Below are 53,536 nucleotides of genomic sequence, written 5' to 3' on the forward strand. Positions count from 1 at the left end.
CTGACATTGTGTTCTTGCTAGCCATTTTCTATTCTCAAGTCAGCCAAATCTTACTTTTATAGCCCCATATCGCACATTCACTTTAGCATCTATTTTTTAAAAATCCAAAAAGACAAATAAAAAAGGCACACAAAGCAAGAAGAAATCTCTGGAGCAGCAGATCCCTCTTACATACAGGCAGAAATGCAGTAGATGTTGTGCATAAGGAGTAAACAGAAGTAAAAATAGCAAAACAACACTGTGAAGAAACAGAATGACAACGCTGAGTGCATCAGATGTGGAAAACATGCATGTGTAGATAGAAAGAGCAACTTGTAGCTGCTGCACAACACCAGCAGGGCCGCGGTCACATGACCTGCTCTCTACCACACAGACCTAAAGAATATCTGTGCACGTTTACATTTACAGAGATGCTGCATGAAAAAATACAAGATGTTTGATGCAAGTGTTTTTGTTGGTTAAGCAGCAAGCAGGTCATTGCTCTCAGTGTTTTATACTTCAACACTCTGCCAAAGCAATTGTATGCTAGCAATCTACCTTTCCAATATTGTCATTTCTGTCTGCTTTGTGTCTGTCCTGGAAAAAGAATCCCTCAATTGTTGCTTGTGTTACTTTTTTCAGACAAAATTGTTAGTGATTTTTGGCTGTTATAAATAAAATTGCCCAAACAATTGAGGGGGGAAAATGAGCGTTGAATTAATTTCATCAAGTGCCAGAAGGACCGTTGTCAAAAAGCTGAGGGGGGAGAATAACAAAAATGTCTTTCTTTTGAAGAAATGCCTTCAATGCACAGCGTCGCTAACATTTAAGAGCAGCTATTTTAGTTGGCAGATTTACAGCAGACTTCATTCTTGTATTCATTTCATCGACACACTTCTTTTGTCAGGAAACTGTCGCTGGCACAAACACATAACAGCCTTCAAAGGCTCCAATTGTCTCATGTCTTTCACTAAAGGTCATATATAAGCATATTAAACCTTTGCAAATTTGATAAAATATCAGGTAATGCAAACCACAAGTCTGGCAGCACACTAAGATAATCTTATACAAGTAGAACCACTATTTATATCTCATTTTTCTTGAAGTTAAACAAACTTTATCCTATTAAGTGATTTTAGTCAGAGGTGCTGAAATATTTTTCTCAGGAAGAAAGATCCATATCAAATTTCAGGGACATCATCCTGACTGGTCTATAACAGAAGAGCTGCAATCCACTATACACACAGCTGCCAGTTTAATGTACACTTTACTGAAATGAATGCAGCAAAATACGACACACTGCAATAAATCCAGCTGTCATCAAGGTTAAGCACTAAGTCAAACATAATCAGCGTCTGGGGTATTACTGTATTTACTTCCTGTTACACTGCAGTGCAATAGGTTACTGTTCCTAAATTCCTAAATTAGTGATCAGATCACAGGTAATTTTCAAGGTAATACAACTTATAGCTAGTGCCACTTTGATTTTCTTGGACATACCATTAAACTGTGTTTTTGAGACAGCATTTTTCTGTAAAGAGCTGGTTTAACTGGTTTTCACCAACTTAGCTGTTGGCTTAGTGGTAACACTTCATTAAAAAGTATGAAAGAGGGCACCCAGATAGGTCTACTGGTTAAGTGGGTGACCAATAAACAGGGGCTGTAATCCCCAACACAGCGGCCTGGGTTCGATTCCAGCTCATGGCCCTTTGCTGCAGGCCTCCCTGCCATTTTTCTCCCTGCTTTCCTGTCTGCCTCTCTACTAACCTGTCGAAAAAGGCCAAAGAAATAACTCTATTTTTTTTTTTAAAAAGTGTGAAAGGAAGTTCTTTTGTATGTACTTATTACCAGTACATGGATCTGAGCTGATAGGTAGATATACACTACATTGCCAAAAGTATTCGCTCACCTGCCTTGACTCACATATGAACATAAATGACATCCCATTCCTAATCCATTGGGTTCAATATGACGTCGGTCCACCCTTTGCAGCTATAACAGCTTCAACTCTTCTGGGAAGGCTGTCCACAAGGTTTAGGAGTGTGTTTATTGGAATTTTTGACCATTCTTCCAGAAGTACATTTGTGAGGTCACACACTGATGTTGGACCAGAAGGCCTGGCTCTCAGTCTCTGCTCTAATTCATCCCAAAGGTGTTCTATCGGGTTGAGGTCAGGACTCTGTGCAGGCCAGTCAAGCGCTGGAATTCACTGAGCTCCTGAGAGCGACCCATTCTTTCACAAATGTTTGTAAAAGCAGTCTGCATGCCTAGGTGCTTGATTTTATACACCTGTGGCCATGGAAGTGATTGGAACACCTGATTTTGATTATTTGGATGGGTGAGCGAATATAGTGTATGTAAGATTTAATATTATATCATGTAAAATATCTATTTTTTGGCCTCCTTAACATGTCTTTCCGGTATTGCTTCTGACATTTTATGACATATTGTGAGCGAAATAAGCACTGCTCAACATTTCCGCTTGAAAAAGGCAGTGAGCAGATAACAGTACGAGAAACATGGATTCAGACTTCCAGGGTTTCATAAGTAACAAACCTCAGGAACCAATCCTGTCAACATGCAGGGCAGGACTTCTGTATTGTAGTCTTTCAAAATTGGTTTCCAGCTTGAATGTGTTTGACTGAATTACTCCAATATTCCATCTTGCCATTGTGTAAGGTGGAGAAGTTTTACAGTGTTTGAACAGTTGTAGGTGAGCTGGTGTGCTTGAGCAGCAGAGGGATGAGTGGAGACGGGGTGAGGACTTCATAGATCTGCGTATGTGATTTCCATGATGAAACAAACATGTAAATATGTAACTTTGATACACCAAAATTAGTTTTTAGGGTTTAATTTGTTTTACCAGATTTTATTTGATCAACCTTGTCGCTGATGAGATTATTGTTCACAGTGATTATTCTGTACTTGTTTTATTGTGCTGTGGTTTTAATGTGTCAGTAACCTCGACGGCATTGGAAATGAGGGAAACCTCAATGAATAAATAAAGAATGTTTTGAATGAATGAATGAATTAACAACCAGAGAAGAGTTTATGCTATATTAACTAGCAATTACATGAAAATGTATCTCAGGCAATGATGCTAAAGTAATGAGTGGTCTAAAAAGTAAAAAAGTAGCAAGTAATGTGTAACAACACTTTTTTTTCAGAAACAATTCCAACACTGAACAAATAAGAAGCACCTGCTCTAAAACAACCAGGAGACTGGGTGAAAACATGATGCACAAACATGAAAATATCTTTATTTGAAAATATTCAGATTTCATTTATGTACATTAGCCCTTTATTTCCACAATTTTTAATTCAAGTGCCAGTTTAAACGGATTAAATAATAACAATCTCTGTCTAAATTTGGACGATGACGTGTCACTAATTCAGAGTAGGATCAACATTTAAAAATGACAATGGTAACTTTCTCGGCTTGTTCAGAAACAGCTTCATCTCCTTCTTAAAATGTGATGTTTGTCCATCACTCTCAGTCTTGCATACTTATTTAAAGGTTAATGCTCAGTGATTTCAAACCTTATAGTGTTACTTTCTATTCTCAACAGTACAAAAATGAACAACTCGCACACACTACATGCATGAGATGAATACGCTGTTGATTGTACAGGCTTGACACGTTCACAGTATTGTGCACAATCCTGAAAATTATGAAAGTGTGTTGCTACTACGGTCACATTGTAAACATGGTCTCTAAGGCCTTCGAGTGGGGAGCCTCTAAGCTTCAACAATTAAAAAATACAGGCGTGTTGAAATAGAGAAAAACAAGCAGACATAAAATCCCACCTTGCCTTCCTCTTGAGCATTTCCTTTGATTTGGTTTCTCTATTATGTGAAGACACTGTGTAAAGGTCCCGTGTATCAGTGCAGCAGCCTTTGCAGCAGATACAGTCTGTAGATTCGTACCGATGCTTGTTATACAGATATTTTAGCTTCCAGTCTTGGTAGGTCTTAGGAGAAGGTAGCGGTGAGAATGGCCTCTTGCTGCTGCTGATGAAGGGTCCCGATGCCGACCGCCGGCGCAGGAAGGGCAGGTCGGCTCACTAACCGGAGCTGATGGGGACAGAGGACACAGTCGATTTGGGTAATATGATTCATTTCTCAACCGTTAGGCTCCACATTACAGTCTGGACGGTTTCAAACACTGCTCACCTTGCAGGCCAGCTGCTTCTCAAACCTGGGGGCCACGAACGACCAGGGACCCATGTTCTGAGGCTCCTCCTGACTCCAGATGAACTCTGTGGGATCGTTCGATATTTAAAAAACGATTACGATCGACAGCAAAAAAAGGACACGATTCAGTGTTTTTAGAGGTGACTTTGTGGATTAGGAGCCACTTTGGCTGAAGCTGCTGTTTTGTTCGTCAGCAGAAAAATTCCTGATCAGTCTGAAACTGCTTTACTTCAGTATGTTTGGTGGGGAACAATGATACAGAGAACTGAAGTGAAACCTGAACTTTCAAGGTTTGTTTCAGCTGTAAGAAAATCTCATTCAGAATCACACTAATAGCAACACAAATGAACAAACTCAAGCCTTGTAGTACAACCTTGTTCAACAGTATTTTAAGCAGCTCACCCTATTAGTGCAGATAACGGTTGTAAACTTGTAAAAAAGATATAGTGTTGTTTTATATTTACTATCTTTCAGAGCTACGACGACATGAATGATGAGGAGATAGCTATGCCAGTGCTTTTTTTCTTTAATTGAAGAAAATCATTTGCAAGTTTCAGCTTCTTATATGAATATTGCAGGCAGTCTTTTTACATAATGGTTCAAACAGATAACACCAGGTGAGACTATTAAATAATGACACTAATGCTACAAATCAGTTTATTTTAGTTTTATTTAATTAAATTCTTGATAATTTAAGCTGTGTAAAATTTTCATGGACTATTTATGCTTGGTCATTGATCAAAGTACGATTAAAAGTTTGATTAACTTGTTATTATGCGCAATATTTAATCTGTATGTGTAACATTACTTTACCTTCTCACAATCACTGCCTTTATTATTACTTACTTTTCTATTCTTGTCTTATTTCAGCTTACTTATCTTTAGTTGTAGTAATGTATCGTATTTATATCTTATGTCTATTATATTAGGCATTCATTCTTGATGTCTATGTTTTTTTTCTATTTCTGAGCAATATCTGGAACAAATTCCTTTCATGTCAATAAAGTTCTATCTTCTCTAATCTAATCTTAGAACAACAAAAGCCAAATTGTTGCATTATGATGCACTAACCCAGTAATCACCTATATTTTGATAAAGAACTGATACTATTTTGATTATTATGCAATTATGTTGTATAAAAATCCTACTATTTTTGACATCAACAGCATAACTCATATTCAGTTTTATTTTTATCCTGACTACACTGTCTTTTTATGCCATTATCATTAAATGTGGGTCAGTTCTAGCATCTTTTTGGAGACTTATCTCTCAACAAGCATCCAATAATGCAGAGTTAAGGGCTTTTTTTCAGCCCTCAGTTGTAAGTCTTCCTCACAAAAGGCAGCTCGCCTTTTGCTACTGGTGAAATGCTGTGAAGTGAAGGCAGCTCAGATGAGCATATTAACATTTTGATAAACTCAGAGCTCCTCTTATCTTGACTTTGGCAGTTGGATGAACAGAGGACATAAGTTTAATTGAGTTTCAGTGAATAGTTGAGAAACTGTAAAAGTGAAGGGGGCAGGAAAATAATTCTTCACTAAAGAGAAGGATATTGACACCGACAGGAAGTTCCTCATGTTTAAAAACTGCATAAAATAACATGTAAGACAACAGCCCTGCAGTGAAAACTGGTCGTGTGAAGCTCATAATTTAGCTGTTTGTCAGAGACACTCATGTACCAGCAGAAATTCTGGTTTACTTACAAGTGCACTAATGTTTTCTTGAGAACTCTCAGACAAGCGGTGACAGATTTCTACTGTTCTGCATTCTGCTGAAGGGCTTTCAACTTACTATGACTCAACTTCCGTGGCTGCTTTTGTAATTGTTTTTCTTCCTGACACTCACAGTTTGATGTTTGCATTGTAGAGTGACAACGGTCTGTCTGAAAACTACTTTGCATTCAAGTAAAAACAAATGTTAAAACAATAATGAATAAATATCAAAAGTTTCTGTCAACAAAGGTGAAAGGCTTACTCTAAATCCTTTCCCCAAACAACAAAGTCAGATTTAACAACCTCCCCAGGACATTTAGTAAACAGGTGCGTCACCTTGAAACTACAGCAGGAGTTGGCAGACCTGCGTCTCGGCAATTCCAAGAAAAACCTGATTATTTTTAGTCGGCCAGACGACTGATAGCGATGTGTAGATTTCTCAGAAAAGCAAAGTTAAGAGGATTAAAACAAAACACGAAGAGACTGAATGTTGTTTTGCTGTGGCACAATCTTATATGGACCAAGTACTTTTATCTCAATTGTTATTCCGTTTTATTGAGTGTTCCTTCTCATGCTCTTCTAATGTTTTAATTGATTATGGATAGCACTGTGAAAAGTGTTTCCCTTCGGTATATCGGTCACAGACTGTGGTATTTTCAAATGTCGCAAAGGGGAATTCCTTGAATATCTTGTAAAGCACAGGACTAATGTGTTTTTAAAGAGGAACTGTGGACACAAAGAGACTACAGACTTTTGACACTGTGGTCTAAAAACAGGCTGCTGTAAACAATAGTAAATCTACAGCTGAAAAGTGCAGCTGATTGACACAAAATAAACCGGCCCAGGTTAATATTATATTAAAAAAGCAACCATATGCACTGTATTACTGTAACTTTATATTTTAGCTTCCGATTCTAAAATAATCATAAAAATATTTGACTTTAGAGCTGAAAACTTAAATTCCAAAATGAAACTAATATTTGTTATCAGGGAACTTCAGCTCGTTAGTATTTCTTCTGATCCTCTTTTATTAGATACTTCTTTCGTGATTTTTACCTGGTATGAAGAAAAGGAAACTTCTACAATGACTCTAAACAAACTGAAGGTGTGAGTGCATCCATAAAGTCAGTGTGTTCGCTCAGAGTAAAAGGCTGTAAACTGGGATCACACTACCTTTGGCATTGGGGTATTTTTTGAGCTCCTGCTGCAGAGCGTCCAGAGGAAACGGACACAGCTCCTCCACACGGACCAGCGCTGTGTTCTGGTTGGCTGCTGAGGTCTCCCTCTGTTTCAGCAGGGCGTAGTAATGCTTCCCTGAGCACAGCACCACCCTCTGGACACTGTGTGGAACCAGAAAACATTTGGTTAGGCTTCATAAAAGTTTATGAGCCAAGTGTCCTTCAGAGTGTTTTTAGAATAAAAAAGCACTGCAGACGTAACATTTGAAGACTCAATATTAAGAACAATCTCACACACTTCTACACACTTCAATGAGGCCAGAGTCCCACAGTGACCCGACTTCTCTCCCCCACCCTCCACGGTACACCCTGACTCACTGCATTACATTAATACAAGGCTTTTTGCACATTTCAAGTTGTTTACATCACATGCTATGTAAATTTGTACATTCTCAGGCAAACAATTTGCAAATATTTAAATCCTAAACATTTCTATTACTTTTTAAAAATCATTAACATTACTTAGATTTGCTACACTTGCTGTCTATTGACTTGAAAGTCTTTGTTACTCAGCAGCGGTGTTATGGGACGATCTGTGTACGTTTGTCTGTCTGTGCACAACATCACTCAAAAACGGAAAATTGGATTTGGATGAAATTTTCAGGGAAGGTCAGAAATGACACAAAGCCCAAGCGATTAGATACTGGCAGTGATGCAGCTTATAGTCTGGATCCACAGACTTGTTAAAGATTTCTGTATCTTTGTGAGATAGCGGCACAATGTCACTGTAACTATACCAACAAGTGAACATTACGTCAGCTGCCTGCAGACGATCACATGGTTGCAATCGTACTACAAATCCACCGCTGTGGACTTATTCGGACTTATCCGTCGGAAATCATACAACAACCGAGCAGCTTTGACTGGCTTCACTCTCTGAGTGCTTTTCTTGTTTTTGATACTTCTATCCTTCTTTAAAATTCTTTACTTTTCAGTGTTTACTGTGATGCGCCAAATCACAATGTCAAATTCCTCGTATGTAAAAACTCAACTGGCGATATAAACTGATTCTGATATTGCTAAAGCTGTACCTTTCTCCTGACACAGAAGTATCACCCAGCACCGGCCTGAAGGATGTTCCTGCTGCCAGTTCAGTTAAACTGGACGTCGCGCCCTGGGAAGACCAGACACATTATTCAGCCATTGTGATGGAAAAAATCTATGAAAGGGAGGTTCTTTAGAATATCTGCAGCACTTACAGAGAATCTCAGCAGCGTCTTGGGTCCAACCACAATGAGAGGTTTGCGGAAGTTTCGAATCATCTGCCTCCTCAGCAGGTGGAAGTACTGAGCAGGAGTGGTGGGGTTGACTATCCCCATGTTCACAGAGTCGCCATCCACACCCTCCTCTTTACTGTCACACATCTACAAGGTTAAAAGAACAAGAGTGACTTTAAGGAATTTCTGTTTCTGAAATTTCTTTGTTATAACACTGAAAAACTGATGTTCTATGATTCATTTACTTCGTGTGACTGGCAGTCACTTGTTATTGAATGACTGAAGAAAACCGACATTGAGCATCTCTATCACCACGCTTGTTGTTTTTTACAGTTTCTGTACAAACATACACTAAACTAAACATAAAATAACAAGTGCTTGCTTAGATGGCTCACGTCCACAGATAAAACTCTTTGTACGTTGCTATCTGTAATCGTATATTTCAAAGCTACAAATGGACCGAAATGAAAAGGTAACATCTGAGGTAAAACATTAAATCTAAATGAAATTCTCCAAGATGACAGAGAACACAAAAATTCACACGTTTCTGACTTAAGGACAACTTATAATATGTGTGAGTCAATTGTATGAAGGTTAAAAATTACTGTGTGATGACAGCATAGCACTAAATCCAATAAAAGTAGATTAATTTCTTATTCACACATTGACGGTTATTTTGTAAGACGCAACAAATGTTTTGGCCTTTCATCCAAACAGTTTTAGATGACTGAAAAGTGAACTTTTGGAAAACTCCTTCAAGGGTAAGTGTTGACGTGTGAATGGGAAGAAATGGACACTTTCTTGTCACTAAGTTTCCTTCCCTATTCATGTGACGTGAGTTTTCAGAAAGTTCAGTAAAAAAACATTAATCTAGACATAGATTGTCACCATTTTAAAATGACATTCAAATGTAGTGTTGTGGAAGTAGCTTTAAGTAGCTTCATGAGCTACATGATGTTTGGATTTCAGGTATTTCCATAATATTAAGTTAAAATTAGTGGAGTTTGCCATTTGTAAATACGATGTAAGTTGTGAAGTCATTATTACTGTCTTGCTGACCTGCAGGAAACGCTCCATACGGCAGGAGGAGTGTTCAGGTCCAGCTCCATCGTAGCCGTGAGGCAGCAGGATCACCATCCCACACTGCAGCAGCCACTTGGCTTCACCTGGAAACATAAACGTTTTGTGAAGGTGATTCTTTAAAGTAGGTGGAAGAGAGAATGTGAAACTGAGAAAGAAAACTAAGGAAGTCCACAGAATGTATTAACTTCATTGACAATCGTTTAAAAAGCATGTTAAGTTGAAAAAAAAGTCCCAAAATTACACCATTAATTAGAGACAGAAACTGTGAAAACAAAGAATCATTGGATGTTCATCTTGTGTGAGTGATGCGCAGTTTGAAAAAGGAACCAAATCTGGGCTTAGACTCGTGATATGTCAACACAATCAGTTATTCTATACACAAAAACAAAAAACTCTGCACTCCTCACTGCACATATTCAGTTGAACTGGGCTGAATTACAGGCTGTGTCACAGAGCAACCTCTTCGTTTTTTCCAGTATGTGAACACTGTATGTTGATTCCAGGTTCTTCCAATGTTTGTAAAATGACCAGTTAAAGAAATTCTACCTTATTTTTTAAAAAACTTTTTATGATTTCTGGCACTATAACTGTTATGCTGCACAAAAGACATTTCTGAGCTCTCTCTACTTCTAGTCATGGTTGTGCTGTTTCCATAGAAGTGCAGGACTTTATACTGCAGTAAATAATTATCCCACAGTAAGGAAAAATGTGACAAAAATTCCAAAAAAAAACAGACAGCTTGGGGTTCGGTTTCTAAGTGGTCTCAGAATTCTGCTCTGACATCCTATCTTGTTCAAGGCTATCAGTGGAGTCAAAAATCACACGTTGGCCCAGAGTCCAGAGCAGTGGTAGCAGGAACTCGCTTACAAGTTTCACATGTGATGTTTTTTGTTGTTAACAAACATGTCAGTGCGCTCAAATGTTCACCTCCAGTGATGAAGGTATCAAAGATGATCTGCGCTCCGTTGAAGAAGTCTCCAAACTGAGCCTCCCAGATGGGCAGAAGCTTTGGCTGTGCGATACTCATACCATATTCAAATCCAAGCACTGCCTCCTCAGAGAGCGGGCTGTTACACACCTGAAGACACACAAAGACATCACAACACAACACAACACAACACACAGGGAGAAGTTATATTCTCATATTACACATGACAAAATGCACTGCTTGGCCAAAAGAAAAGTCGCCATCTGGATTTAAGTCAGCAAACAGGTAAGAGCCTTCCATTGGATAATTACTGTAGTTTCAGCTGCAACAACTTATTTAACCCTAGATGATGCAGTGAGGAGCTTCTCATTTCTTAAACAACCATGTTGGAAGACATATCCTGTGGTCATGGAAAGGATGTTAATCTGTCTCAGAAGGATCAAATTATTGGCCTGTATCAAGTAAAGAAAACAACTAAGGAGATGAAACTATTAAAATCAGGTTAAGATCTGTCCAACGCATTATTAAAACCTGGAAGGATAGTGGTGAACCATCATCTTCGAGGAACAAATGTAGTCGATCATGTGGTCTGATGAGTCCAGATTTACCCTGTTCCAGAGTGATGGGGGCATCAGGGTAAGAAGAAAGGCAGATAAAGTGATGCACTCATCATGCCTAGTTCCTACCAGCCTGTGGGGGTTAGAGTTATGATCTGGGGTTGGTCAGGTTCAACAACATTATGTTCCCAAAGATACCTGAATATACTGAATGACCAGGTCTTTCCATCAATGGAGATTTTCTTCCCTGATGACATGAACATGTTCCAAGATGACGATGCCAGGATTCATGGGGCTCACATTGTGAATGAGTGGATCAGGGAGCATGAGACATTATTTTCACACATGATTTAGCCTCCACAGAGTCCAGACCTCAGCCCCATTAAGAATCTTTGGGATGTGCTAGAGAAGACTTTGCACAGCGGTCTGACTCTCCCATCACCAATATAAAATCTTGGTGAAAAATTAATACATCTCTGGACATAAATAAATGCTGTGACATTACAGAAGCTTATCAAAATGACGCCACAGCGAATAAGTGCCACACTCAAAGCTAAAGGCAGTCCAACAAAATATTAGTGTTCGACTTCTTTTTGGCCAGGCAGTGTATATGCCATCTTACAAAGAATGAATAATCCAAAAATTGCCTGATCTGTTTTTTATATGTTCACTCTGATGGTTCTATCTGCTGTAGGAGTGTGTTACCTCCAGGAAACCTGTCTGCTGAGGGCTGATGTGGTTCAGAGGGATGTACATGTCGTTGGTGTCCTGACACACCACCATGGCATGTCGCTGGCTGAATGTGCCTCTTCCAACGTCCTGCCCGCTGATTCGAATGTTGAAGCCTGCAGCAAATTTAATTAAAAAATGAAACAAAATGCAGTGACACCTCCAACTGATCTAAAGCAAATTTTTCTACAGACACACATACCTTGGCAGAGGAGCGAGCCGAACGCCAGGGCTTCTGCTGTCGACCAGTCTAGTTTGGTTCCCTCTTCCAACTTTTGCAACCGAGCCTGAGTTCACAAAAGATAAAAAAAAAAACATATAGTTTAGCTGCTGTCTCACCAACCACCCAACAGAGCTAACAGGGGCGCTGGCCGTACCTGTACGTGGGTCTTTCCGAGGTGGCTGTGCAGCTGGATTTGTTCAGGGATGTCCACAGATCTGGCTCCTACAAACTGCAGCAGAGGGACGGCGACTCCCGTGTCCCAGGTGCTGACTCTGGCCTGCGGTTCCACCAGATCGCCCCAGCGGCCCTGCAGGTTGGTGGGCGGAGGGCTGTACAGCGTCATGTTAGACAGCTTGTCGTTGAGCATGCCGTAGTGTTTGGATTTGATCTGGTCGCGCTCGGCGTCAGTCATCAGACCCTCTGATATCAGCTGGTCTGAGTAGGAGTCGGGGACGCTCTTACGGGACCTGAAAAATAGCAACAATGTGACATCATCTCTTAGCCTTATTAGCATTTTCTTTTTTAAGTTCAGTAAAATAATCTCAGCAATATTGCTCAAAAATTACAATTAAATCTGGCTTAGCATTGTCAGTAATCATAAGACAGATGCATAATGTTCCTCTGCCTCCTCTGCAGTGTCCTTAAATGCTGATTTCTTGTGTTACAAAGCACAGTATTGTTTATTGAGTAAAATCACACAAAATAAAGCCATACAGCTGTTTGATGCATAGTGAATGTGATGTGTTTTGATGGTGAATCAGTTCCATTTAGGCCTGTCAACACGTTCTACTTAGGTTTTTGTGGCACAACTTGTCATACCTGCTCAATCACTTATTAAGTATTCTATTGTTTATTTTGTAATACTGTGACTTGCAGCTGCATGTGGTTCACAGAATATCACTGGTTACCTTTTGCATCATCAATTTTTTTTGCCAATGTGTGCTCAAAGATGAGATTTTTCATGACAGCTTCACTTTTTTCATATTTCAACTCACCTATAAGCAAAGATTATTTAACCTGCTAGTCTAATGCTGCAGATTCTGAGTGAAAATGTAAGTTTCTTTTTTTTTTTTTTTTTTTTTTTTTTTAATCTTTAATAGTTTCTCAGATATTATCTTTCAAGTACAAGTTCAAATTTCCATGCTCAAGTAAACATTCGAAAAGTGGGTTGGTGGGCAAATATATCTGATATATTAACCTAAAATTTCACAGCTACCATTTTAAACATCTGTAGTTTATGATTTAAAAAAAGCTTACTCTTAGTTTAGTGAAAAAAGTTTCAGTATACTGCACTTTGTATGACGTTAACTGATGAATAAAACTACTAATCTATCACTTTTCTTCTTGTACACAGCTGTATATTTCTGTGCGCAACTGTAAACTTCAAACTAAGAAGTAAAGAGGGTGAATTTGTCTGACCGGATGATCTTGTACATGGCCGGGTTGGTGAAGAAGGGCTCGTCCAGCTCGTTGTGGCCCCACTGACGGTAGCAGATCAGGTCCAGGACGACGTCTTTCCTGAAACGCCGCTGATACTCCACAGCCAGCCGAGAGGCTCGCAGCACCTCCTCTGCATCATCTCCGTTCACGTGGATCACCGCACAGTTCACCATCTTACCTGTAGAACAACTGTTTCTGATTATTATATGGTTCGTGATGTTTTTTTTGTATGACATATTTTTAATAAAATATCTAAATATTCAAATGACGTGTTATCTATCAAAACACGCACCTAATTGTGTATTTTAAACATTTTGTTTCCACTTATCTAAAAGAAGACATGTTCTGGAAGCATAATAATCTCAAAATTGGTCAGTTTGTGAAAAATGGTTTTCCTTGATAGATTTTCTTTGCATGTTGGTGTTAGCTGAGTGGATGCTGCTGCTGTTAGAGCGTTTTACTGACCGACGTCACTGCAGTACAACGAGGATCTCCCTCTCTCTGATGGGGTGGTGTAGCCCACTTGGTTGTTCACAATGAGGTGGATGCTTCCACCGACTCTGTAGTGAGGAAGGTTTGAAAGGGTCAGTGTTTCCGGAACAATCCCTTGGCCAGTGAAGGATCCGTCACCGTGGACCTGTGGAGAAGACAATAACAGTGATGATCTGAAGATTTCTGAATTATGCAGGCAGTTTTGATCAGGAAATCTTTAGCAAATGAATAAAGGTACATTGTATGTAAATACAATTACATGAACTCTGACATTCTAGCATACTAAACTGACAAAATTAAGATTCACTCCAGATGTGTTTCAACACAAAGGTGAATAACAATTTGTGCTTGATCTGTTTTTTGTTAACAAAAAGGTTCAACAACTTGTTAAAAACTCCCTTTTTGATAAACTCTTTTTCTTTAATGAACAATCCAAGCAAATACTTTTAAACCTTAACTATTAGGCACTCATAGCCCTGCTTCAGTCAAAGCACAATGCACTGTATCTGCACTGGAGCTTTCAAAGGTTTTTCCATCACACTTTAAAGAGCTGCAAACTGGATCAAGATTGTCTTTCTTAACATATGTCTTAAACTGGGGCTTAATGTGATAGAAACTCTTCTCTTTCAGCACATAAATGTGAAAACAGTCTTCTAGTTGCAACTCTGCAGCTACATTATTCTGCAAAGTGAAGGCCAAACGTCCAAGACGATACATATGCCAACAAATGTTTAATCAGCGTCTGTACCTCAGAAAGAATACAAACAGCTACATAGCCAGACTTTCTTTACTAAAACTACTAAATATTCGCCTGGATTCAAATCCACACTAACAAGTAAATCACTTGTGCCAAGTTTTATTTCAGACTACAGCTCTGTCACAAAACTGACAATGTTTCTAACAGTCTGGCTGCTTGTGTGTCTCTGAGTTCGTGATCTCCTACCTGCAGACAGACGACCTGGTCTCCCGGCTGGGCGTCTTCTTCAGGTGAATAGTCTCCTTCTTTCCTGAGCTGCTGCCTGGCTCTGGTTTTGCCCTGAGCCACGGGGTTGATGGCCTCGAGGTGAGACGGGTTGGGCAGCATGGTGACATGAAGAGGGTGTCCGGCTCCGAAATCCAACTCCACCGAGGAGGTGAGGTGGGAGAGGACGTCGCCGATGGCAGGCGAGGTGTCAGGGAACTCGCTCAGGCCGCGCATCTTACGGAACATGAGCTGGGGAGAAAAAAAACGACGGCAGAACGATGCTGTTTGACGTTATCTCACCCCTGTTTAGCCCTCGGCGGAGAGGCTGTTTACTTGTGTTGGTGATTACAGCGGAGCGACATAAACAACCTCATCTTGGAAGGTCACGGATCACGTCAAAGTGTGCATGTCTCATTAAACGTGGCTGTCTAACCTCTGGAGGGAACTTGAGCAGGCCTGTCAGGAGGTTGAGTCGGCCTCGGTGAGGCATGCCGATGACAACGTCGGTGACTCCGCTGTGGGCCGAATGGTGGAAGAGCTCATAGAAGAAGCCCATCATGCTCTCCGCTCCTTCGCCTCCATAACGCTTCACAGTAGCAAACTTAGTGGCCAGAAAGTGGTCAAATTCCTACAGGTTGGGAGAGAAAATATTAAGAAATGGATGCTCATAAACTGAGACATCATCACCTTATGATGTGTCACCCAATTCATGCTTGTATACAGATGTTATCTTCCTCTATCTTCTCGGACTGACCTACCTGAGACTCCAGCATGATCTTGGCCAGCTTCTTCCTCTCATCTGGGGAGAAACTCTGTCTTTTGAGCTCCTCAAAGCGGTCAGCGAACCACTCCCTCTCCTCCAGACTGCTCAGCTGGCTGGTCTCCACTGACAGGTGGCCACAGTAGGCCTCCTCCAGGTAGGCCTGAACCTCCTCCACTGAGGCCTGGGCCTTTCCAAAGTGCCGCAGACCTACAGAAGCACATGAAAAGTAGGTAACAGCTGCATCTCAGGTTAAAGAAAGATGTGTAATAACTTGTGTTTTACTTGGCGGGGAGAGAGTACTTTTCACTCTCGTGCATTCATGGCTGAGGTCAATACTATATTTTTATTGTTTTTGGAATTTGCCTTTATTTAGATAGTACAGCAGAAGGAGACAGGAAATTTAGATAAAAAAGGAGTGGACAGACAGTAAAGGTTTGGCCAGCAAGGAACTGACCCAGGGACTGTTTGCTTGACAGCATTTGCACCCATGTGGTCTATGACCTAACCGCTCTACACAGGGTTGCTGAATAACTATTTATAGATTGAGATTTTTTTAACATGTGCATACAATACAATATATGGTGACTAACAAGGATATATATTACACATCACCAAGTAAGATATATAGTTGTTTAGCATTGCTCCAGTTTGAGCAGCCACAACTGTGTTTCACAGCAGGGGACAGAGATGTTTTTTCCCCAATAATCTGAAAATCAGCGAGACATTTTACCACATAACGGGCACTTTTACCTTTAAATTGTACGTTTTTATGATAAAACATTTGTATTTTTACTTAGTTGTGATATTTGACTTACAGGACTCACTTCATCAAAGAATGTCAAGATTAAAAATTCAAGAGTTTTTATTTATCAGATACTCAAACAGTACATGCAGCGAAATGCAAAGTGACTGTTCTGACAAATCCTTAAAAAATATAGGAAAATTAGGAAAAAAATTGTCATATTAAATAATTGTGTGCGTGCGTGTTTTCTTGTTTGTTTAGTATCAGAGCTTCGGTGTGTGTGTGTGTGTGTGTGTGTGTGTGTGTGTGCATAGAGCAGCATGTTATTTACATGTGTACATCAGTCCAGTGTGCTCATATTATGCTCACTCATTTCCATGTTGTGAATCTCAGGCTCTGCTGAGGGGGTTTGAGGTCTCATGAACAGTCACGTTGTACCAGAACGTCACTCAAACACACTCACCGCAATCAAGAATGTGAAGATTCAAGATCTGAACACTATTTTCACTGCAATCAGTTCCTATTAGAGAATAGAAATGACTTTTATAGCAATTCCAAGAGCTTCAGTAGTTGACAAAGTCTCACCTCCCATCCAAGAGGCTTCCAGGATGTATTCTCACATGACTCAAGGTGTGAATGAGACTGGATGACTATGAGCAGAATGACTAAGAAACTACTCAGTGATTTCTTTAATTGCAAACAACAGGTCGTTATTAAGGCTGCATGCATGTGTAAGAAAGCCTGGTTTGAACAGAGACCATGTGACCAGCATCCAGGCTGGGTTGTCCCTCCACAGCTGTGTCCTACCTGAGGTGTTCAGTGGTCCAGTGATGGTGCCAGTCAGCAGCTCAATCTCCGGGACGGTGTCGACAACAGGCGTGTGTGGCAGTAAGGGGTTAATTTTAGCAGCCTTGTGTCCGTGTACTCTGTACGCCTCCACCAGACGGGCAAGACCGTGATCTGCGCACACATGCAAGAAGAAGGAGTGAGGGTGTCCTGACCCGGGATAAACGGGCTCAACTGAGTCAAACTGCAGATAAAACCGCAAACAGCAAACGTGGCGCCTTTCTTTGGCACAGACGCTGTTAAAGCCCCACACAGCCTCGTCTCGTTAAGTGTCTGTACAGTTATTTAACCCCATACTGACCTTGGTTCAACGCTGCGATCCGGTCTCTGTGTAACTCCTGCTCCCGGTCGGTCCGCTTGGGTCGGTACCCGTAGACGCCCTTCTCGGTGTGATAACAGCAGCCGACGACCTGCCGAGCGGCCCTCGGCGGCAGTCTGCTCAGGGAGCTCCTCAGGAACAGCACGGCCGACATGTTTTCAGCTGTAAATCTGTAATCTTACATGAGAAAGCTACACACGCCAACCTAGTGCAGCGGGACGTCGGCCATACTGCGGTCAGGGGGGCAGGTATGGGAGGAGAAGCCGCACCGGCAGCCGATTGGCTGAAGTTCCTGCACGAGTTTCACAACACCAGTGTCAGAAAATAATTACTTTTTGTTTAGTTAACACTAAATCACTAGGTTAGGGTTTGTAGTGCGTTCCAGTTTGGAACAAAAATATGTAATCTTTAAGCTATCGCTAAAAATGTCCAACTTAAGTGAAGTAGAGCGTGACGTAGAGCAACAAGTGGGAAGTAGATATCTGTGCTACGTTCAAGTGTTCCTCGAAAATTACACCTTCCCAACAGGATGTCAAATGATTTTATTGTTGTTTTGCTGAAATGTTCTTTATTTTGAAATAGCCTATCTATGAATGTATGCCAATGAAACCACAATGTGAGGGATAAACTCCTTAAACAGTATTCAGTTCATTTTTGACAGTTTGGCCAATATTTGTGCAATACTTCTGTCACTGAAATGGGCGCTGACCTAGTCATTCTACCTATTGTTTTTGTGAACTCTAGTAATTTTGGTTTTTCTGTTCTCCTCTCAGCCTGGACTGCCTCCTTTCGTGTGACCACCTGCCTTCTGGGGTTTTTGGATTCACCTCCTCACCAGCCAGCCGGCTTTCCTCCCATTCAGTCAGTCATCTGGCTCACCTCCAACATTCCCTCCGCCATCTTCAGACCAGCACCGGCCTCAGCCTCCACCTGCCGTCGCTGCCTACTGACCCACCTCCGAGCCGCCGCTTCCCCCACTTTTGAGCCTCAGCCCCACACTTCCTAGTTGCTGGCTGTGCACCAGTCCGAGCAGGCTCAGTTAGGTTATTTGTTTATTGTTCTTGTGGTATGCCTTATGGTTTTGAGCTCCCAGCTTATCCCTTTGATGCATAACATGGGTCAAAAGTGACCCAAATCCAATGGAAAATGGGTATCTCCTGATGTGGTCGCATCAAAGGGTTAACTTAGTATTTCCTGTTATAGGTCTTGCATTAGAGAACAGATTTCTTGTGTATTGTGTTCGCTTTAATGTTTCTAGTGTTTCCATGGGGTATGAATAATTTTGAGGACTGTACAAGCTGTTGAACGCTGTATATGTCAGTCACCTGGGTCCACTGTGCACAGACTTGTATAGCGGAGACTAAACATTTTCATAAGTGCATGGCTCAACACAGGAGAACCAGCTCCTCAGGACAAGACTCAGCATCAACCTGCATTTGAAGGATGAGGGACACTCCTTTGAGGACAGTAAAGTACACATTTGGACAGAGGACAAATGATTACAGAGATGAGTGAAGGAATCCATGTCAAACAGGAACAACTATCCCTAAGCAGAAGAGTGAGACTGCCGCACCACTTATCAAACACCTACACCACAGTGATACAATCGCTTCCTAGAAGGATTCACCTTCATTAATATCTTGAGCCACTCCCGACATTTCAGATTCATGTTCTTTGTTGTGCAAACTGGCAGTTCCACTAAGATTGCCATCGTTGCTGTTCTACCACCTGGTTTCACAACGATTCACACCTTGAAGCATGAGAGTCCTTGTCGTGAATGGGCCATAAGCCATGTGAGCTGGAGTGACTTTAAAATGATGAAACTCCTGATCAGTCAGAACTACAGAAGCCTCTATGAGGAGAGATGAAATGTCTTTAAGAACCTAAAAGAGAAGTACAATTGATGTCCACTGAAGCTCCTAAGATAATTTTAACATATAAAACTACTACTAGAAATAACATATCTATGATGTTTCATAGAAGTAGATCTAACTTCTGAATGTGTTTCATCTGTTAAAGCTTTGAGTTGTGTCATTCAGAATAGAGAGAATGATTTTGACATGGATCAGACATCACTGGGACTAAGATCCAATCAAGTAATTTTTTAAATACAATTTTATCTCAATCCAGATTTTCTTAATAAATTGCAATTCATAAAATATGATAGTTCTTTGAATATTATTCATGATCTGTACTGTTACGGGGCTGCATAAACAATCAACCCTGGAAATGAACCCTTAGTTATTCTGTGTTTGTTCAAACAATGTGATTCTAAATACAAAAATTCTGTTTCCAACGATGCCCAACATTGTATTAATACATTTGCCTTAAAAAGTTACTAAAATGTAAAAATAAATGAAAACCCCCATAATTTGTACATCTGAGGCCTCCTTCAAAAAAATCTATTCAAAAGGATCAATGATAAATAATTGAGATGACCTTTTTGATGCAAAACTATTTGTATATATCCAGTATAAAGCAGTCAGGAGTGCTGATATTTAAGCAATATTAATAATATAAAATATTATTGTCACAAAACTCTTCTTTACCTGCTTTATCAGTTCAGGGATGTTGGATATATTGTTGCTGGAGCAATATTTACCAGTTTGTAACAGAAGTGTGGCATGTCCAAACATTCACAGGTATATTTACAAAATGCCAATACTTTGAGCCAGCGTTGCACCCAAGCTGCTCTTTTCAGGTCTACTTTAGATCTCTACCACTGGGTGGAGGTGTTGTATAGTACTTTCCATAAAGAGGAAGATTTTTTTTAATGTAAATAAAATTCTAATGCCTACCTTGGACTTTGTGGTTAATTTTAAGAGACCTCTGGAGCCATTATAAAGAAACCATTACTTCACATTGCTTTCAGCAGTCATCCTATGTCTCAGCACTGGGACTAATTACATCCTAATGCGTGTTTTGATGACTCGGAACGTGGAAACACCTGCAACATCTTCCCCCACGATCCTCTACAACACAGTTCTCCCCAGTGTTTTGAAATGTTCTGGCTGTCTGCCACCGCTGTACCGAGTTTGTCGATACGTTTGTTGCTTAAAAAATTAAAAATCTTGGATTTATCCTCCCACAGCTGCTAATTTATACGGAATCGACAGCAGAGGGTGAAACAGTTTAGTGAGAGATGCCAGTTTCTCCTCCCACACTGTTCTTGTAATGCAGCAGAACATGTTGGGTCTTGGTAAAAGGGTGAGGCTCTTTGTCTCTCTTGTGTTATGTGATATTGTAGTTGCTGTGCTGTTAAAGCTACTACACTCCAAACCCACAGATGCTTCTCCCTGAAGGGGCATTCTAGGAAAAAAAATTCATGTAGCTGTAGCAGGTGGACAAACTCTAAAATGCTTTTTACTTTATGATTTTAGTTAAATACATTATAGACTGGTGACATAAAATAAATGTAGACAGCTGGAGACTCTGTGGCCACTTTACAATGACAAATGAAGTCTTGTATCAATTTTCTGTTTTGCAAAGTGCGCTAATGATCGTTTTCTAGAATTAATATTTGAATTTGGGGCATTTCCGTGATGTAACTCTTTATTATTTTGAATGCAAAATCCCACAAAGGGCCAGGTTTCATCCCCAAACTGGTTGTTTTGCCCATCCAACAGTCCAAAATCCAAATATATTCAAAACACAATGAAAAAAAACTTAAGAGAAGAAGCAAATAATCACGAGAAGCTGAAAATAAATGCAGAAAACAAAGATATTTGCTTTTATCTCTTGGAAGGCAGGGAATAGCATCAAATCCTCGAAGCATTTAAGAAACTGGGATTAGTGAATATTTGGTATTTCAGCTGTAGGAAATTATCGGCATGAGTGCCAGTCAATTTCAAATGACTTTCTTGTTATTTAAACTGTAGCAGCATTAATCAGTTATCACCATTTACACTTAATTGACAGTATTTATTTAGAATTTTGGCACAAATGTTCATTTATTTGTGCTTAAGATGCGGCTTCTTTTGGTTGTTTTATCACTGAAACCTCAAACAATCCTCTGTCGCACCTCCAGCCTCATAGCATAGCTGGGAGTTCACATGAAAAACAACAACCCTGGTTTATCCACCTGAATCCGCTACAGCTCAGAAATAAGAAAAGAGAAGCAGAAACGAAGAGAAACAAGTCAGCGAGACATGACACACTGGGGGAGGGAGGGGTGGTTTGTAAAATGCCTTTACAACACTGGACAAGCACAAGACACAAAGACACACAGTCCATATTAGGGGAAATGGTTTAATTTGGAGACAGAGGCAAAGAAACACACCACACATAAACAAACATTGACCAAAAAAGAACACAGAGTCTTTCGGCTACACACTCCGCTATGGGAAAAAACAGAAACCTCTACACAGGTAAAAAGCAAGGCTCAAACTAAACAGTTAACTGTATAACTAAGACAATTATCCACACAAGTTGTCGAAATCCTGATGACCATTAAACTATGTGGGACAGCACAAATACTAACATGAAACTTACCACGATTTAGAGGATCCCAACCCCCTCCCCCCCTCCCCGAGTCTGAAACGGATTAACGAAGTGAGGAACATGTAGAGATCCAAGTAAAATCCAAATCAGGCATCTTTTAGAGGCAAAAGCAAAACAACAGAAAGAAGAAAGAAGAAAAAAAAATTGCTTGACACCACCAAGAGGCCAAACTCAAGACCTGGTCAAGGCGAGGCCACATTGAGAGGCCAGACAATTTTTTTCCAATATAGATTTTTTTTTATCCTTTAATTTCCAATATAAAAAGCTTCACTGGTACAAAATACATATGAACAACCAGTTGTAGAAATTGGACAGCCTGTGTATGTCTTTTTTTTTTCTTTTTCAAATCCCACCCAGTTTCAAAAATTTGATATTGACTGAACAGAAGAAAAAAAACTGCACTGTATGTATAATACAGATCACATCAAGATGCACTCACTTTGGCTTTCATCAAGACAAGACAAAACATCTACTAAATTATTGGTGGAACATGAACAAAGTCCTACCGATTATCAGACAAGAAATTAACACAGGAAAACTACTTTTTTTTTTTCTCTTTTCTTTTGGATCACGACAATATCTATAGAGATGCAAAGCTACCACACTGTCAAAAATAGCACTTCAGAATATGAAAAACAACAGAAGAAACAAAGTGATTGTTAGAGCTTGATCGTGATTTGTGATGGAAGCCCCTGAAGTGAGTCGAGTTCCTGTTGGGACTGCTGTGGACTGTACATTGTGCTTCTTTTTTTTTTTTGTTTGTTTTCTTTTGTAAATGTATATATATATTCATTCACAGTAACACTTCACCATACACTGCATTGCCACAGACCTGCAATCATTTTCAGCATCGGACACACATTTTTAGACCACTTAAAGATGTTGACACGGCTCCCAAACTGACTTTTCCTCAACGATCTGTATGGGCAAAGTGTTACAGTACACGTGTTCGCACTCACTAAGAAAGACGTTTAACCTTCAAATGTATAGGGAAGTTTATTGTTTATCTACAATTTATTTTTTTAAACCAACTGTTCAAATTGAGTACATCACAACACATATTTACCAATAACTCAACACACAGAGTTTGGGGAGGAAAAAGGGGACATTAGCAGGTGACAAGAGCTTTCATGACACTGGCATAAATAGACAAAAAAAAGGCGAACTGCAGCAATCTCTAAACCAAGGCCTAATAAGAATGTGTAGGCAGTTTCTAGACGTATATATGGCACTTTGAATATTGTATTGCATTTGGATAGAAAAACACACTGTAAAAAGCACATGCCCATATTAAAAGAGAAATCGGTGGTACCTTGAAAATTTGGGGATCATAATCACACACACACAACATTCTGCAAAAGTGATTAGCTCCCACAATTGTGCTTAACATTTCCTTACAAAACTTTAACACTTCCCCTGGAGCGCCATTTCAAATTTGGTACCTTTGATTTTTTTTTTTTTTTTTTGGAACATTTATGCGTTTTGAGAAAGGAAAAAAAAAATCCGAACTGAAAAGGTCAAATGGTGATAATTGTGCATTTTGTGTCATAAATCCTGTGTGAGTGTCTACTTTCACACACAAAAAAAACCCTGAGTTGACAACTCTTTAGCGCCACCAGGTACGCAGTTTTAGGGAACCCTTCTTTGGGGGGTGAAGTGGTTGTTATTTTACCAGGGTTGTCTCAACAAAGTGTTGCACAACAGGACAAAATACCACCCTGATAAAAAAAGTGTAAACTTTGTGCTGAAAACATGGAATGTATTTGTAAACCAACACTATCGTGGTGGGTTTATTTGTTTTAATGTGCTGTGCATCGTGTACGACTGAAACATGACGCTGGAAGTCACTTAAAAGAACAACTAGGAAAAAAAAAATAAACAGGTGTGTGTGTCTAAAATGTGCAGAGACCCACAGGTTGGGTGTTGTGTCTGAGTGATCTCTTCTTCAGGGGCTCCCACAATTGCAACCACAGAAAGTGTTTTGTGTCGCTGTGTGTGTCTGTGTGTGTGTGTCTATGTGTATGTAAAGAAAATCTAGGTAATAGTTCAGCAAATAAAGTTGTTGTGAATTCAAAAACACTGAGTTTGACACATGGGCACTTTAACAACAAAATAAAATAGAACAAAAATACATTGTCTGGCATCTGTATGATTAACAGACAGTGTAAATTATCATCTTCCAACATGAGGCATTCAAACTAAACCAAAGTGAAACATCCATTAATTAAATTAGTAATGAGAAATTCACAGAAAGTCAACAAGACGTACCATGGAAGTTGAACACTTCATTAAAGCAGGAAAAAAAATTGCCTCAAAATGTGACCCTTAAAAAAAAGGACTTTTTTTTAAACCAGAACTTTGAATTACAATTAATGTTGAGGAATTTTTGACTTAACATGTTTTAATTTACTAGTAGTGACCTTCAAATGGTCACGCTGATCAAACTGATTTTTAGTCCTCTTTACAAATGTAATACACTGAAGACCCCCCCAACACAGATGACATTACAACATAATCTACAAAAAACCCAAAGTTTTGCCTGGGTTCTGTTAGTTAAACTTCTATAGATTCAATGGTATAAAATATAGGTAATCTAAGTGTGCATTTAAACCACAGATTGTCTATTTGTGAATCAGTTCTAAAAAAGTTGACTCATGTAGGTAGTCATTTCTCTCAATAGAGCAAATGTACCTTTTATTGTGCCATCAATAGTTCCAAAAAAAAGGTAAATACACTGGATATTTTTGTAAATGAAAAGAAAATATATTTTTAAATAGCCTTGGTGTAAATCTTCACACTGCCAGCAAAATGTAGAGATCATTACAGAGCACTGAGAGGGATTTTACTGGTCAGACTTTCAAAAGTGTTGGAAAGTGGTCTGTAGCATGTTTTTTTAAGAAGCCAACATATTGCTAATGGCACCAAATAGCACAGCTGCGTGCCAATCCCTGTATTCAACTTTCAAGTGAACTTTACTGAGAGAGGTAAAAAGAAAGCAACATAAAAGAAAAAAACAAAGCTAAATTAAAAATAAGAAATCCCACAGGTTTTTAAAACACTTGCAAAAACAAAAAAAGGTCTCAAACGAATTCAACATAGGTAAGTTTTCACATTGATTTTGCTTGACCTCTCTCCCACCTGTCACATTTCTACACAGAAAAAGCAAAGAAAAAAATGAATATACATGCAGAAAAATCAGGTTGAGCTAAGGTCAAGGTCAGTGGGTGGCCAGGTATTGGTCAGGCGAGCTTAGAGAGACATCACAGACAATGGTGGGATGATGAGGCCAGGAGTTTGGCTTGGCTTTCAACATCATGAAGACATGCTAGGCTAATGATGAGCAAACAGGCATGGAGATTTGTTCTAAAAAAGGAACAAAAACACAAAAGGAGGAGAGAGGAGAGAGAGAGAGAGATAGAGAGAGAGAACAAAGAGGAGAGAAGAGAAAGTTAGGGGCACAGCACAAGAATCGTTTAGCCATGAGGCACAAAAAACAACAAAAATAATGCCAGTCACCACATACAGTAAGGACAGAGGGGTAAACACACCCCCTCCTCGACACACAAAAACAATACACAGATTTAAGGAAGTGACACCACCAGGACATATGGCAGAGACTCCAACATGCACAAACTGTATACTTGGCACCCAAACAGATCCATCTAGAGCCAGTCCCTTGTGGGAGACTTGGAGGATGGATGGAATGACTGGAAGAGGTTGTTAATAGATACACAGAGAGGTAGCCTAGCTCAACATGGCTTAGATAATGAAGGAGGACAGAGAAAGAGGGGCGGGGGAGAGAGAGGAGAGGTGAGGGGACTGAAGAATCTAGAGTGCAAAAGATTTCACATTAACGATGATACGGATGAGACAAACTACACGAAAAAGCCAAACACAGGTTGAAGCTCTGGGCTTGGGGTCTGTGTGGCCTGGCTTCAGCCCTTCAGCACAACAACTGATCCTTAGTCAACCTGTCTAGCTTGACCTGAAGGCAATGAAATGGCATGGAAACACACCTGATGCTCTCCACTAAATACAGTGACACAAAATACCTCCAGCGAACACTGACTCCAGTGATAGTCATAAATAACCATATACATTAAAATATTTAATCAGACTCAAAGTACATGATAAAACTGCAGGAATGAAATACAGCAAAATGTGGAAAGATCATTGCAACCATTTTTTTTTTTAGGAATAGGGTGAGTCTCCCTCCTGTGGTGGGCTCCTTTCCCCCCGCCCCACTGAGTCTCTGCTGTGGTGACCTTGGCTGGAGGGTGAACTTACCCTAGCAGTGCTAGCGTTAGAGCTGGGGAGGGGTGAAGGCCCCGGGGCTAGGATCAGTAGGGTTTGCTGTCGTTCTTAGAGCGCTTCAGCTGAACCTTCAGCCTCTTCATTCCAATCTGGAAACCGTTCATGGCCTGGATGGCAGCTTGTGCAGACACAGGATTGTCGTAGCTGACGAACCCTGAGAACAAACAAGTGGAGTCGCGTGTTACATACATTGAACAGCAACCAAACACCCTTTTCTGGCACAAACCCTCTATGGCCCAAAACCTGCTGACATGAATTAAAATACTGCAATATGCAGAGTCTCTATTTTCCTCCAGTATTGTTAACACATGTTGCCGATTGGAAAAAAAAAAAAAATTAAGTTATTTGAGTTTAATTTATTTTTTCCATGTATTTATGGCATAGCTGTGTCCTGCTGCAAAAAAAACATCTTTAACATCTCTCTGCTTCTACTAATGGTTGTGCTGTTTCCACTGAGGTGCAGAACTCTACACAACACTGAAAAATGAGTCACAGTGAGTAAAAATATTACAGAAACAAGAAAACCCCTTGAAATAGCTTGGGATTCAGAGGGTTAAAAAACTGGCCCATCAATTTGTATGGTTCTGAAGACAAAGTAAAAAAAAAAATTTAAATATTAGGTTGCCTTCTACACTACATCCGCAAAGATTCAGGCCGCACAGACTTTTCTCAGATGTTTTTTAACAAAAGGACAGAGAGATTTAATTTTCCCTGATTAAAGGAAAGGACTAAAGGCTGGGATCAGAAATTGCGGTTATTACAGTAAAGTACTAGAACAGATCATCTAATGACTTTAAAAGTGAATTTATAGTTACTAAACAGTGAACAAACTTTACACAAAGATTCCAGGTTCATTTTACTGCATAATATCTGTCTAATTAGCTAAATTCAAGCTAGTAAGGCTTCCGGCATGGCTAAAGTCTCACTACCTCTTCATTAATAAACTACTATATAATAAACTTCATTAATAAATTTCTAAAATAAATTGATGATTGTTTTGCAAAGTTGGTTGTGCCATTTATGCAGAATAAAACAAAGTCTTTTACATGGGAGGACTGGTTGCTTTTTCTCTCACTGTGAATTGTAAAACTATGTTTTTAGATAAACATGAACTCATTTTACATTAAATGCAATCCAAAGTGTTAAAAATCAAAGCAAGTTGTGCAAACATAAAACATTTGTGATGACACAGGTCTGATGTACCCAGAGCAGCAACACTTAATATAGACACAGGCAGGTGCAACAGTCCTGCAGAGAACAGAAAGTAGTGCCTGGCTCTTCCTTGCACTGGATCAATATTAGCTCAGCTTTATTCAAAATGGAGACTGGTAAAAATCCAGAAACGTACAAATGGCAATAAAGACACCTAATATACTGCAGACCATGAAGCAGACCAGCAAGGTATATTAATTACTATTAAGAGGCTTTTAGAAGCCAGCAGTGTCTACATACTTACCAAAGCACTTGCTCAGATTGGTCTGTTTGTCAATGAAGACTTTGGCAGAGACCACATTTCCAAAAGGCATGAACATCTGCAGAAGATCCTGGTCCCCAAACTCCTGGGGCAGGTGGTAGATGAACAGGTTGGCGCCCTCTGGCCCTACTCCATTTGGTAAGCAAATCAGACACTCAAGTTAACTCTAAGTCTAGTTGCACTTACATTTTATGATCAACATGACAATCATATTGGGGCAACACTTGACAAACATGCTCCTGAAACTGTATACGTCACAAATGTGAAGATTTGATGCCAAAGTGTTGCTGTGGGCTGAGGATCTGCTCACCTTCCTTCTGGCTGCCAGCAATGCTCTGCTGCAGGAGAGACTGGCTGTAGAGGGAGGGCAGGGCGGAGGCGGTGTACTGCTGCATCCCTGAGTAGGCCTGGGTCAGAGCATCCATGGAGCTGGCTGCTGACCCGTTGGCCATGGAGGCTCCGAGGCCACCATTCATGGCCCCCATACCTGCAAGGCAAAACAAACGCTCTGACACGTGCTAAAGTTGTTGTTTTTTTTTTATAGCAAAGATACCCCTAATATATTTACTAAAAACTAATAAACACATTATTGCAAGTTGAGCTGGCCAATCAAACAAACAAAAACATAAAAACAGTCAGCTTTTAAAGCCTTCCTATTCTGGAGTGGATCTGGACGCTTAATGCAGCATTGAGGAGAGGGTTCAACTGATACCAATCAAGCAAATTTGTTCAGAGATTTTATTCAGCTATTGGAGATGAGACACTCACCACTGACGCTGCTGGTGAGAGCGTTAAGGTTGTTGAGGCCCATAGAGGTCCCAGTGAGACTCTGCAGAGTGCCCAGAGATGCCAAGGTGTTCATGGCAGCACCGGCACTGGACCCTGCTGATGACCCTGCTATTGAAAGACACAACAAAAAGGACATATGCTCAAACACCTCACATTGCTCTTCATGTACGGCATCTTTGCCAGAAATTGCTGTGGTTATGAGAGGATGACACAGTAGCAAGGGCGCAGTTAAAAATCTGTCTCATAATGAGGTCATTACCAAAGCAGCCATATGCTAAACTCAGACAGATGGAGCCTATGTATATTTACACAGATTAAATGGAAATGGGGGCTCTCATAAAATTTTATATGTGGGTGATTAACTCCCATAAAATAAATGAGGAATGGCTGAGGGCCGTTAGGCAAATAGCAGATGAGGGAGGTTTGCAGAAGAGAAGAAGAGCTGCAGAATGACTGACTGTGGACATGTACATCTCTATGGGTGAGGGGTTTTTATTTAGACTTTAGAATAAAATGTTAAATTATAAGGTAAACAAACGTACCAAACAAGGTGAACTGAGCAAATTACAATGAGTCAAGGTCAAAGCACACCCATAAACATGTAATTCAACTGGAACAAAATAATTATGATACTGCCTTAGGGCTTACATCGCACTGGGTGTTTAATACTGTATACAGAGCACATGCACATACTAAAAATTCAGCTCATGATGGTAGTTTAATTACCAGGACTGGCCAGTGCTCCCAGGGCTCCACTGTTTGTAGACAGGGCGTTGGTGGAAGTTGGGCTGCCAGAACTCTGAGCTGCAGCAGCAGCGGCAGCTAATGTGGCTAGGTTCTGCAGCTGAAGTGGATTCACACCTGCTGTGAGTATCAAGACACAGAAGTGATTATAAATAAAATCCCAATTAATTTATGCTCGTTTTCTTGTCTTAGAGGGAATGGACTTCTCCAGAAAGCAAAAATTAACATTGCATCTTTAATGTTTGAAGTGGGATGTGCTTTTAGGGTGCTGACATCATTTAGAAAACATTCTTTCCCTCTGCCTCTTCTCCATTGAACAACTGGGATTTGTGACATTCTTGTCAGTCCTGTTGCTTTACACTGACTCTAATTGGTCGAGTTATCATCCAATGCATCCTCAGAACATAATCTGATCACCTTCATAACTGTGCAACACTCTTGTCTTTTCAGTCACATTAAATCATAATGTTTGATGACTTTTGCACTATTGTACATAAAGGAATTCAAGCAAAGTGTGAATTGTAGTTTCAAACTGCTTTGTGGGTTATTAAGCACCATGTTGCATGCCACTGATCTGAAGGAGTAATGTGATTTAAGGTACTTAAAACCATGTGCTTGTAGAGTCACAGGGATGAAAAGGGTAGATTGTTCATTTCACTCTGTGACAAGGCTGAACTCACCTCCTAGCCTCTGAATACTGTTGAAATTGCCTTGGTTATTGGTAGATGTGGCCTGCTGGAGCAACTGTGAGGAACACAGAAAGAAAGGCTGAATTCAAGAAACCAATTACGGGACACACAATTAGGCTCAAAATGATAATCATTTACATCCAACACTATAAATCAGTGTTTGTATAATATTCCAAAAGTGTGGAATGGAGACTGATATAACTAAATCAGTGTTCTTGGGCGTAGCAACAACTCTGGAGGAAGATTTACAATAAATTCTTGCATTTTGACAGTATTTGTTGAAATCCTACATCCAAAAGTGTAAGTAATGTTTGGATTGATAAAATAGCAGCTTGACAGTTTTTGCCCATGCATGCAACTGTCTGCAATGTCTTGCTTCCTTGCCAGAAACATAAAACAGCTATGCTGTTCGTGTCTAAGTCACATGTTCTTCGGTTCCAAATCAGAGAAAGCACATGCAAGTCACATGACCGTATCCTGTCGCCAGATCACAAACTGTGTGGGAAGATGTTCCTACTCTGAGCCAAGACAATCAGTTTATAGTTCAAGTCTTCCAAATTACACAACATTTTATTTATCTGCATTTTCAAATGTTTTTCATTATTTACAATTGCAATAATTAGTAAAAAGATTTGAAGAATATAAGGCTGTCATTATTGCAACTGTTTAACCAGCAGCAAGAAAACATAATCATGCAAACAAATATTTTAACAGAAACAAACATATCCCTGAGAATATTTTTTTTTTGCCATGGCAATGTTTTTTTTTTTTTAGTTTTAGCAGAGACACCTCACAATCAATTCACAACCACAAGACAAATCCTCAAAAATTCAAATTCATTCTTTAAAACAACTTTCTGCTACCCAAAACCATCCACCCAAAAGAGCTCATAATAAATATCACGTTTTAATTACATATCTAATGTTCTGACCTGTATGCGTTGCCTTATATTGTCAGATAGTTCAGTGTTTTTAATCCTAAGATTTTGTGCATTCCATTTAGTCAACAGAAGGCTAAAGTATAAACACATTTTGCAGAGACTAGAACAGTGCCATGTTTTAATACATGAGTATTAATGCAGCTTAACTGGGTTGTGTATTAAAGTAAAACTTACAGCCAGGTACTGCGGTGTGAGGGTCCCCAGCCCAGCAAGGTTTCCCCAGGTGGAGGCGCTGTTGAGCTGCTGAATTTGCTGCACTAGCTGCTGCTGCAGGCGCCGCTGCTCCTTATCTCTCTGTGTGTCGGCAAACTTCACCACCAAAGGTGAGGAACAGCCCTGAAGCAGTGAAGAGGTAAGAGACGTTAGACCGGTTCAAAAGCATACTGAAGAATCAACAGTTTATTTACCAGTGCAAGGACACAGTCATTGCAAGGAATTTTTAAAAGGAAGGGGGGATTCATCTATGCCTCAAGACAGTTGTATGCCTGTTGCATTCATATCAAAGCTAACACACAGAGGACATCTGCCATGCATAGCTGAGCCAGGCCACATTCCAAAAGGGGCACAGAACAACGCTGCAGACAGTGAATCATTTTAGCACTCCGAAGAGCTGAACTGAGTCCACAGATAGGCAGACAACAGATGGACACAACATTTAAAAAACAGACATTCAAACGAGGATATGTCAGCAGACATTAAGAAAAATGCATTACAATACACAGAATGTCGCAAACAGACAGTCACATATTGTTCAGACAGACGCATGGACGAGGCATGCGGTGCAAAAGTATTTTGAGAGTTGAGAGCCAGACAGGGACCAGGCTGGATAGGGAAAATGGCTTCTGCACCAGCAGCACCTCCCATGGCAGCTGAGGATTGGGGAGGACATGATATGGGGGAAAAATAGGTGGCGCCACCACTGGGGCCTGCGTTTAATCTAGTAGGAGGAGTGTTATGTTTGGTTGGACTCCTAATTAGACTTGGTCTGATGCTTCACTGGGGAGCCTCTGACCTGCTAGCTGTCAAATTACTGCTGCTCTACTTCCACAAAGACTCCACCGGCTATATGAGAACACAGACCCAGTTTTTGAAGAAATCTAATATGGTGGCTGCTCCAGTCTAGGTAAATTTTTTTGTTAACCTATATTTGATCAGGTGGGCTCTTTGCCATGTGGGCCATAGTACAGACTGATAACTGCTTGCTAACAGCTAGTCTCTATAATACCATCAGAATCAATATATATAAGATGCATTTAGTTCAGCCCAAAGTAAGAGATGCAATTCTTAATCCTGTGTCCTGTTTGCTCTGAATTCAGCCGCTATGTTAGAGCCAAAATTTTAAGTTCAATTCAATTATTTTGCAGACGACAATGTAATTTTGTAATTAGCAAGAGTGGTTTTGGAAATGACTCATGCTCTGTGATGAATGGACGCCATCTGCTTGGACAGGTTCTTCATCTTTCCAACACAAGGGGGCAGCAAAATGTATGAGGGGGAAAAAGGGGAAATGAGAAATAGGTGCTAAGGGGTACAGTACCTCCATAGTTTGAGAGTGATGCATGGTTTTGATTGCATTCTGTGCCATTGCCCTGGTAGCAAATGTGACAAACGCACAGCCTGTAGGGGGGGAACAATAGGAGAGGGGGAGGAGGGAGGGAGGGACAAGAAGAAACAAAACAAGACAAAAGGTTTGGACAACTCGTTATGAACCCCAAAAAAAGACATTACAGTACAAAGAATGGCAACTCCCAAGCACACAGAACCACCCTCACTGGTTAGCACATGGAGAAAGAACACAACAAGGAGAACAGTAACACATGTCACATGAGCACAGTGATCAACGGATTAAATTGCCACCCAGAGAGGCTTGACTATGTGGTGTCATGGTGAGACAGTCAACGTGATTATATACACATAAAATGCACACATAAATACACATTCAAAGGCTTTGATCCGCAATAATGTATAAGGCCAGCAAACATCATAGGCTAATAAAGCCGATTTTAAATTGCAGATCCATTGCATACAATTGCTTGAAAAAGTGCAGAAATTTGTGACCAACTGTCCCTGCTGTGGGGTTTAATCATATAAACACGTCAACACTAGAGCCTCGTGCTGCCTGCTATCTGAGGATTTGTGCAGCAGAGAGCTATGTAGGAGATGCGACGACAGGCTAATTCCAGCCTTTGTAGAGTGTGATGAAGGAGGCGGTAAAGGAGGAGCCGAGTTGAGCCGCCTGCCAGCTGAGCCTACGAACACCAGCAGCCAGCGGTTGCCAAGGCAACGGGCCATTGTGCCGGGCAGTGAGTGCAGTGGTCCTTCACTGTGAGATGTGGAGGCTGAGTGTCACAGTGATGGGAGGATAGACCATGGGGATGGAAAGGGTGTCACTGGAGGTGAAGGGGTTGAAATGAAGAACTAGGGAGGGGCCTGAATAAATACTTGATGAGAATATGTACTAGGCAGTGTTGAAGGTGACGGTTGTGAGGCTTAGAACACTGTGTCTATGCTGAAAGCACACCTACCTCTGCTCTGACCATCTGGTCCTCGGAGAATTCGGCACTCTTCGATCTGCCCGAAAGACGAGAACATCATCCTGACCTCGTTCTCGCCATATTTCTTTGAAACCATGCCGACAAAAAGTTTTCTGTCTTCTACCGCTGCAGAAGGATGAAAAGAGAACAGCTACTCAGTTAAACCCTAACAATTATGGAGCTATGAAAGCAGCAGTTACATCAGGCGCTAAATCTTGCACCTCTCTTTTTTTGTTCAAGCTCTTTCCTTGTCATGCTGCCACATTTTCTGCCTCTCATTCCAAGTGCCAGCCTCTTGTACAAATCTTTGCAACTTGCAGCTTTGTTTTTCTCTAGACATATAAATATATCAACCATTTGTGCTACTCTCTAGATTCTCTCTATACCTGCTCTACTCTTCTCCCTTTGGTGCCTTTTAAAGCCCTTAATCCTCCTAAACAATCACACTATAGAAATAGTGTATTGCTGCAAATTCTCTGAATTAAGTCCTTCTCAGGCCTTCTATTTGGAATTAAATAGATACACTTGCTTGCTCATGCTTTCACATAAAGTCTCTCACACCAGTTGTCTTGGGTAAGTCTTTCCCTTCAAAGTGTTTTTTCCTAAACAGACATAGTTTCACATTACATTTAAAATGAATCTACTTACCACTTGTTTTCTCACTGTCAGCGGGTTTCATCTGGATAGGATGATGCATCTGTGGACAAAAGCGGGTATATAAATGGTTAAAACAGCATTTGTCACCATTATAAACTATGCAGGTCCTTGGCCTTATTATCTCTCATCACAAGGGTCTCATATCATCACACTCATCCTCCAATCTTCTAACATTTCTCCCCGTTTCTTGTTTTGTACTCTCATTCCAAGACCATGATCCCTCACCATTGCTAGATTCAGAAAGAAGTGTCTATGAGCTGCTGGAAGAGATCAAATTCTCCAGTATCCAATTTCACTTCTTGCTGTAGTGTGGACTCGTGACTGAACTCATCAATTCTTCCTGTCAACATCCCTCATCTTCTTAAGGCCAAATTTAGAGAGATGGTTGACGAGCAACCTACTTCAGTGGTGAACTTTAGTTTTTGACATAATACTCTTTTTACACCCTATACACCACTGTATCACATACAAATAGAAAGAGGTGTGGCAAGTCTGAGCTGTGAAAACTTTCATTTCAGTCAGCATACCATCTCTGAACATGTTGCTCATTCTCAATCTTGCTATGTGAGTGGATGCAGAAGAACTGCTGTAGGACATGTCATTTCATGCCATTTAATGAACACTTTTGTCCAAGGGGACTCAGAAAACTTAAAATGACTTCATCTATGGCACATTTACATGCCATGTGATGTGAAAGAAGAAACAAATCTAGTCATGAGATGCATGAGCAGATTGTACTTATGAAAAGTGGTGGGTTTGTTTTTGACAAGCACTAAAGAGAAGCAGACAGATGGCCTGCTCAGTATGGGGACTGGCTAGCGTCACTGACCAAGGAGAGGGAGGCACAGAAGGGAGAGAAAACAGAAACAGGGAAACAAGCTTTTCCACTGTCACGCAAACCAAATTCAGTCACCTGCAGTCAATGCCAGTAACAGTAGGAGCTGGGATTGGGATTTGAGAGCTGAGCTGTTAGACCACACTTTATTTGAAATGTCTGGCTGATTGATAGTCTTCCAGTGAAGAGAGCTAGGACATTATACCCAGGCCGCTAGACTCATTTATCAACTCGGTTCAATATTTACCTGTAACCTCAATGACAGTGGCTGCTTTTCCAATAGACTGGGCTACTGATTTAATCGACAGCTGGAGTTGTTTGGTATAGATTTAATTGATTGGAAAGAGAGTAATTTAGAGCGATGTACAGGCAATACAGAACTGTAGAGGTTTAACAAGCCATTGCACTTATTCCGGTTGGCTGCACTTTAATCTCAGTAGATAAATCACGTGAAGAATTAAGAGACAACACTCAGTCTCACCAAGCATTATTGTTAAAAAGAATTCAACTTGCCTCCTTTTATACCTCTAACTTTGGGAAATAAAAATGTAGATGTACATCAATGATTCATGAAGACAAGCATTAATAATTTGTTCCACTTTGTGGTGATCGGGTCTTGTGCCTCAGTGAATAACCTGCTGCCCGGTCAAGCGCACTTTACCTGATACCTGTACTTGTGTGTGTTGGGTCAGTTTATCAATTCATTGTGTTGAGGTTCAGCGCAGTCCTCAGTGTGGTGTTAGTGATAGTAGGGGCTGAGATATTTCTCTGGCCAGACAGGCGTTCAGTGAACCAAGAGCTCATTATCGGCCAGCACACTGCTCACAGCCTGCACCAGGGATGTAGCGGGGCTCAAGCAGCTAAAAGCAGCCCATGCTGCGCTTACTCACCCCACTTAAGGTCTTTATGTTGTGCAGTGCATTCTGGGCCTCCAGTGCAGCTTTTCTTGTATAAAAAGTTACAAAACAGCATCCTGCAGAATGAAAAACAGGGACACAAATGGGAGGGGGGAATGAGACAAAAACAGCATTAAAAACACAGCGCATCGAAACAGTAAATGTAATACCATGACTGTTGCAGAACAAGAATGATGCTAAATGGGCTGAAGTATGCGCTCCATATATATCACATGTTTCTAACATGTGACAGGATATTCTTAGCACAGACAGTTAGATGGTGCACAAAGACCATGTCGGAGCTTGCAGCGAGGACACAGGAATAATGAGATTGTTGAGGCCTGTGACATGGCCACAGAGATGACCACAGGGTGAGATAGCTGTCAGGAAGGACTGATGCACAGTCAGCAGGTCTGCACAGCCTGGGCAAGCCAGGGCACAGGACCAGCACGTTAGACAGAGAGTAGTGCCGCGTTACATAAGAGTCCAATCCCAAACATGCATGCATATATACATACAGGAGGCATGAAAACGACACAAAGAGACAAGAGAGAGCAGGAGTGAAAGCAAAGGAAGAGGAACCATGGGAGGAGAGAGGTGGTGGGGGAGGGGGATGAAGAAAAGAAGAGCAGGGAGGGGAAAAAAAGCCTCTCATCCTTCCGTCCCAGCAGACCGCCAGTGGCGTTCCAGCCTGTCAGTTTCACTGGGTTGGGGAAGTGGAGCACTGCAGCGTCTCTGACCTACATAGTGTGTATTATGCTGTTACTGGAGCTCCCAGGCCGCGGGGAGGGCTGTTGAACTCTAATATGCATCAAGCTGCACTCTTCTCCCTCACAACCAGCTGAGCTCTCGCTTTCTCTGCTGCTTAGCCCGGTCTCTGATTTACTGGAGCTAAATAAACCATCCAGAGAAGCGTGATAGTCATCAGATGATTTTTTCATGACCTGCAGTAGACGTGACCTAAAAACTACCGCAAATCTGATGGCTCTTCAATAGATCAGTGGCAAAGTAAACAACCAAAATGGAAGGGGGATTACTGCAATTTCAATGAACAAATCTAACAAAAGGCAAGACTGATGACACAAGAATCGGGTGCAGGGTGTATTCTGTGCCATGCAAATAAACAAAAGCCAGATATCATCAGGCCAGTGCGCTTTTATAAAAATGCAGCAACATCTCCCAGTAGGAACATGGCTACTGGGAAAAGAGGAAAACAGTGAAAGTGTTGGGTGTCGCTGAAACAAATTCAACTCACACAGGCTGAGTGAGCCAAAGACTGCTGTGATCAGGCCCGATTATCTATTAGAATATATTAACATTGCATTAACATGTCAATAGGCCATCACAGCTGACACTCCACATAGACCAGGGGAGGGGCTCTGGTAAAAAAAAAAAGGGGGGGGCTTTGAACTCTTCAGCCTTCCAAATGAACTGCTCAGTGCTGGGTGTATACACACTCACGCACACACAAGTACATTTCTGGTACACCTCTGAAGATACTCAGGATTATTTGGTGATGTTACATGTGTGCACATTCGTTAAAAGGCCTGATCATGTGAATAGAAGTATTGTTCTGGGGACAGGGAGTTCTGCAGTTCTGGTCAACACACTACATACTCCGTGTCACCAAACACTTAATAAATCTATATCAAACTGAGTTTATATTTTTCCAAACAACAGAACAACCACAAAGACACAATTTTACTGCTTACTGGGGGGGGGGGGGGGGGGGGGGGTGTTGTTGTACATGGCAAGACAACAGTCACATAGTTCTTTGTAATTGCTGCGGTGCAACTGATGTTTGAATGGATGCTAGAACCGGAGACAGAAAAAGAGGATTTCTGTCTCCTAAATAGCATAACTGTTGCCATGACATTGGTAGCCAGTTTGTTGCTTGTTAAAGGTAAAAAATTAAGACATATTGTGTCAAATGGGTACAAATCACTTATTCATCAAGCAGAACAGGTAGTCAGGCAGCAGTCTCATTCAGACTGTCTTCACTAACAATTCACTAACGATTTCACAGACTCAATCAGTGGAACAGCAGCTGATAGCAGGCACCAATGCTGCTGGACACTTTCAAACCTACAAGCAATGGCTGACCAGAGACTTTCATTAACAGCCAAACACCTCAAGACAGCTACATCAGGCTTGGAGTGTCAGGACTGTGAGACCATTGGTAGCACAAAAAAGGTTCCATTTAGACACAAGTCCAGTGCCAAACATTGTCCCACTACATTAAAACCCAGGAGTGGATTAGTGCCTTTAGCCATTGTGAGTCATCCACCCATCAAGGGAATTGAAATTTGGATGACCCCGGATAGTTACATCAGGGAGACTGACGTTACTTTATTCACCTGCAGTTAGTTACGGGAGACTGTGCACTTCCAGTGGCACTTTGCAGCTCTCTGCAGACAGCAGGCTTCCACTTCACCGTCTCCTCTAATTGCACCCTAAACTGAATTGCTCAACTCGAGCACCATTTCTAAGGTGAGCGCATCGATGGATGTCTTAATGGAAAATTGCAGTTGAGTAACACTTCCTTCATACAATGTTGCTTTTAACCCAGCATGGTAAAGATGAAAAAAACACATTTTTATAATACAGGGTTATGAAAAATGTGTTAACCCTGAAACAAAAGACCACTGAATCATCTCACCTGTAAGCACAAACACAGCTACACAGCATGTGCAGACAAGCAATGCTATGCATTGCCTAAGGGGACTGTGCTGAAATGTGATGGTAGATGATGTGGCAATAAGGGGGTTTTGTGTATTGTGCTTGACCACTAAAATCTAGGCCAATACAGTTAGAAGACAACAGCGACCATATTAAAAGGTCCTCCAAACTTGTGGCCACTTTGGAAGGTAACCTACTGATCTGTGCCAATTTATTATAGCTAGAATTATCAATATATTTAAATTTGCAATATTGAAATTATCATTTAAATGATTAATAAAATAAATAATTGACTGAAACTGTACAGCACAATAATTTACTAAATGTAAAACAAATGCTAACTGGCTAACTATTCACCTGTATTTAAATCTAAATGTTCTTCGACTGCTGTAGGATGACAGAAGAAATCAGGAAGAACATGGGTTCGTGTCCTGACCGTACCTTTGCTCTGAGGAGGATTTTGGGTGCGATCACGGAGGATGTTGATCTGGTGCACAGCTCCGAAGGGCTCAAAAAGCTCTTTCAGTTCTGTTTCTGACCAGGAACGCGGGATCTGTCCCACAAACATCTTGATGGAGTCTGGGTCTGGTTGGTCCAAGTGCTCCAATGACCCGTTCATCTTGCTGCCGTTGCTAAGAGAAACAAGAAGAAAATCTGTAATTAGTATACTACGGTCTAACAAACTGAATTTCTTAAGTTCAAATGTGTGATTATTTGCAAGTCAAGTTTACTGGATGTGAACCAACGTCTTCAATGAGGGTTAGAATTCTGGCATTTGGGGTGTTCTGACACTTCTGCTGGCAAATGTTTGGTTCCATGTGGAGCTTCAGAAAACCACAACTAATATGCTAAAATTTAATATGCGTTTGTTTAGAATAACTTTCTCTAAGCAACAGAGTTGCTATGGTTTTGTGATAGCTTTGTGATAGGGTATTCATTTTCTCCAAGCTAATATAATCTAATGCAAACTGTGAATCACACAAGAAGCCTTGAGCAAATGGCCTACAAGTTTTCTTTCATTTCATCCATTTTAAAAAATGGTCATAATACTGCTGTAATGAGTAGTTCATCCAGATCTAACAAAAAAAGGGGAAAGAAAGTATGTTAAGTGACATAGGTCTGTCAGAGCATAAACATTCCACAGTGTGTTATTGATCTCATTTAATGTAGAGTTTACAGAAAAACAGGCAAAACCTGTTCTAGCCCAAGGCAGAAGTCAGGATTATTCAACAGTAAACACATCACATCAGCATTGTCCAGATTACATAAAGGGGTGCACAAATGTTCTTGGATAATTCACCTTTGGCTTAGAAAATACCTACTAAAACACATGTATTTGCTACACAAAAAATAACGCCGTCATAATTGACATTTTTAAAATATTTGATTGGTCAGAGAATTTCAGGCAATCACCCTGAAATGCACAAAAAATGTTAATCTTTAATTGTTAATCATCCATTTTCACAAACCAGATTGTTTATGTCTCACAATGTCAAATATGGTGCCAGTGACATGCTGTTATACATTCTTTCTATGTTTTAGAAAAGCAGTTTCATAGCCCTTTTAAATCAGTTGAGATTCTTTTAGTAGTGAACACTAATTTAAGAAAAAATATTTTGGGATCTTAGCAATATATCTGTGAGTAACAATATTGATATATTAATAACTACAGAAGACAACAAATAAAAGAAAATAAATTCCAATGGTTGGTGTAGATTTTTATTAATTATTTAGATTGTTCGGTGAGGTTTTCAAAAGACTCATTGGCTTTTTGCTAGCCAGCCCGTTTAGAAAATGATTGTCACGGTGGAGACACTATATTTGAAACCAATAACCAAAATATAATGATATCAGGCTACATTGTGTATTACTAGATGGGCTACAAAAATCTGTTTCACATTAGTACAAAAACGCAATGTGTTTTAATAAGGTTTTAAGCATTTCAGAATTCCTAAATCAAACAGTTTTGCAGTGTGACATTTGTACATGTACACACAAATATTGTTTACAATAACCGATAAACAACTCTGATCAGCAGACAACATTCAGAGCAGTCTGGGATAGTACAGTAACAGTGGAGATGAGGGCAATGCTAAATCGTGCCAGTTTCCTTTGAGCAAACCTTAGGGACAGACAATCAATACCCACCAGTGTACCTACAGCCATTGCACCTTTGTCTTACTTACGCACAAAATCAACCGCACAAACATTTCCTGACAGAGGCACTGGAAACTAGCAATAGGGCTGGAGCAAGAGCTATTCATGTGTGTTGAGGCAGAGAAATCATGTTAAATGTAAAACAATGCTATCAATACACAGTAATATATACTACACAGGATGAAGAAGGCCCAAGGAACACAAGCACAAAACATTATAGAAGCAAGACACATTTTATCTATCTATATTTTTTTTAATGAAAAACAATTTTACACACAGACCTTTGGACACGAGCCATCCATCTCTTACAAATTGAGCCCAGCCGTTCTGCAGAAACACCAAACTCCTTGAGGGACTTGAATGACATGCTAACAAATCACACTTCAGTTCTTGTTCTTCTGAAATCCAACTCCACACCTCACTACAAACCGCTTTTTTCCCCTCTGGAGGTTTTCAATACATTCCAATGATAACATATAAACAGAAAAAGAGCTCTAGTGAAACAAAAGCCTCTCTCCTCCAAAAAGGGGTGAGTGTCCCCTCCCACCAGCTTGTAACAGCTACACAAAAACAGCACTGCGGAGCTCTAAACCTCAAAGATTCGCTGGTTAGCAGGCAGAGATTTTGCGGTGCATCTCCTCCTCAGGCGCTTTGGCGATGGTACAGAGAGTAACCTACAGCTTCTTCGCCACAGCAGGGGAACAATCACATATTGTTCCCCCATGCTGGAGAACACTATTCACCGTTCCTCTGCAACACAATGGGCCAAGTCAGAGAGATGCTTTGGAACACATCGAAGGCTACGTCTGCTAAGGCCACAGCACTGGTGTGTGACACCATTTATCCAGTTTTGCCAATGGCACTCTGACGCCATTTTGCTGAGGGCCCTTTGATTAGATCGCACTGTAGAAAGACCAAACCTCACTTGAAAAACTGGATTTGTCAGAGCGTTCAAAAACATGAAGACTCCCTTTGACAGTGTCTCTTTTACATCTATTAAACTTCCAAAGCCTCTGCAGCTGCACATAATCTTGTCCATTTAAGACACAGTTTAAGACCTAAATAACTGCGCTAACACATTTGATCATACCATCCTCCAACATATTTTGCAAAAATATATACATATTACACTGTTGTATCACTCAATAAATTTGAACAATTCCAGTAACAAAAATTACTGACAGAAACTGCCTTAAGATGGCTCTATATAACAGAGCAATATCAAACAGTGGATGAGTGCACAGACAGTAAAGTACTGCCACACTAAAATGTGAACTGACCACTGCAGATGAAATGCGAGAAAAAAGGAGGAACAGACACTTTTTTTTTTTTTTTTTTTTTTAAATGCCAGAAACTATACAAGCTTTGGGAGCAGTTCAACTTAAAACACACTTACTGCTGAGCAAGAAATGTTTTTTGGAAAATAATTTACTATGGCTGGGCATGCTAGCTTTACACAACGCAAACGCTGCCTACAAGAATGAGCTGTACATCAGTTTTAAGTGGCTTCGGCTGATGAAAAATGGTATCTATCAATAATGCCAAGCTGTTTAAGTGACATTAAGTCCATGCAGCAGTGTTTTTATGTCAACATAAAGATGCAGGTATATGCATTACATAAAACCAGTTTTCACTTTTTTTCTTCAGTAGAAATGTGGTTCAGTGACAACAATTTACTGTGACTTCAGTGAGGTCAGAGAAACACATCACTGCTGGTGCTTTTAAAATGCATTTTTTCAAAAAATAAAAATTGAGTGCAACAACTGCGATTTCAGCCACCTTTATCATATTGTAGCTAACACATGAATTCGTTTTCTGAAAGTAAATTTAATCAGTGATATCTGGCCTCATACCACAGAAGGTAAATGAGAACCTGTTTTTATTATTTGAGTGACCCATGCGTTTGGATTTTGAATTATGGATACAGTTTTTGTTATAATTACTCTGCCACGGAATGCGGTGCAGTTATGTGACGATCGGCGTTGGTCTGTCTGTCTGTCTGTTCGTTCGCAAAATTACTCAAAAACGGATTTGGATGAAATTTTCAGGGAAGGTCAGAAATGACCCAAGTACCAAATGATTAGATTTTGGGAGTGATCCGGCTTATGGTGTGGATCCACGGATTTGTTAAGGATTTCCATATCATTGCAAGATAACGGCACGGCATCACTCTAACTATGACATGTGAACACCACATCAGCTGCCTGCTGACGATCACATGATAGCGATCCCACTACAAATCGACCGCTGCGGACCACGAATTGTTTAAAGATTGCATCTGTTGGAAATCATACAACGGAGCAGCCTTGGTGGAGTACTTTGCTTTCTGAGTGCTTTTCTAGTTATTGTTATAATTGAGTGAAATCAACAGCAACTATCATATCTACATAAGCTGTTGTTTTATTCACCGATATCATTCATCCCTCCTCCAGATTAAACAGAACATAAAAGCACAGACGTACACCAAATGTTGCCACATTACTGATAAAGGTCCATTCCTCAAAAATACTGTAATTGATTATGCCAGTACTGCCCAGCTCTGTTCCCTACACCACCTGCCAGAGCGCTCCCAGACAGTAGTGATGAAGTCTTGCTGAGCTTCCACAAACAGCCCTGCGATGTGGCAGCTCATCGCACTTCGAGACACCCTGCAGCAGCTGACGAGTCACCCAAAGCCAGAGCCATGACAGTTGCATGCTTACTGCTGCACCACCCATAAAAAAAGGTGATTTATCTCGACCATGTGTCTGTCCTGTTGGTGAGCCCTGACCGCGCAAGTATGCCAGCGACACCTTTGCTGTGCCCATAATAGAAAGCAAGCCAATTTGCCTGGTTATGCACATGATTTTGAAAGCTCAGCATTGTGCGTTTGGACATTACTCATCTCTAAACCAACAGGGGTCACAGCAACAACACATGTCACATGATATTGTACGGTTTTTCACCACTGCTGATGGAAAGCAATCTCACTGCTCTCTATTGTTGCCAGTGACTTGCTTTATTTTTTTAAATTACCAGATACAAATAAAATAATTCCTAGCTATTCATTAATGTTATATGGTGCTTTAAATGTCAACTAAACTTGACAACATTGCTTTAATTAAGATATTGATCAAACGAGTCTTGTTAGGGTCATGTTACAAATAATTACGAGTCTCTTCCTGTTTGGAGTAACAGACTAAAACTTGGTCCTTTGCCTTGGGCTGTTTTGGCAGTGTACACTGTAATGCTTCACTGGTGATAAAAACAAAAGTCAAGGTTCACATGAACACACATAGTGCTTCAGAAAAAGGAGGAAAAAAAATCAGTCAACTGAAACAGCTGTTTGCTAGTAATACCCTCAAAAATCATGAGACACAGAATGCCTTTAATGCCTCGGTAATATCTCTGACAGCTGTCAAGTAGAACATAAAGGCTCTCTCTTCCAGCTCAACCTATTTTCTCTACTACTACAAAAAGAGGCAGAATATTCTTTGACAAGTTGAATAAGGTTTCAGAGCTTGGAACACAAATATCCTCATGACAGGCTTGAAGTTGTAACTTAAAAACTGGTCCCATACAGAAAACAGGAGCAGGATTTACAAAGCAACTGCTGTAGGACCCTTGAGCAAGAATCACTGACTCATGGTTTGACAAAACAAATGACCAAAAAGAGTGGATGTGGCTTCGGGCCAGAAAGCAGAAACAGGACTGTTTGTTATTTGATCTCCATACCAAGTGGTCGACCTAATCAGCACATTGTGTTTCTGATGTGAAATTATTAAGATATTTTCCTTCAGGCATTAACTCCAATTCAGTTCAAAATGGCCTGACTTCATTGTTGCATTTCCCCTGATGAAGACAGACATGTTCAATCAGCCTCTGAATGGGCTGCGTGTTAACAGACGGCCGGCATCTGATGACAAGGCCCGCCCCATTAGCTACATAATCACACCAAGTGTCCCTGGTGGTTATAGATGACGCTGCTAAAGAAAAGCTTGTGCAAATGATGGCTCAAACATCCAACTTAATAAACTCTGCTCACACCTGTGTCAGACTCAGATTGAGCATGAATTTAAATCTTCAGGTGGAGCTTGGCACCACCAATGCATCTCAAATGAAGAGACAAACAGCAGACTGAAAGCAGCAATTACACTTGATTACTTTGAATGTGCTTACTGCCCTGACATACTCAGTCATCCATTATGCTAACCTGTGATAGGAAATACAACATATTTAATTAATACAAAACTCCCTTTACCAAACACAAAATTTTTTGGTTTTCAGTGTATGTGTACAAATCCTGCACATTTCTCAATGGCTGTACAGTCTCTCGTTTACAACTCCCCACATTACAGACATTATTGTGGTACTGTCAGCAGAAAGCAATGCACATGCAACAGACTGTATCTGGGGAATTTTTTGATGTCTTCATACAATGCCCAATTTCACTAATAATGGTCACTAATAAAATGGCAGACGATAAATGCTGTAAAATACACACCAAAAAATAAGTGATTTCACACATATCACAGATGGTTTCTACTCCACAAAGGACTCCATCCAAAAAAAGAGTCTCTTGTTGTCATGTCCCCTTAGTCCAATCCGTTGCTGCCACACTTGACTTGTCTGCTCAAGCGGTGCATTTTCCCAACTCAACAGCTGATTCAGACATTGATTTTTTTTTTTTACCAGAATACTGACCAGAACAGTAAATAGTTTTCAACACATAAGGTTAGAAAACCTACAGTTTTGCTGCTAAAGCATACCTCTAGTGTTGATTTTGTGAATTGAAATGCCAAACTGACAGTTTTATAGACACGGTACATGTGTCTGCTTTTATGTAACTGTCAATATCTTTAGTTTGCCAAAGAATTTGCTCAACCTTTGATCACACTGCCCCACACTGGAGATACAGGACACAATTACAAGTGTTTCAAGGCTGTGCGAGTTGTTCCCGGGCAGCCAGTCGTGCAATTATTGCTGCACCAGGCTAGGAGTAGGAGCACAGAAACAGGTGACAGTTGGATCAGAGCCCTCCTTCTCTTGGCCTTCAACATCTGGCTGCATGGCATTCTCAGAGGAGAGAGAGAGAACAGCTGGCCCGGGCAGCCCCTAGACCCAGTGCCAAGATCCTACACTTCACACAGATCAACAACTCCCCAGTTGCAACAAAAGGGATCATGGGTGACGCTTAGCTTACTGACATAGCACTATGGCTGCATTGGCTGCCAAAGGATCACTGTTAAGCCCTGCTAGTCACTCTCACTGTCAACTATCAGTGGGGATAAATCAATCAATCAATACAGCTTTGTCAAGATGTAATCACCACCACATTGTCTCCAAGTCCCAAAAACAAGACACTCTTCAAATTTATTTATTTTATGCACATATATACATATATATACATTATATATATATATGTGTGTGTGTGTGTGTGTGTGTGTGTGTGTGTGTGTGTGTGTGTGTGTATATACACACACGTGTCAGAAGTAAGACATATTATTAAAACATCTGATGGTTTATTATATTTAAACCTCATTGATATACACAAGTTTTCCGCAGTTAGGGTTTTAAAAATCAAAAGGTATGGCTACAAAAATATTGTTTACAATTCTGAATTACTTAGCCATTTCTCCCATTAATTAATCAACTAAGTTCGGTGCAAACACAGTTGGTAAAACACTGTCATTTCACAAGTTTAACTCTTAAATTGCTTGTTTTCCAAGCCTTAGACCACTGAATGTGAAGTTATGCAAATTATTGCTACATTAGACAAAGAAATAGATATTTGATAATCTGGAACTACTGAATGTTTATCTTCTTTAACTGAAAACCAATTATTTAATTTCCAGAATAAAGGTCAAGTATTTTCCCATTTAGCAAGATGAAGGATAACTGATCAAGAATTGACCTCATAGCCATGGTTAGTCATAGCTTAATGATACAAGTAATTTAAAAATATCCTTTAAAATAAATGTGTGATTGTGAACTATCCCTAAGTGCAAGACCATGAAATCTAAATACTACGCCTTTTTTGCAGCAAAAATGGAGAGGGCACTGCTGAAACTGAAAACATTTAAATTTTAAATAGTCTTGTAAACACAGGCTGTGGTTTTAGAAATGTTAAAAGAAAACAGGGTCAGTCTATGTATGTATGTATACATACATATATATATATATATATATATATATATATATATATATATATATATATATATATATATATATATATATACACACACACACACACTGCTGAATGTCCTCTTTCCCCTGCTTGTTTACATGCACTGTCACAAGATTTCCATTAATGGCTCAATAATGTAGCAAACCACGTGTTTTCTGCCGTTAAGTAAGCACTCTACATCCAACATGGACGGAGGGGAACCGCTGTCTGTGAGCTGCGGCTAACCGTGCTAGCAGAGGCGCAGGGAGGGACTGGGAGTGCGCCAGGCGGGCCGAGCTGATAGCCCGTGTGCTGCCTACAAACAAGGTTACGTTAGTGAGCTTTGGCCTACGACGCTGAAAAACACGTCGATAATAAGTTGGCACCGATATATACCAAGAAAAAACTTTCAGCCAACTTAACACAGTTACTGTACTGGTTCTATTTCACTTTAAACCGACTGTAGTGTTACTGTTGTATAGTACGTAGTTCGTTGCAACCGAGCAAGTTTACGTTGAAGTGTGCTCGATCGAAACCATCGAGCACACTTCAACGTAAACTTGCAGCGACAAAGAGGAAGTAGCTGTGCTTATCAAAAATAACGAAGACACGCAACCGGAGGTTGATTTTAAAAACTACACATTGCTCTTGTTGTTTTTATGAACTATTACCCAAATGTGTAATCTCCAGGAAGCACATGTCACTTGACTATTGTAACGCGCCCTGTGTCGAATACCGACGCTAGCAAACTGCGTTTTCACTTCGACTTCTACGACTTAGCTCGGAAGCTGTCGTAGTTTCAAGTAGGGTCACATTAAATAAACGGAAATTACTTGTGGTTACACCCTTTATTGCACAAGTTATAAAAACAACTTTAACTCCCACTGAACATACCGTCGCCGCTCGTACGGCTAGCAACGTTAGCATGCCAGTTAAGCTAACGTTAGCTAACTCCCAACTCAACTGCCTCGCCTCTTCGAAAACACTCGCAAACGCGTACGTTACCGGCGAGGCGAGACGGGAACGGAACACAAATCGATAGCTGAATTACTTACAGTGTGTCGCTCGAAGTCATTAACCGACTTTCGGTGAGAGGGTGGAAATCCAGGTCGTACGACGAAGTCATGCTCAAAACAACAATGAGAACCGACGTCCGCTCACTCGCAAGAGGCTCAACTCCTGCGAGACGGCGAGAAGACGAAGCGGAGCAGGTGCAGCAGGGAGGGGGCGTCTTCTTCAAAACTGCATGAGAGAGAGGGAGAGAGGGCACTGGTATCCGCCTTTATTCCTTCCTCTTGACTTCGCTCTGTCGTCGACCGAATGAAATAAATTCAGGGAAGCCGCTATCACACTGCACACCAAGCTGCAGCAAACCAGAGGCGTGGCCTCGTGTTCACAAAGTCTGAAACCACGCTGCCCGCTGCTCAGCTCCTCTGTCCCTGTAAAATTACTGTAATGTCCCTATAGGGACCACACATGGTGCTATATAGAGACTTTACTGACCTATTTGTTGATTATTATTTTTTATCTGCTGTAGCATCACTATTATACTCTTATAATGACGGACATTCTGCAACCTTAAAGGAGAAAATGGCCTATTAGAAGACTCAGAGGCTCATTTTGCAGTCAGATTAGTCTGTAGAAGAGTTAGGGATCTAATGATCCCAATTAGAGAGCTATTTAAAATGTTTAAATATAGCATCCAGGTCATTACCATCAAGCTTACTCATGTTGCTCCTGTTCCCATATTTTCCCAGGACTCTAAATTAGGCTTTTTTATTGGATTACAAGAATAAATAAGATTATTTCCAGGTTGTTTACTGCTTAGCATTGCAGAGAGGCCCATAAATCTCCCCCAGCCACAAAGTGAGATGGTTAAAATGTAGTTTTTGTTGGTGTCTCCTGTATTGCTTTTCCCCAGGGTCATAGGTCATATTCCCCTTTCTGCTGGGCTGTTTTCTCCCTGGGGGAGGGGGAGCCTATCTTCCTTTGTTGTGCTGGACTTGCAGGGCGAGGCCTCTACACATGAGGGAAAGGTAGGGGGCCGTTGTCAAGTACTGTTTGCCATTGCAGAGAGACAGGAGTGGGCTGGACTAATTATCAGACCCTTCATTATTGCTCCAGCAGCTGCACAATCCTAAAATATTATTCATAGCGAGTGTTAAGAAACATCCCATTTATGAAATCCGACTTAATCCTTGTATCCATAGCAATTTCAAGGCAACCTGGCACCAGAACAGAGTATGCTCTATTAAACAGTGCCTGAAAGAGGTTTGTATGCATAATGTGATAATGCATAGTATTATGCTATATGTGCAGACAAGCCCCGTATACAACATGCATTACCATTTAGCTTTAGGGGCTGCTATAAAAAGGTTGTCTAAGCTTCTCTGGAGAATCAGGTTTCATTAAGATGGAGGGAAAATGAAATAATGTCATCCCATCTGTAGCATCCACGTATTTCCTTTGACTCAATTAGATCTCGGGGGATCTTACTGAATAGATTGGCTATAAAAAGAACAGGATTCTTGTAAAGAGCATCTCCTGTTACATATGCACAATATATACCGTATAATTTTCTGTACAGTATTCCATCACATCAGTTCAAGTCTACCATTTGGCATGCGTCACCTTGGTTTTTCTAAGAGACATTTGTTGGAAATGGATTCCACAGACTGATTTCTAGTTGCTGACACCTTCTAACACTAGCCTGCTATTCTTAATCTCAGATTATTACTACTGTAATCCTATCATAATCCTTCACATGTACCATGCTTTTGTTGTTTACATCAAATGTTTTCCCCTCATGCAGTGGAGCTGAAATTCCACTCACCCATCACCCTCACCCAGCATTTAATTTGCACCCCTTCTTGACAAACTGCACAGTGTAAAAATAGGTCAGCTTTGAACCCAAAATGGGCCACATCGTGCCTTTTTGAACACGTTGCCTTAAACTTAAAAGCACACGTTTTCACAGCGCTGCCTTTCATGAAATCATTTGCCGAATGGCGACCAGCTGAAGGGCTCTCAAAATGGAGAGAGCGAACTTCATCTTATGCTTTATAGAGGAAATATATTGTCAGAACGTACCAAGCACATATAGCTCTACCTCATTGAAGTAAATGTTTCACTGGATTCATGCAAAGTCTTTGATGTATGCAAATAATTTTTTGTGCCCTCAAAGGTAATTGGTATCTTTAGTTGTTTTTTAACTGTCAGCACAGCAAGGCCTGGGTTGGTTTCAGCAGGTACAAGATTTATTTTTTTTTCAGAGGCTTGTGCAATTCAAAGACAATATCTGCATCACTGACTCATTCATCCCTTTTTCTTTATTTGTATTTCATGTAAGCATCTGAGCCATTTAGGAACTTTGAAGAGAAGAAGATGCATTTAATGACATGAGAGTGCTCTTACTGTTACGGATTTTTCAAATGTGATACATTTTGAAATTAAACCTCTACCTGCTGTTTGAATTATTTGCACCTAAGGAAGATGAGTTGATAAAAGATGCCAAACTCACTAGATTCTGACACATGGTGTCTTCATCCTTATAAAAAATAAAGCATATAGGGACACTGAGTTAAAACTACCCTGCCCACAGGCACAGTCACAGCATGGGAGAACGCCTCAACTGGAAACAATACCTCCTATGACAATATCCAGCTCAGACAAAGAGGCAGCCCAAATACGGCCTGCTCCACAAAAGCTAGCCCAAATTTGAATGAGGGGCCAACCCCAACGTACCTCATAGGCAGGTCCTCATTCCTGACAGAGATCCCGGCCGCAGAGGGGGGACAGCGCATGCTGTTGGCATACAGACTCTGCACCAGGGCCAGCTCAGAAGAGTGTTCCAACATCGGTGCTCTGGAAAAATCCACCCGGTGGAACGGACACTTTCTTCTCTTTCCCTCTTTCCTCAATGTGTTTCTCTCCCTTTCTCTGTCTCCCGCCCACTCTTTCTCCTTGGTTTAGTGCAGCAGAGCAGCACCCACCCCCTTCGCTGACTGTGGTGGCTGAAATAATCCTCTCTGACAGCTCATCGTGCGCTAATGCATTGTGCTGCCTGCGGCAGCCCAGTTTGCAGGCTGTAAAGCCGTGTCCACAGCAGCACTCTTGTGCTAATTGACACCCATATTAGGAAAACTTCATAAAATTGGATATGGATGATTTATTCCCACTGTCAGATTGGAGTAAATTAGAGGAAACATCATCACAGTTGCCGCAAAATCTTATCCAGGTCCAGTCCTGGTTTTGTGGCACATTTTTGTGGATGTTAGTATGTATTTTAATCAGTGAACTGCAAGACAATGTAAGTTGGTTCATCAAGCCTAGTCTCCTGAAAATTGTGTCCACCGTAACAGATTTTATCATTAAAATTCTGCTCATCACTGAGCACCTGTACAAGCTGTAGGTAAACATCACTAACTGTGCATGTCACCATGTGGGTGACAAGTAGGGAGCTTTCTTTGACAGCCTCACGTCCATTCTATTATGGATTAGATATGTATAAAGATAGTCTGCTGGAGAAAAAGCAAACATAGCAGCCAGTATGAATACTTGTTAAATACGGACAGCTTACAGCACTGCCTCCATTGTTCTCTGTTTTAGGCTACACACAGTCTACACTAACTCTGGAATACCTACACTTTTTGAAAGTTAATTTAGCTGGCTGTGACTATGAAACAGGCCCACCTGTGGGCCTACCTGCAGTACTCCAGGGCATAATGTAGCCCACGCATACACAAATGATATGTCTGTATGTAATTCTAGAGAAGAATGATACTTCACGTGATGTTTATATGTGCTAGAAACTTTAATCTTCAACTGATGGCAGAATTCAGCTTATTCAAGTGGCTCAGCACAGAGTTTTTACCGATATACATTGAGCATCTTAATTTGCATTAGACAAAGCTCATTTGATTATGTTCTGGGCTGTAGAGTTCAGATTATAAAGAATGCAAAGCAGTTTCTGAAGCTACTGTATGCTGCAGAACACATTCTCTCATAACTAACACAGTGAATGTTTTGCTGTCATTATGGCACCCGATTAAAAAATCTGAAAGTAATTTATCACAATATTCTTTCTACAAAACCCAGGAGGAATTGAATCTAGGTCTCATTCTCCCATAGGTGTTGTGTCCCATTAGAGTAACATGACATTAAGTAGGAAAGTCATCTGAAACAGGGTCATGTCAGTGTGTGCTGGTATCACAGCTGAAGAGACGAGCATGAAGAGGATCTACTTCCTCTGATCATAGCACAAAATCCTCTTCATTTCAGCCCCGCTCTTCCTGCTGACATGAATATTTTAAAAACCGATGTTGGAATTCCACTTCTTTATGATGCGTTGCTGCTTAGCATGACTGTCAGAGCCACAAGCTTCATGGAGTGCACAACTGAAAGTCTCTCCTCCTGCTCTGATCTACCAGAGCGCTAGAAATTCTGATAATGTTGCGTGTGCTAATCCCAGTTGAAAAGAGGCTGCAGAGGTAAAATAATATGGTATGAGAAGGATGTATAAAATGCATTTGAAGGGCAATGAGCTTGCAAAAGCTGAAACGCAGTAAGGATGTATTGCTGCAAGAAACAGCCACATCCTGTACACTCTCCCTCTAATGTGAAAGGGAGGGTTCATGGGTTTCAGTGCATGCTGCGGCTGAAAAACAAAAGGCACTCATGCCTGCCGTGTAACAAGTCAAATAACACCACATGTTTAAGGCACTGCAGGTGGCCTCATGATGCGTGAAAGCAGCCATTAGCTTTCTCTTTTTATCACTTGTGGCTCTCCTGGGACTAGTTGCACAAATAAAGACTGTCTGTGTTTTTGTGGGTTAAAACTGAAACTGTTATGGCTCGGTGACCACTGGTGCTTTTGCTTTTGGTGACAACCAAAAATAACGTTGTGCAGAAATTATCATTTGAATTTGAAACATATCACCTGTTAATAAGCAGCACATCTTGTACTACATCAGCATTAAATCCTGTGTAGGAGACAGCGTACTGTAGATGCATCTGGACAAGGTGAAAAGACATAAAGATCTAATCCTTTTCATGTCAGAGCTCTATCTTTTTCCTAGGCACGGAGCAGTAAAATTTATGATCCAGCAGATGCTAGCAACAATCTTTGACTGTATGAGACCTGACACCAGCTTGTGTGATAGAAGACGGAGAGAGACACCCATTTTAGCGTTTGCATGCTCAGTAGAGGACACTGCTATCTACAACCTTCTTGGCATTTTATTCATGTGTAGTCTTTTTCTCTAAAACTTGAATTATTTGCAAATAATTTATAAGTAAGGCGCTTCATGACGATTTAGACTTACTACTTCCCCACTGATTCTGTGCAAACTGGCTGTTCGTGATTGCTTGCATCAGTGGCTGCATTTCATATGATTAAAAAGGCACAGCACATTGAAATGTCAGCTCATTTTGCATGGGCAGAAGTCTCTTTACTTCCCTTTTCTTTGGTCACACATCATTTTTTCCACTTCCTCTTCAATTCAGTGCTATCGTAAGACACTGGGTAGGTTTCCATTAGGGCCATCTACGGTAGTAACACAGTCAAAGAGTGAGAATCAGAGAAGTGAATAAGGAAAATTATTTTTTTATAAGTTTAAAAGTGGATGAGTGAGGTGCACCTTTTCTGACCAGAAAACAGCTGGCATCCATGTCTATATCAAAGTACTTGAGAGCTTGAACAGTATTCATCCAGTCATGGAATTATAATGTTTGTCTCTTGGACTGTATGATCTGAATA

At 40.6% G+C, this 53,536-nt stretch overlaps 2 protein-coding genes across 13 annotated transcripts; both read right to left on the minus strand.

Moving 5' to 3' along the window:
* Positions 1-3,214: 3,214 nt before the first annotated feature.
* dhtkd1 (dehydrogenase E1 and transketolase domain containing 1) lies at positions 3,215-17,580 on the minus strand. Its single transcript, XM_035946940.2, has 17 exons — positions 17,409-17,580; positions 17,069-17,221; positions 15,515-15,726; positions 15,190-15,384; positions 14,736-15,005; positions 13,766-13,937; positions 13,280-13,478; positions 12,015-12,327; positions 11,840-11,924; positions 11,614-11,753; positions 10,351-10,501; positions 9,400-9,506; positions 8,323-8,487; positions 8,155-8,237; positions 7,059-7,225; positions 4,153-4,238; positions 3,215-4,053 (listed from the first exon to the last, which is right to left on the minus strand). Exons 1-17 carry the CDS (start codon positions 17,578-17,580, stop codon positions 3,952-3,954), a joined length of 2,772 nt encoding a protein of 923 aa, XP_035802833.2. The 3' UTR covers positions 3,215-3,951.
* Positions 17,581-21,654: 4,074 nt separating this feature from the next.
* Positions 21,655-50,745, minus strand: LOC111566794 (CUGBP Elav-like family member 2). 12 transcript variants are annotated; one of them, XM_055007892.1, is made up of 15 exons: positions 50,524-50,660; positions 47,835-48,021; positions 38,919-39,109; positions 35,793-35,875; positions 34,059-34,107; positions 33,402-33,536; positions 32,414-32,493; positions 31,051-31,212; positions 29,928-29,991; positions 29,230-29,367; positions 28,483-28,611; positions 28,025-28,201; positions 27,697-27,843; positions 26,214-26,394; positions 21,655-25,289 (listed from the first exon to the last, which is right to left on the minus strand). In XM_055007892.1, the coding sequence occupies exons 2-14, from the start codon at positions 47,903-47,905 to the stop codon at positions 26,267-26,269; spliced, it is 1,554 nt and encodes a 517-aa protein (XP_054863867.1). In that variant the 5' UTR covers positions 47,906-48,021; positions 50,524-50,660; the 3' UTR covers positions 21,655-25,289; positions 26,214-26,266. The 12 variants fall into 12 exon arrangements, with proteins under 12 accessions (XP_054863867.1, XP_054863858.1, XP_054863853.1 ...); XM_055007883.1 differs by lacking the exon at positions 47,835-48,021 and having other exon boundaries at positions 27,697-27,840; positions 28,483-28,608; positions 29,230-29,364; positions 50,524-50,745; XM_055007878.1 differs by lacking the exon at positions 47,835-48,021 and having other exon boundaries at positions 27,697-27,840; positions 28,483-28,608; positions 50,524-50,738.
* Between the last annotated feature and the right edge of the window lie 2,791 nt (positions 50,746-53,536).

Source organism: Amphiprion ocellaris, chromosome 3 (genome assembly GCF_022539595.1).
Source record: "Amphiprion ocellaris isolate individual 3 ecotype Okinawa chromosome 3, ASM2253959v1, whole genome shotgun sequence".
In the NCBI taxonomy this organism is placed as follows: Eukaryota; Metazoa; Chordata; class Actinopteri; family Pomacentridae; genus Amphiprion; species Amphiprion ocellaris.

What these genes read in the sequence shown, in the direction of transcription:
- dhtkd1 (XM_035946940.2), bottom strand. Translation starts at nt 17,580, where the DNA reads ATGTCGGCCGTGCTGTTCCTGAGGAGCTCCCTGAGCAGACTGCCGCCG. An exon ending in AGATCATGCTGGAGTCTCAG is followed by an intron (nt 15,385 to 15,514) that starts GTAGGTCAGTCC and finishes CCCAACCTGTAG; the next exon opens with GAATTTGACCACTTTCTGGC. An exon ending in GCCATGTACAAGATCATCCG is followed by an intron (nt 12,328 to 13,279) that starts GTCAGACAAATT and finishes GCTATTTTTCAG; the next exon opens with GTCCCGTAAGAGCGTCCCCG.
- LOC111566794 (XM_035946927.2), bottom strand. Translation starts at nt 50,636, where the DNA reads ATGTTGGAACACTCTTCTGAGCTGGCCCTGGTGCAGAGTCTGTATGCC. An exon ending in AATGAGGACCTGCCTATGAG is followed by an intron (nt 39,110 to 50,523) that starts GTACGTTGGGGT and finishes TGTTTCTCTTAG; the next exon opens with CAACGGCAGCAAGATGAACG. An exon ending in TGACAGTGAGAAAACAAGTG is followed by an intron (nt 33,537 to 34,058) that starts GTAAGTAGATTC and finishes ATCCTTCTGCAG; the next exon opens with CGGTAGAAGACAGAAAACTT.